The 60,948-nt window shown below is 46.3% G+C and overlaps 1 pseudogene across 1 annotated transcript; it reads left to right on the forward strand.

Moving 5' to 3' along the window:
* The first annotated feature begins 12,304 nt into the window (after positions 1-12,304).
* Positions 12,305-60,648, forward strand: LOC144143409 (nose resistant to fluoxetine protein 6-like; annotated as a pseudogene). The gene is made up of 16 exons (XR_013317086.1): positions 12,305-12,616; positions 12,769-13,058; positions 19,750-19,961; positions 21,701-21,821; positions 22,673-22,760; positions 22,860-22,957; positions 27,476-27,661; positions 31,697-31,790; positions 37,261-37,365; positions 37,475-37,640; positions 39,007-39,086; positions 44,243-44,365; positions 44,488-44,608; positions 49,253-49,439; positions 52,394-52,536; positions 57,979-60,648. The product of XR_013317086.1 is annotated as a nose resistant to fluoxetine protein 6-like (transcript).
* The last annotated feature ends 300 nt before the right edge of the window (positions 60,649-60,948 follow it).

The following is a 60,948-nucleotide window of genomic DNA, read 5'->3' on the forward strand; positions in this document are numbered from 1 at the left end:
GGCGTTGTAGACTGCCGGCATTTCTTTCTGTATTTCCTAACGAGCCCCTCATTTTCCAAACCCTATATATATATATATATATATATATATATATATATATATATATATATATATATATATATATATATATATAGATAGTTTGGAACCATAAAAACCCACACAGAGCGCGAGAAAGTAAGGTAACTATAAACAGAGACACACGAGAAAAACATTACAAAATAAAAGTTTACTGACATTTCAGGAAGAGGACTTTCTTCAGGGTACAGAATAAGTTGCTTTTTAGGTTATATATATATAGAGAATGTAGCAAGGGTGAGGGCAGGGCAAGGGAAGGGAGAGTTTGTACAATGGGATCGTGGTTGGTGGGCAGCGAAAAAAAAAATGACAGAAGTGGAAGAGGGGAAAGAAAGGGATAACAAGAAATCACAATCACGCGGTACGAACATGAGAAACAAGAACCAAAAAAAGCAACGCAACGAAAACAAATTTAACAAAGTAAATCCCCTTTTCCCCCGTGGCAACAGGAGTGAAAGAAAACAGAAATACAAAAAAAGGAAGGGGAGCGGAAAACAATCACACAAGCTCGCGTGCACAAATAGATTACAAGGTCAGAGTACCAAAGCTAACCATGGTACCGGAACCTTCTACCCAGAACATTTACCCAATGTTCTGGGTAGAAGGTTCCAATTTACCCAATCGTGCTTTTACCTTGTTCGAAGTTTTTCTTCTCTTGTGTTCGCTACAATCTTCAAAGTTCTACTGCTCTCTCTATATATATATATAATGAAAGGGTATTTATTGGGACGATAGATAGGGGTACGACGATGAGCTGGGCCAAACCAAGCGGCCGTTTCAGCCGGTTGGAACAGGGCGAGCACGAGACAAGCGGGTGCGATAGGGCGTGACCAAAACTAGACCGTGATATTGTCCTGACCCTCGTGCATGCCCACAGACGGAAGATTATCCGTTGCACTGTCTTCGCACTGGCGCATACCCCCAAACAGGAGATTGTCCGTTGCATTAACTCGGTGACTATCTTCTTTACAATCACTACCCCGCTGAAGAGCAGCCAACCTGGCTGCCTAGGGGCACGATAAAACGAGGGGGTCGTAGTAAGGCTTCAGGCGTTGCACATGAACTGTCTCTTTTCCACGTCGGCGTAGGTCGGGTGAAGGCTTTACTGGCTCGACAAGGTAATTAACGGGCGAGGTACGCTCCAGGACCCGGTATGGGCCGTGATAGTTAGAGAGAAACTTACTGCATTGTCCAGAAGGTGTGGATGGTACCCACAGCCACACCAGTGATCCGGGGGAGAAAGACACATCTGGGAGGTCCTTGTCATGGCGATTCTTTTGCGTGAATTGATCGTCGGATGTGAATGAGCGGGCAAGTTGACGGCATTCTTCGGCATAAGAGGATACTTGAGACACAGTCGAATACTCAGCGGCGTCAGCTCTGTACGGGAGAATGGTGTCAAGAGGGCGAGTCGGTTCACGGCCGTACAGAAGGAAAAACGGCGAGAAGCCGGTAGTAGACTGCGTCGCGGTATTGTATGCGTACGTGACAAATGGGAGGACTGAGTCCCAGTTAGTATGGTCTGAAGAAACGTACATGGCGAGCATATCACAAAGAGTGCGATTAAATCTCTCAGTGAGACCATTGGTCTGCGGATGATATGCCGTGCAGGTCCGATGAACAATGCGGCATTCAGTAAGGAGAGCTTCAACAACTTCGGACATGAAAACGCGGCCTCTATCGCTGAGTAATTCCCTATGGGCACCATGGCGAAGGAGAGAGAGAGAGAGAGAAATCGACTTTATTGGATCAAAAATCCTACGGAGGCTGCAGGCGGACCACGCAGGATCGCCCACAGCCCGACTATTCTAGGCCTGTCGTCAAGGCGCGGTGTCCCCCCGACCTCCACTCGGGTCGGCCGGACAGCGGGCGGTCCCGAGGGCTCGCATCCCTCGGTCCCGCGCGGCATCAGCGCGCCCTCGGGATTGCCCGGCGAGAGCCGCCTCGACCCGCTGGACTACCTGCAACTGCACTTCATAGTCTCTTGACTGCATAGCCCACACCACGTCCGTCGGTAAGCCCCCCGGGTGTGACCCGGGTGGACACAGGTCCGTAGTGCAGTCCCAGAGAATGTGGGTAAGAGTCGCTGTTGCACTTCCACACACACTGCACTGCTCACTGTCAAACACCTCCGGGCACACGTAGCGCGCCAGCGCCGGCGTGCGCACAGACTTGGTTTGCAGCTGCCTAAACCGCACTGCCTGCTCTGGCGTGAGTCTTGGATGAGGCGGTGGCATGGTCTGGCGACCGGCACGGTACCAGTCCAACATCTCGGCGTATCCCAGCAGCGGGTCCGCCTCCACTTCGTCCTCGCTCATCTCACTGGGGCCCGACATTTCACTACACCGAACACTCTCACTCGCTGCATGCACCACACCGCCACTCACACGCCCCCCGGTCCGGCTTTCGTGCGGTTCCTCGGAGGCGTTCAGCGGGCCCGTCCCTCCGGCCGCCTCCGCGCGGTGGGTGAGAGGACGCGCGGCGGCGTCCGCCGTCTCGTTGCGGTTGGGGTGCGGGCCGCTGGTCGCGGGGGTGTGCGCCGGGAACCACCGAAGGTAGGTGGCCGGCACAGTGTCCGCTGCATTGGAGTCACTGCACTGCACTTCACAGATTTTCACAGCACTTTTGCACACACGGTTGCGGGCGTAGCTCCTGATGGCAGAGCGGGAGTCGCTCAACACCGTGGAACACCTCTGGTCCGTAAGGGCGAGCGCTATTGCCGCTTCCTCAGCTTGCTGCGCCGATCGCACTCGCACACTGCACGCGCTGTAGATTTCCCCGGCGGTGGCCTTTACCGCCACCGCCACGAACTTGTCTCTTGATCCGGCGTACCGTGCCGCGTCCACGAAGAGCGCGCCGGTGTCGCTAGCGTACGTGTCCGTAAGGGTTCTCGCTCTCGCCGCACGTCTTTCCGGGTTGTAGTTGGGGTTGACGTTGCGAGGTAGAGGCGTTACCCTCAGTCTCTGCAGGGTCCTCGACGGGAGCGCATGCTCCGTCTCTCGTAGCATAACCGCCTCGCTAGGTGCACTTCGCCCATCGAGTCCCAGCCGGGCGAGGATGTTCCTGCCCGTTCTGGTGGTCAAGAGTCGCTCCAGTTGCGCGGTCCTTTGCACCTCGGCAATCTCTTCCATGGAGTTGTGAACGCCCAGCTCGAAGAGCCTTGCCGTGCTGGTACAGCCCAATAGACCCAGGGCCGCTTTGTAAGCCTTCCGTATTGCCGCATTGATTCGTTCTCGCTCTTGGACCTTCCACACGTGGAAGGCCCCCACGTACGCGACGTGGCTAATGGCAAGCGACTGCACTAGCCGAAGCAAGCTGGCTTCTCTCATGCCCCGGTGTCTCGTCGCCACTCTCTTTATGAGGCGGCTGGCTGCCCCAATCTTGGTGGTCAGCCGGTTCACTGTGGCAGTATTGCCGCCGCTGGCTTCCAGAAGCATTCCGAGGACCCTGAGTACCTGCACTCTCGGTATGACTGTGCCCTCCCTCGTGCGGAAGGTAATTCCCTCGGCGCCGACGAGTGCTTGCTGGCGAAGGAGGAAGCGATGTAAAATAAAAGAAGCCACGTCCCGTACTGTGGCAGCCGGTAATGCGGCTGTCTCGATGTAGCTTGTGACATGGTCAATGGCGACAATGACCCAACGGTTACCGGCAGGGAAGCACTTGATCCAGCGGCGCAATCAATGGGCGGAGCCACGAAGACCCGTGACGTCATAAATAAAAAATAAAATCGGCTTTTACTGGGCGGAGCCACAAAAGCCCGTGACGTCATAACAAAAATAAGAAAGAAAACAGACCGGGTGAACGCCACAAAATTTTGCTTTTTTGTTTTTTTATTATTTTTATTTTTACCAAGCGCAGCGTGAGCCGATGTTGTGGCTGGGAGTTCGGTGGCATGCTCGGCGTTTGTTTTACGAGAAGCGGCGGCGCAGAATCGTGGAGGAATCTCGAGATGATGGCTCGATGCACTGCGGGCTCCACCAAGTTCCAAAATGTGTTTGTGTGTCCGCCTTGTTTCAGCTGATCAGTTGGGGATTTCCGTTGATGTCAACATACGTGCGTGAAGTGGGTGGTGCGTTAGGGCCCGGTGGACAGCACTTGTGTTCGATGATGCGTTTGTGTGCGTGTCCGTTTTGTTATTTGATCAGTTGGTGCGTGCTTGTAGTGCACATGGGGGATGCGCCAGGGCATTGCAACCGCTTTGAACGTTTTAAAACAAAGCTTTTTACCTCTACCCCCCAAGGGTTCTTTCGCGACCGTTGGTGTCAACAGAAAACTCCCGCGAACCAATAAAAGATTTCACTGGCACCGCAAGGAATCGAAAGCCATAGCCGGTTGTCCCACGCGCAGACGGGGAGAACAAGTGGTGCACTCACCAAGCACATCTACGGGTTTAACCCCTGCGTTCTCGCTGAACGCCACGCGATAGCGGTTAAAGGAAGCTCACACCAACCCGTGGCACCTCTCTTCTAGTACACCAATGTGCTAAATCCTGTGGCTTCCAGTGTTCACGTTAAAAATCTCAGCTCCTTGTGGTCTGCCCTCACGTGAAACGACACCTCAAGGAACACATTCAAATACTCCTTGATGGCCAGGCCATCACTCCAAGCCCCAGCATCAAGATCCTGGACCTACATCTTCAGGGCAACACCAAGAGTGACGTATCCTTGCAGCACCTCAAACTGAGCATGAATAAAATCATGCACATGGTCAGGCGAGTTGCCACCAAGAAGCGAGGCCTCAAGGAATCCGATAACTTTTGATTAGTTCAGCTTTTGTCCTCACGAGAATCACTTACGTGAACCCCCCTGTCTTCTTCTCGGCAAGGAGGACATAAAGATGATTTATATAATGATTAGAAAAGCGGTTGAGCAAGCCATTGGTATTCCAATGAGTGTGTCCACAGAGAGGCTGCTTAGCACAGGGCTCTACAACATGCTGGAAAAGCTGATAGGGTACCATCGTTCTATCCATAAGCTCCAATTGAGCAGAACTGCGGCGGGTCGCCGCATCCTTCACCAGATTGGCTGGGCAGCATGGCATTCCGCTTGATGTACTCCTGGACTTTTGGCGACAAGAACTAAAGATGCTGCCTTTGCTTAGAAATATGAACCCCTCACACGACGAGGGTCCCCGACAAGCACTGGCTTAAGCGCTCAACACCACCCTCGGTGGGGATCATGCAGTTACCTACACAGACGCCTCGCAACATCGAGGGCAGCAGTACGCCATCATCGTGGCTACCTCCTTGCTTGCGCCTCACTCAAGACCGAAGACATGACGGATGCTGAAGAGGCAGCCATCGCCTTGGCTTTCACTGAACCATGGGTTCTTAGGTAGTCACTGATTCCCAACAAGCCTACCAGAATTACTAGTTGGGTGTCCCGATGTGCACTGCATGTGCTAAAAACCCACTCCCCAAATGGTTCCATTCAGCTCATCTGGACACCCGCTCACGCTTCCATGGAGGGCCACGAATACGCCCACCAAGCCTGCACTTTCACCCCCGGTTTAATGGAGCTGCACGAGGACAGTCACCCGCTTGTCTCAAACAGGGACATCACCCAGAATTATCGCCTTACCCTGACCTTTCCATAGAACAACAAACTACCCTACGGCTCATAAAATCCGGCTCCTTCCCACACCCGACGCGTCTTCACTTAATGCACCCGAATCGCTACGACGTTGAATATAAATTTTGCTCAGAAGCAGGAATACTCTGCCATATAATCGGGGTGTGTGAATTTAGCCCTTAGCACCCCTCTCTTTCCATCAACTACCCAACAAGAGCAATGGGAGATGCTGCTGTCCAGCCCCACTCTGCCTACCCAGCTTCAGCTGGTGGACAGAGCACAGGCGGTGCGGACTGAATACGGGCTACAGTGAAGAAGGAACACTCCCCTGTGCCGCACTCTGGCCGTTCAGAAATCTGAATAGAAGTATTTCCTCTTGCTCCTCCTCCAGCTCCGCCTGCGTCTCTGCCGTCATCTCGTCGCCTCCGTTCAAGACAGCAGAGACGGAGAAGTGTGATCGTCTAACACCGGGTGTGAGCTTTACTTTTATTAAAAAAGAGTTTCCACTCATGTGCTACACCAATACAACTCAACCAACCACCGTTCATGCATCATGCATTAATTTAACCTCACCAAGAATACCCCTTTGAAGTAATAGAGGTGTGGTTAAGTGGATTTCACTTCTCTGGTTTCACTATTTGTAGAGTGGCGTGAGTGAATTTAGGTGATGTCGCATGGGTAATCGTCGTGGGCGCCATTTACAGATTTGCTTTCCCATCACAATCACAGGGTGGATTGGCGCAAATTTTTTTTGGCATGCTGCTCATAATTTTGTTGATTTCTGAAGCAACCAATAACGACACCCCCACATCTATCTCAGCTAATAGTATACCCCTACAACTGCCACTCTTGTACCACCTCGTGTAGGAACGCCTAACGTTACTGGGAATGCCCATACCACCCGCCCTTCCCCATTCACGAAGCAATGTGAGTGCGAGCTGATCAGCTCACGGCCTGAAATTCAAGAAAATTTGGCCGCACGAGCCGAGCAGCGACAACTCACAGCTTTCTGAAAAAGAAAAATTCCACACACGGTTTTTTTATTTTATCTTGCTCAACTACGTTTTTTTTTCTCACTCACTCAAATACACTACCTAATAATCATGGATCCCGATGTGGATAACGATCCACAGGAGACCAAATTTACAAGATTTTATGAAAGATGGCGATAACCTAATTTCTAGCTTTCAATAAGGATCTCCAGAAGTCGTTCAAGACTGGAAAGTGCACACAGTTTGATACCGAGTTGTGAAAAAATCACAAATCTGGACAACTTTACCAAACGCCACAGCACTGATTATTTATACAACAGAGATGGAATCACGTGAAATTAAATTCTGACCACAGCCATTTATCAGGTGGAGTACATAAGCATTCAAGAATTCTGAAGTGGACGGCTTAAGAACACACCACACACCAGTATGTTGTGCGCCTCTAATTTCCAAAGTTCTCGCCAATTAAACTCCGTCATTACTTTTGAGGCACGGTTCCCTGTATTTTTTCCTGCTAATGAATGAAATAAATGGACAAACCAAATTAAATCAAGAATATTTTTCATGAGGAATACCAAATACTAAAACCAGCTTCATGCCTCAAGGGCTACTAATATGTTACACATTGCCGCTTCTTTTGTTCATTGTAAACACGTCACTTGGATGCTTGACCTTTGGTGCTTTTGTCACAGTTCGAGACAAGAACCTGCGAACCTAAAGCCCTTAAAGTGTTCGGGAAATAGAATACTGACTTCTGTGCTGAATATTCGATGGTGACTACACTCAAGCTGAAACAAATGCTTTGAACGAGCGCTTTCCGGAACGCAAAGTTGTCTTATGCGACTTCCACCGGGAGCAAGCTTCGCACCAATGGCTGAAAAAGACAGACTGCTATGTGCAGTTAAAGGATGCTGTACTTATTTGTCTAAGAACTGAAATCGCAAATTCATCTTTCAGAGACCTTCAATGATTGCAACATTGCTGGAACAGCAAGCTGAGGTCGTAGATAGAATGCGAATGGCTGGTTGTCAGACATGTAGGTAAGAGCATATATACAGGCTTGACTTCAATGTAGTCAGTACCACAAATAATGGTACAGAGGGCCAAAACAAAGTTTTGAAGAATAAATATCAGAACACCAACCGGGGGAAACAGAAATCGTTGACTACTTTTATCTCTGCTCGTGCAAAGAAATTACCAGACAGGCCATGAGATTACAGCAGGTATGTGATGCGGTCACCATACCCTTAGGGGGCGTATAGTGGCAATACCCAAGTCTGCTTGCATGACAGGCCAGCTGACGATGCAGAGAATGAACACTGCACTGCAGTACGAGGAGGGTGATGTGTATGCTGCAGGTACAGCTAGACAGTACCACGTGTGCTTACAAGCACCTAGCTTGCACACAGTGGACATGTTGCCGCAAGAATGCACCAACATGGACACCAATGTAATGAAAATTTTCTGTAAACATTTTTGCACTTTCTTTTAGGCACGGTGACACTTCATTCCTACAGCGTCCTGCAAGTTAGCTCAATGAACCTTTTGTATCTATGACGTGCGTGCCCAACACTTATGCAGGAGAAATCAGACTAGGGCCCACTGAAGCACAGCCAGAACGTCACGATGCCACAACTACAATAAGCATATCTCAAAGCTCATCAGCTTTAACCGCAGCCCCACAGAAAAAGTTTAGAGTTTTGTATACTACTGCACAGGCCCTTTGGCTCTGGATTACGCTATCAAGCGGCTTGAGGCCTGTGTCATTTTAAGTGAGCTGATTACTTTGTGCAGTAGATTGCTGCTAAGAAATTCCCTTACAACAGTTGCTCAAGCCAAAGGCCCCGGCCATTGGTAAGAAAAGCCATCAGGTCATCAGGAAACACCTTGCTTCTAACTGTGAACAAACAGCACTGCATTTTGAACAGTGCTAAGAAGACGAGGCACAATACAGGCACGTCTTTCTGCTGCTCAAGATGCAACCTGACCGATTAGCGCAGCTTCCTTTACAAAGGAGCACTGGTGTACTAGAAGGCGTGCTGGGAAACTTTTGGGGGACATGCACAAATGTTAAACCCTCTTTGTCAAGCCACGTGGCGAATGAGAGTGCAGAAACTGTGACAATGCACTTGAAAGATATAAGCGCTGCCATCACAGTTAGCACGAATGGTAATCCAAGACTAATGAGAGATTCTTTTCGTTTTACTTCACAACAAATGCTGTGTTCATTAGCCAACTTGCTTGTTTTGTTCAAAGCCTGCATATAAACATCCACACTGTCTGTGTATACGTACCCCTCCCCCATTTTCTGCTGAAATGTTTCAGAACTGCCTGTAGTTCCTTTCAATGTCAAGAGCCCTATGGCACTTTAAATGTCACACACTAATTTGCCAACTCACTTTTGTTAAAGTATGCCTAGGCTCACGGTATTCCTCATAACATGGCGATTCTGTCATTATATAAATGCCTCATCCCGTTCACTTTTTCATCCCTTCATAGTAACACACAATGATATTAAATACGGAGTTAAATGAACCCTTGTTTCAAATGCATCACGCGTTTTAAAGCTAACCTCCCGACATCGTCATGATTTGAGGCATGGTACACACGTTAGACATTGCTGAAAGTGACACTTCTAAAATGCACATAATTTGTTTCCGTTAACGTGCGGAACGGGTCCGTATTTAAGTGCTATGCATATCCACATGAATGCAGCGTTCACATTGCTACTTTCCCTTAACGGTTTCCTGTGTGCATTGCAGTCACCCTGTTAATGACCACTAGGCTAATTTCTAACAAAAGAGAAACGCTGATTGTTTTAATTCTGGAGATTAGCTGAATATGCGCACTGTACTTGTGTTACGTTAACATTTAGGTTATTGATTGCTTCAGAAATCAAGAAAATTATGAGCAGCATGTTAACAATGCTATCTAAGGGCTATGCAATTGTACTTATTACCCTTCGACGTTCCACGTATAGGTGAAGTGGATCTGACGGATTTGAATTGTGATCTGTACCCAAGAGTAAATATCAGCTGGTACGATCTCGTTGATGGTTAAATTCGCTGCTGTTCCCAGCGAACCGTACCAGCGGAGAACAGCTGAGCTCAGCTGTGAATTTAACCATAAAGCAGCTGGTGCTAGCACACATTTTCTCTGCATTTCTGAACGATGTCATTACTGCACCAAATGAACCTAAAGTTGTAGATCGAACTAGTGCTAGGTCATAAGGGAGTGTTTCCTTTTAGCATATTGTTTCAACATAGTCGCATCCTCGCCGGTTGCTAACAGCAGGTATGACGACATTTACCGCACAAAGGAAACTCTAGTGTAACGATTTTGTCATTGACTTCAGTCTACTGACGATATTGTACGTAAACAAACAACCGCGTACAGTTTATATCAAACCAACAGCGCACGTACGTAGTCCTTCACGGGACAAAGGGTAGTAATGGAGCAAGCTTCGCATCACTTCGCAAGGGAGTTTAAAAAATTGAAGCGGTGCCTTAGCGCATCACCTAGTTTGAAAGCACCAATTTGATGAGCTGAAACAGGGCAGACGTAGAAACACACGTCATAGCTGCGGCACAACACCGCAGAACTTCCACAGGAAAAAAAGCAAAAAAGCAAAACGTTCAAAGCAGTTGCCCTGGCGCATCACCTGTGCACTTCAAGCGCGCACCAACTGATCAAATAACAAAACGGACACGCACACAAACGCATCATCGAACACAAGTGCTGTCCACCGGGCCCTAACGCACCACCCACTTCACGCACGTATGTTGACATCAACGGAAATCCCCAACTGATCAGCTGAAACAAGGCGGACACACAAACACATTTTGGAACTTGGTGGTGCCCGCAGTGCATCGAGCCATCATCTCGAGATTCCTCCACGATTCCGCGCCGCCGCTTCTCGTAAAACAAACGCCGAGCATGCCACCGAACTCCCAGCCACAACATCGGCTCACGCTGCTCTTGGTAAAAATAAAAATAATAAAAAAACAAAAAAGCAAAATTTTGTGGCGTTCACCCGGTCTGTTTTCTTTCTTATTTTTGTTATGACGTCACGGGCTTTTGTGGCTCCGCCCAGTAAAAGCCAATTTTATTTTTTATTTATGACGTCACGGGGCTTCGTGGCTCCGCCCATTGATTGCGCCGCTGGATCAAGTGCTTCCCTTACCGGCAGCGGTACAAGGCAGTGGGCCGTACAAGTCAATGCCCACACGATCGAAGGGGCGCTCTGGGCAAGGCAAGGGCTGTAATGGGCCGGCCTGATGATGAGGCGGCAACTTGCGGCGCTGACAGTCAGGGCATGAGTGGACGAACTTGTAGACGAAGCTGTACATCCCGCGCCAGTAGTACCGTAGATGGAGGCGCTGGTACGTTTTCAGCACGCCGGCATGAGCGCATTGGGGTCATTATGGAAGAAGGCGCAAAAAGTGGAACGCAAGTGGCGAGGTATGACTAGTAGCCACTTGCGGCCTCTGGGGACGTAACTGCGGCGGTAAAGCAGGCCTTCCCGGATGGAAAAGTGAGAGGCCTGTCGGTGAAGTGCCCTGGACACGGTTGTGTCACAATCGTGATCGTGATATAAGTATCTTCAGGTTTATATCATTAATTCACCAAACACTCATGTGAGTAGATCGCTGCAGAAAAGATAAGGCTTGTAAATGATATTCACCATTTTTTATGTTTTTGCAAATAAGGCCTTTTAGCACACGCTGTTAAATTAAAACGGTGCTCGCGTGACCACAAAATTTCTTGTCCTAATGTTCCAGTGCATAACTACGTGCTTCCTCAGAGCACTACCCGGAACATTGGGCGTACAGCGATGTCAGGCGGTATTGAGAAACCTGCGGTCAAACTAACGGTACGAGCGAGTGATTGCAGATGCAAAATACCAAAGTATTTTTTCATAACCAAGGGCTGTGAATTTACGGCTACATGCTGCCGACAAACCGCATAGCGTGCAAAGCGAAGGCTCGAACTTATGGGGAGTGCCTATGGGTGGCGCAGTTTGCATTGGCAGTGCAACGCAATTGGAAGTAATCGAGCGTAAGATTCGCGTCACCGGTGAGGCCAAGCGAGTAACTAGGTACTGAATCCAGGTAGACCCCCCTTTGCTTGGAGCGCGCGCAAGAGCAAAACTTTGTTCTCTGATTTTCTACCTTGTGTAGTTGCACTCTGGGTTCCACGCGATAAGTTACCTTCTCCAATGCAAGCCTGACGAAGTCATTGCCCCAGCGTGTACCCACAGTTTTTGTTTCAAGGCAGCTCTTGATCCTTTCTCTTTGTTTCTGCTTAAATAAACTCGATCATGACGTAACAAAATATCCGCGTCGTTGACTTCTTCATTAGCTACCGCAATTTCATGCTTACCTGGCGGCGGCCTTGTCCTTCACAGTAGTCGTGACGCTGCCAAATGCAAACGACTGACACAACAAGGTAGGTCGGCGTGCAGCCCACCAAGCGTGCTGGCGCACCTTCTTACAGGACACTTTATTTGCTCGGCAACGCTCCCAGCTCTCCGCATGGCATCCCTTCGCGGTCGAATGCCTCCCACGGACCGCTTAATTTCCTTCCTCTCCACTCCTTCCTCTCCATCCACGTATCTCAAGCGTGCGCCGCAGGGAAGGAGATTATGTTTGCGACAAGCAACAAAGCCTCGCGACTTCCTGCGATCTACTTGCCTCTGCATCCTCAACACCGGCTTTCTCTTCCATCATCAATCTTGAAGCAGCCTAGGCTCCCGCGTAGCCGAGCGTTACCAAGGCTCGATTTCAAGCTGTGGACCTAATGATGCGGGCAACTCGATGCCAGAGGTCCGTTTGTACTGTAGGTCTTCTACCGTGGGTGATTCCTGGACATACCACCCGCGTTTTCTAGTGTCTTGAAAGACAACTGCATCCACGGAACTGTGCGCTGGTACTCTAGCCCTCTGGTGGACGTGTTTTTTAACAAAACATCATCTTACAAGTAAGCATGTCACTTTCTGCTTCGGAATAACGTGCCGTACAAAGGTCAACCGAACCGTGTACTTTGTGAGCGGTCAGGAAGGGTACGATTGGGACTTGGATTGTCCTAGAAGGAAAGTTCAGTCTTATATAGCGTTTCTTATCTATTCACAGCAGCACAGAAGTGACCATGAAGTGCAAAAGCGGATTGCAGCTCCTGGGATACGTAGTGGCTCACATAACAGCGGTGTCCCAAGAGACCTACGCTGCCGCCACGGGCACCGGAGAGGCGACAAAGCGCAGCTTCGAGGCTGCCACGGACGAAGCTCTGAGGCTACTGTCGCAAAAGGCCCTGCCGCTTGTATCGGACCTTGTGGGGAGTCCTGAACTGAGCATAGCTTGCTCCTCAAGCCTCATCAAGCTATTCCTACATCTCAGGCTTAAGGAACCCTGGGCCCTGCGCAGTGAGTACTACTGTATACTGCTGTGATATTCATGTGAGCCCATATATGCACCTCTTCTTTATTCACCGCCTGATGACTAAAAAAGAGTTCGCATTGGGCCAGTTGTTCTGCCTCTTTTCGTGGAAACGCCCACACCACGCAATCATCTTTTAGTGAAAGCTTTGGCACAACAAGCATGGGCCCATTTAAAGTCCCAGTCCTCTACTAGAATGGCGCTAGAACAATCTAAGATGCTCATAGCCGATGATGACATTTATGACATCCAGGAGCGGATGGTTCAGAACAAAATTTGTTGCAAAGTTAGCGCCTTCTGCAGTGCCTGTGCCGTGCCGTCCATCGTCTCTTTTACAGTGACTCCGTTAAAACGTGCATGCAGAATTGTTACAGGCGGAGTTCAGCCGTGCGTTTCGTGGGGTGTCGGACAAGGGTCTATTCTTGCAGTTCATTTGTACGGCCGACCTCTTTTCTGAAACCACATCTGTGCTTGCCAACTGTTTGGCATCGCGAGCAACCGAGCACTCAGACCCGATCGCTTTCCTGTCAGCTGTCAGTAATGCAGTGATCATAACGCCGCCACACGAGTATTGGGCGGAGAAAAGTGGGTGCCTATAAAAATTAGTTACATCTCATTTGTGTGGCTGTCTGGGTGGAAATCCGAACTATGTGCATACATTTTCCCAAGTTCCAGCGAGAAGCAGATGACGAGCTCCAGAAGGTGGTAGAGATGGCAAACCCGAGAATAAAAAAAATTACCAGGTCACTTAAGCACTCCTTACGATTATTTTGCCCAGCGCCCAATTGCAGCAGAAACAGCGCCCAGTCGCTGAACGGATCCTCTGGTTAACATAATAATCATTTAGCCTCTGTGTTTTCTTGCCGCGTTCGTACTACTCGCGCGCCGTCTCTTGAGACAGCGTCGTGCAATCGAGGAGTTCAGTGAGTGCCGCATGATGGTGCTGCTGTTGCACGCAAGAAAAGCGGGCATCTCGCGGAAACGTATGTAGTGCATTCTAACTTGCCTAATTGCGACTTCAAAACCTAACATGCTCAAATTACTCACGTAGACCTCGGTAAATGTCTCTTACATATGTTTGTAAGTCGCAGGCCACAACGCCCTAACTACAAAGCTACAGAAATGAAGCACCCTGGTGTTGAGGGTGTGGCCTCGTTTCGCATTCTGGAGGAGCTGGTTCGACTTCAACCCAGACCCACACTTACTCAACTTTCTTTTAGACTCAATTCCTCACTGTTTGCAGGCGCTTTAGTCAGAAATTTTGTGTCAATCCGAGCATTATTTCATGTGATTTTTATTCTTTGAGGCATTTGATTCTACAGGCTCCGGACGGCGGCTTCACACCTCAATTGGCATTTGATGCGTTCGCATTAAGAATCTGGCGTAGAATTAGAATTGATTGCGTTGGATACGGGAAACACTATCATGTAATGAGCAGAAGTAATTTCTGTCTCTAAAAAGAATGGCATACAACCGATGCGTCATTCTGGTGTTTAATTATGGGCGGAAACTGAAAGCCTCACTACGTACCGAAAAAAGTCAGTGCCTTTCCGCTCCGTGAAGCACGACCAGCAAAGCTGTGGTGCCGAGCCTCAACGTGAGCGACAATATGCTTTGACCGGGTAGTAGTAGTTAAGGAGTGCACGAAGCAATACACGCTTTTTTGTAATTTGCAATTTAGCCTACTTCCTAATTAATTACCTCAACAAAACTTTGAAGAATTAGAGTTTTGTTCTGGGGGACAGATATGGGGCTCTCCGTTTCCCTCCTGTAGAAGCCCATGTGTTGACAGCGGACGAGAATTCCACAAAATTTACAACTTCACTGTGAACTATGTAATTTTGAAAAGTAAATTAAACTCGGCGTAATGTTAGAGTCGTCTTAGCTTGAAGGATTCGTCTGATTTTCATATAACTTGTTTTAGAATACCTGCAATAAAAGAAGAGTTACAAGCACTTTCTATAATCATACCCCCTCCGTAGATGGACGTGTGCTTCGCTGTGCAACACACCAATGTGGGAAAGCCATCTCACAAAGACCAAGCTTACAACGTTCTCGTAAAAGTCGGCTTCGCCTCTAAACACATATGCATTGGTGGGAAGAAATTTATCCAGGGAAAATATACGACATCCTATATTAAAATATAAAGAACCTAGGAGATGTTTTTATTTTTTATGAGTTTTTTACATGCGTTGAAAATGAGGCGCAGTTATACAATCCCGGGGATATGAGTGGGCGCCGCAACGTGGCGCTACGCTAGCTTGCGATTGTTGTCAACATCGCTATGTTGCCGGAGACGATTTGCTGGAACCTAGCCATAGACAGCTTTGCTGTAACACAAAACCTTGGATCGGTTCACGAGACATGAAAAATAGGATGACAGGCGCAACGCTCATGGAGAGTAAACGAGCGTTGTCGATTAATGCACAAACTCGTGTACACAATTTAGTGCACAAATTACTGCACAAACTTGGTTTATTTTAAAGAACGAAGTGAAACGAAAGTGCGTGCATATCTAGGGGTAAGGTGGATGGCTATAAAAATAATAAACGTCAGTAAACAGGACAGCTCATAAGAGAGCAGCCGGTAACACTAGTTAACCAGGACATTGACGCCGACAAACAGCATATTTCAGGAGGGCGAGGTTTCCTTGCTTCCAGAAGTGAGCAAAGGAAGCATACCAATGGAAGAGTACTGCTCAATGACGCATAAAGCGGCAATGACGCGAAGCGAGGACGGATGGAGGGCATGTGAAACAAGCGCAGGTCGCAGGTGGTAAATTTGCGGCGTGATTGTAAGCTTTCTGTTGCTTGTGAAAGGGTCATATCCGGCTGACATATCTTTTTGGCCGTAACCTCACTATTGTGGTAGATTGTTGGCGGGGTTGGGAATGTGTTCCAGGAACAGTTTAGTGGGGCAATGAAAACAAAAACGAATTTGTTTATTTTGAAGAAAATAGCTTTTGATAACGCACTTAACTGCAGCCCCGAAAGATATTTTTAACCATTAGAAGATACAAAGCATTGAAAAACTTTCAGACTTCCTGCTTCACGACGTCAGCAGTGACGTAATCTAGGAAACAACATAGCAGAGAGTTTTAGTATAGCGTTTTGTGCCTTTACGTACGTTAAGCGTTACATTTTTGCGGCACGCTAGGTCGGCACCACGCGGAGAGTTTTAGTACAGCGTTTCGTCGGTTTTGCTTTGCGGCCCGCTAACGCTTTTGACGCCATCTGTTGAACTGAATGCGAAGCGACAGTCATCTGGCCGAACGAGCACCCGGAATTTTGCACAACTACCCAACCAGCGGAACCAAACGCCTTCCCGTTAGTATCGAATGGAAAACGTCCACAACATGATAGAAATATTCTTCTCCATACGTACACTATAGCAGGAGCATTGAAGCCACGAGGTTACCTGTTCTGTAGATCGCACAGAATGCTCCAGAGCCCAAGGACTGCGCTTCACGTATACTTTTTATTCGATTCGAAAACAATCCACAAATCCGTTTCGAACACACGCGACGTAACTACGTAACTGCTTGCACTGCGAGACGGAAGCACAAAAATAAAATGCGATATTTTGCCTACAGGCAGTTGTAAACGTCGCACTCAATTCACGCGATTTGCGGGTCGAACAGCAAGTCACTTCACTCTGGCGCAATCCGAGAAGGCTTTTAACCGCACACACAGGGTGGAGTCGTCGCTAGTGATTACTAATTCCGAACATAGCAAGCACAGTCCACCCTCAGGAGCACACCGTCGGCTTCCACCTTTCCACCACGAAGCGAACGCGTCAACAGCTCACACACACAGCATCGGACGCCGGCCTGCAGGAGCGCTGTTCGGGCAGTCAGCGATGCCACGTTAGTTTCGCTCCCCGCGGTAGCAACGTGCGAACCACGGGAGCTATTTGAGAAGACAGGAGCAAAAAACTTGTTCTATAAGATGCAAATTACTGCACACAGAGGAAGGAAAACGTTGAGGTGCTCCGCTCTACCTGCCGCCATGTTGGAAACACAGATACACGCAAGGGCCGCAGCGTATGCACGCTACTTTGCTGTAATAGCGTGCGTTCGTTTTACGGCCGCTAAATGCAAAACTAAGTTTGTGTACTGCGCATGTGCAGTGCGACCGACGCAAGGGAATAGAGTACGGTAACACTTTGCGTAGGGCTCAAAACACTATACTAAAACTCTCTAGTTATCAGTGTGCCACCTACGCGTTAGCATGCCAGTGGTGTGATCCAAAGGAACTGGAATCTCCACTAAAATCTCCACTATAATCTCCACTGCAATCGCACAGTCACGTTTACTGGCGGTCACTTTAGTCGGCGCCCGCTACCGCCCAAACGAGCATTAGTGACGCCATGAGGCCACGGTGAGAAAGTGGCTGGCGAGTTGCCGCGGCTTCACTTGTTTTCCTTTATATCTAATTAATTTGTTTGCGTTATAGTTTGTATAACTTCGTTTAAGACAATTCCGTCTATTTAACAAACAAAACATGCATTTCATCATCATGACCCTCTTTTTTAAGTATACGCTACGAAATAATTTTGAAGTATTGGGGGTTCTTTGAACAAATGTGGCCACTCCAACACCGTTATTTTGCGACACGATGATTAAGGGAAATGTTAATTTAGCCCACTATTTCGCTGTGTGGGTTTAGGCCTCGCAGCTGATTAAGGTGATTTTCAAATACTAGAAATATTTAACATTTCTCGAGCAGCCTCCCCACAGGCCTTCGTTCTAATTTCAAACACAGAAAACTTTCTGGCTTGCATTCAGTGGCTGTTGCCAAAGCGCCAAGTCCTCTGACGGGCAGTATCCGGTATTGGGAAAACTGGATATAAAATAGAATTCGTCCACACAGCACCCAAAGAGCGGCCTTCGCGCATGAAGGGAGCATCCACGCTACTTCCGCCTGCCCCTCCCGCTTATGCACAAAGGCGTGACGGAGAGAGTCACGTGACACGCTGCGCGGAGAGGGTTGTGGACATTCATGAGTGAAACTTAAGCGCAAACTGACACAGGGAAGAGAAAGGGAAACGACACAAGCGCTGGTGTCATTTCCCTTTCTCGTCCCTGTGTCAGTTTGCGCTTAAGTTTCACTCATGGATGTTCACAAACTAGCTCGTCTCTACATTTTGCTTCAGTTTGTGGATATTTGAATCCTTACGAACACCCCTTTACGAAGGGCGTGATTAGAGGGAGGGGGGTAATTGCAGGCAGCTGCAAAGAAATGTAATTCATTGTGAGCTAAACCGACGCCCTCCCCACAACACTCGCATTTTTTCGCGGTTTAAAAGCAACGCCTGATTTCGCACAAAACACTCTTAAACAACTTTCTGACAGCTGGATTAATTTGGTGGCGACCGGATTAAATTGGTTGGCACTTGGATTAAATTCGCTGGCAGCTGGAATAAATTAGATGGCGTTTGAGTTAAATTGGCTGGCGCGTGGAATAAATTGGACGGGGATTGATTAAACTGAGCGGAAAAACCTGTAATGAATCTGTGATAGAACGCTGCCTGCTCTTCTATCGCAACCCAAGAGAACAGCGCTGGGGTGGCCAGAACACAAAGTTCCGGTGCTCTTTTTTACCCGATGACGAACGGTAAAGATTTGTGCGGATTGTGTAGCAGGAGTAGTGAGCGTTCACTGGGAATTTATTCTCCCGCCCTTGGCGTCAAGACGGCTAAAGGTGCAGGTGCGCTCATCTTGAGTATTAAAAGCATCTGCACGCGTCATTGTTTTTATCAGATCAATGGATAAGAAATGCGGCAGAGCATTGGGGATTACTACGCAAACACAATTATCATTGATGGCGGTGGATATAAAACGGGTGTCGTTACCCCTACTCAACAACTGGAGGTATGGCCACACACTACCGCCAGAGGTTCATTAGGGGTAACGAAGAACTACGACCACGCGAAAGTTCTTGCGCGTGCGCACTTTGCACATGGTGGCATTCGATGCACGGGGATTTGGGGCGATTATTCTGATTGATAGAGTGGGGTCTATGCACTGCTATTCCGGTTGTGCGACAGATTTGTGTTGACGAACTAAATCCCGTTCCCTTCCTCCCATCCCCCACCCCACGCCTGCACTCTTTTCACCCTCCTCGCCTCTCTGTCTGAGGCTTCACACCCAGGTAGCACGGTGGAAGAGGCGAGGAAGGACGTACAGATGGGGAAGTAAGCAAAGAGCACTGAACTAAATATTAGAAGCGCCAGATATTTCCCCAGAGCTTCTGCAGTAGACGCTCAGGCAACCGGCTGACGACCACACACAATGGCGGGCTCCACTCTGGGCGTGTGTGACCGGATATTGCAGGAAGGGAGCTACGCCTGTGACATCGATTTATATTGGGGTTCTCATCGGTGGCACGAATACTAACTTGCTGCATATACTTTACAACCTTATTAGCGAACCTTTTTATGCACGTGCAACTTATTAGCGGGAAGCTTCCAACTGCTGTGAGCGAATGCGGCAGCTGACGCCAACAATTTGGCATACCGTGTTTATCACAGCTCAGTGAACTGAAGCGCCCTAAGCGAAGGAGAGCATATGTCTCAAATTGGGGCAGGTGGAACTTGAGAATAGTCGTCTACCCGGTCTGCTGCATGTCGAAATGGCCCGTTCTGCTGCTCGCGCGTTTGCACGCCTCGTTCACGCAGTGGTGACGGCCAACGGGTTCATTCCAACCAACCTGTTCGAGGGAAGCCTCGTGAACCTTGGCGGATACGAGCAGTGCTTGAAGACGCGCTTCGGTGATCCGAATGCCGGTGGGATGGCGTTTAAGGGCCGCTACTGCACGCTCTTCACACGACCACCCAGGGATGCTGTGAGGAGCCTTGTGGAGAGATTTCAAGCTGCCGGCCTGCTACAGGTGAGCCTACTTTGAAGTCCACCATCTCTCGACATCTTCACCATCCTGGCTGATCTGCTCAGCAGAGGAAGAAGGGGACGAGAGCATACTGTAGGTGTCCTGAGTCCGAACAAAAAGGAATTGAACTTGTGCGGTGAAGATAGGCAACAAACGGGAAAATCAACTACCCCTCTGTCGAAAAGAAAACGAGGGGGGAACGCGAAGCTTGCCAAACACGACCAACACGAGAGGAGCCAACGCAGAAGCGAGCACCTGTTTCTTATCGGTACGGTTTACTCCGCTGCGATTGCGTTCTCTAGGGCTTTACTGATACGGGCATTCCATGGTTTCCCCTAGCGTTCAAAGATCGCCTTCGTTAGACGGAGGGTGCATTTTCTGTCCAATTTTGCGCCTCCATGCACCCCTCTCCAAACGATAACTGATTCGACCGTGCCGCAATGGCGCAGTCGGTTAGACGTCGGCTTCAAAAGCGAGGAACCCAGGTTCGATTCCGACCAGAGGAAGTGCTTTGATTTTCTTCACTTTACCCACAATCATCCTCATTACCAGAGAAAGTTGACTTTCCTGTAGTGCGTTTTGGGTGGAATAGAGAAGACATCAGTGAGAAGCTGAAAACTAAACTTTGAAAATGGTGTACAGTCTTTGTCAAAATTATGTACGCCACGGCGACCGTGGCCGGAGCAGGTTCGCGGCCACGCAACGGCGCTCCGGCTGCCGCTATCGGCTGGTAGCGCGGCTAAAGACAGCGAGGGAAACTTTCGCTGTTGCCTTCGTTGTGTGGCTAGCGCGACAAGAGCAGTGCTTGGCACTGCGCTTCAGCACAGGCACTTAGCGCCGCACACACGAAGGCAAGAGCGAAAGTTCCCTTCGCTATCTTTAGCCGCGCTACCAGCCAACAGCGGCAGCCGGAGCGCCGCTGCGTGGCCGCGCACCTGCTCCGGCCACAGTCGCCGTGGCCTCCATAATTTTGACAAAGGCTGTCCATGCAGCTATATAGAAAAACGAGGGTAACTATTACCAGTAAAGCTGAAAGTCGGCTTTTATCTAGAGTTCTCTACGCGTTTGAATATTAGGCAGTTGGGGTCGTCTTCATCACCGCGCCTATCGAAGACCTTGCTGCCGAAGAAGCTGCGTTCCCCGAACTCATAGCAGGGCACTTATAGCAGTGCCGTCTGAAGAGGTTAGCCATCTGCTTTGCGTGCAATAAACGTGTGAGGTAATTTGGCGGACGTGTGCCAACAGCGAAAACAAATCTATGGCTCTTCGCGTTACCACCAGAGACATGTAATGGCGACAAACAACCGCGCCCTGTATAATACGATACTGTCACGGATGTTCACATTACACTAACCTCAAAATTATTTATGAACACTCCGTTAGTTAGGTATCCCGCGTGAATGCTTTGCCACTCAACCAAAGCCTTCACATCGGATTTTCGGAGATCTTCGCGTAACTGTTGGGCTTCCCGAACGGTGGAGCTTAGCTGTGTCAATATTTTGCGACCGAGTGGTGCGTTGAGCGAGTGTGTCGGCAACCAAGCCTGACAACGCCGCCTTCGCTCCCGCAGCGGCAGTATCGAGATGGCCGCCTGCCATGGGCCACAGGCTTCCGGGATGCATGAGTCCTTGCGCTCATCTCCGTCTCATATTGCCAATACTTAGTGGCAGTTCTTTGATCTATTGACCCCTGTGCCCCTTTTTTCTTGTTTTCCCATTTTTCCTGCTCCGCAACTACCGCAGGGGCGCCAGAATCCGCTAACAGTGACCACGGACACGAGATTCCAGAGCATCGACTTCAGAATGGGAATATGCATGCCATCTTTGTGCTCGCCATCGGACCTAAATTTCGTTATTGGTTCAAGTAAGGGACATTTCCGTAAATAAGCGCTTCAATGTGGCCCTAATCACTTCAAATCCTTGCAAAGTTTCTTACGTCAAGTGAGCTAAAATGAGACACGAAGTGGTGCTATTATAGTGGAAACAGTGGGTCTTTTTCTTTCTCAAGACACTACATTGTGAAAGTTTCAGTTGCATAACAAGCCTGTAATTTACGTTTATCACGCCTAGTTTTCAATGAGGCAAGTACACATATACGTAAACGCAGTTGGAAAGCAGCACGCACAGGGAATCACGCCGCCACATAGTGGCCGGCATGCTTTTTTTTGTGGATTAGATTCATCGACGGGGCAACCATGGAAGCTATGTACACGTGGGCTCAACTGCTTACAGGACGTAATTTCGACTTTAGACGTGAAGTTTTTTGCTTTCTAGTAGTTTAGCACATAATTTGTATTTGTAAGCGAAGCATCACGCTTTGGGGTATCATCACCATATGTGTACAAGGAGCGCCGCCCACAGAAAGCAGAGAAATCAACATTGAAAATCGAAATCGTGTCCTGTAAACTTTTGACCCCGGGTGCACAAAGTTGTTGCTGGGACACTATGACTGTCAGTCCTTCAGTCAGACTTCACCCCTAGATCCCGTGCTCCGTTTACATTCGTGCGCGCTTCTACACTGATACGTGTACCTGTCCACTTCCCGCATATAAGGTAGCGAATTACTGAATCGTGGGGAGTTTAGGCTGCAAACAATTTCTTTATCAATCTATAGTTAATGGGATGGTTTTGATCAGTTCGAATAGTGATTGCAAAATTACACCTTCAAATGTTATTCAATGAAGCTTTAGCTAACCAATTCCTTTGCAAGTGCAGTCCTACAGCAATATGGAGCTAATGCGACGGTTCAAGGCTGCAGAACAGATGATCCCAAGCCTTTCACTTTGCTCCAGGTATGCTCAATGTAAGTAGGCAAAACAAGAATACTGTGTCTTGTAACTTCGAATCACAAGACCATAATGTGGACTACTAATGTTGTGAATGTGTTTCTTGCTTTATTCAGCGCACTTTTCAGCTCTTTAGGGCTACTTCTCTGCGTAGGGACAATCACGGAATGGTACCTGAAACGGGAAGGTCGTACAAAAACGAGAAAAAAACCTGGTAAGTTGGTACAGAAAACAAAATTGAATTGAATGACATTTATTAAGATGGGGGAGGCCACAGGGCCGTAGTTGAAGGGGAAGAAAGGAGGAGAGGGGGAGGTGATCACTCAATCGTTAGAGATGACTCGTTGGAGATAGATGATCAATTTGTGCTGCTAAGCACGAGGTCGCGGGTTCGATTGCCGGCCGCGGCGGCCGCTTTTCTGATGGAGGCGAAAGCAGAAACGCCCGTTTGTACGAGATTTCGGCGCACGTTAAAAATACCCAGGTGGTCAAAATTAATCCGGAGCTTTCCACTACGGCGCGCCTCATCGCTTCGTTGCGTCGGTGCGTTAAACCCCACAATCAATCAATCAATCAATCAATCAATCAATCAATCAATCAATCAATCAATCAATCAATCAATCAATAGATGATCAGTGATTTCTTTGGGAGCGGGAGTGTAGACCCCATCTCACACTACCCTTGCCAAGCCACTCTTCATGAAAAACACCCCTAGAGCATGCAGAAAATTTGGGTCTTCGTATGTAGGGTCATCAGGGGACAAGTTGGGGGGCAGAGCACTGAGCAAAGAATCACGAGAAGATGCGAAAGGTGAACAGTGCCAAGTGAGGTGCTTGAGGTCTGAAAAAACATTTTGCTGGCAATGGGGACAGTACGGAGAGGCTGAATAGTGCAAGCGTAAGCATTTTTGCAGTGTGGAGGGTGTAAGGGCAGCATTAGCGATTGTCTTGTTAACAAAGACTTCTGCGGAACGGGGTAGGTTGGGGACACCACGCAGGTAGCCCGGCGGAGTCTTCTCAGCGAGCCGCTTTCTGCGAGAATGTTTAGCATGATGCAGTTGGAGGCGCGGATGTAGACCTGGATCAGGTGCAAGCTCGGGAGCAATCAGGGAGGTGTAGACTGAAGGCCCTCCCGCGCTGCATTATGAACAGCGTGATTGCCGACCCCCTGGGTCACATGCCCCGGAATCCAGGCTACGCGGACGTGCGTTCCATTTCGGGCCAGTAGGTTTACCATGGCCTGGATGTGATGAACGGTAGGGTGATAAGAGTAAGCCCTATTGGATTCTCTGATGGCGACGTGGGAATCAGTGAGGAGGCGGACTCTGGGTGGTGGTGGTGCATGAGCCATGAAGGTCATGTGATCAAGGGCTCCTAGGAGACCATGGAGCTCGGCTTGGAGAGGCGACGGGGCGATGGTAACCATAGTAGTGGCGCCGCTAAGATCAGGGCGTTCTTCACAGTGCCACGCCAAACCGATAGAGTTGTCTTGTAGGCTGGATCCTGTAAATATGTCCACCTCGTTTGGTAGCCTCTGTGCCATGCATAGGCGGAGAGCGCGGAGACGAGGAAACATAACCTCATCATCACATTCTCCCCCCCCCCCCGCCTCCTTGAATCCGCACCCCCGCTTCCTGCCAATATAATTTCGTCCCCTGGTGAGGACCTAGACAGCCCTTTCACTCTTCCTGAACTTCAGGCCGCTGTTCACCAAGGCAAACTCCATTCTGCGCCTGACCATGATGGTCTTACATGGCAGCACCTCCGTAAACTGGACGAGAACACCCAGCTGGTACTCCTTGAGATCATTAATGACCACTGGGCGACAGGGACTGTTCCCGACACGCTCAAGTTGACCTTGGTTAGCCCTATTCTCAAACCCAACAAGGATCCGGCTCAACTCTCTAACCTGCGCCCCATCACCCTCACCCCAACTCTGTCTAAACTTACAGAAAACAAAGGAAACGAGAAAAATAAGTCACAATTCAGCTTTGAGTTTATAGCTTACCGACACAAAGTTGTGCGCTTTTATGAGCCCCGAGAAAAGCTCGGCAAAAACGAAAGACGAGTTGTTTTCTATCATTTTAGCCATTTAAAAAATATATAGATGTCTACAACGAGGTTAAAAACTTCTTACCATGACGTGCAATCCAGTTCAGACAGGTCATGACTAAGGAAGACTCTTATACTTCGCTATATGTGTCTAATGAGCCAGTGTAACTCCTATAAATTTGGCTGGCGGATCGTCACTTGTTCGCTCATGGACAAAATAAGTAAACACGAACTCTCATCCCCTCAGAGGCTGCACAAAGAATTACTCACACCAAAAAATCGTACCTAGTATTTTTAAGTTTAAGCAAACATACTAGCTGGTGTTTCTACGGCTGATAAAAAGATTGGAAAAGAAAAGATAAAATGTAAAAATTACCTTCGCGACAAGTCAAAAGAATGGGTAATATAGATCGAGTAATAGACATATTGTCAGGTAATTGCAGCATTTAATTCAGCACTAACAATAATTCAGGAAGACTACAAGAAACAAATGAGTTCTTTATGCTGTGGGAAAGCAATGAAACTCCTCCTTACATAAGCCACACGTGTAATTGCTCTTTTAAAGTCTTGTTCTTGGTGGCAAATGCAAAGCTCAAGAAAAATTTTGCCCACTTTCCCGAAGTCGTTTGGACTGCTACCTAAGAATACCGTAACAACGAGCGCGATAAATAAAATTCTAGGCGTATAGTATATATCTGCTACCCAAAGAAGATATAATACTAGACGTTCCTTTATTACCGCTTCCAGCACATAGTAAGAGCTGAAGAACCATCCCGAACTGCATATACGCTTGTGTGTTTGATATTGCAAAAAAATGAATTTGTAGCACGCTGGCCCGCATCACATGTTCTCACGTACCTAAAGTCATAGACAAATGAAACGCGAACACAGAAATAGACGAATTTATTTACATGCAAGTCACATTGTCGCGCGGCTTTATTACAGTAAGAAACTTGGGAAGTGCAGATGTGTCTTTCCAAACATACCACTAGCGGGCCATTGCTTGATCTCCACCACCCATATTCTTTCATTTTGCGTGTACGTTCAAAAAGTAACTATGGCTTCCGCGGCCGTCAGACAGCTTTGAAAATAAGGTCGCCAAAGTGCCACGGGACGTTAAAATTTTGTTTTCACACAGCCAAGCTTTATTGGGCTGCGCGACTGTTCATAGAGGAAGCACTGCGGCTAGATTAGATCCCCATGGTATGCTGAATGTACGAAGGGATGGTTTTTATCTTTCGCCATGTTAATCATACCTTCTGTCATGGCCGGAAATCGAAGCCACGGCATTCTTCTCAGCATCCCACCGCTATAGCCGACGCGCTAACGATGGCAGGAACCGTTTGCGGTAAACATAAAACTTTCGGTTGTTCATTGTACTTGCAGGAGTGATGTGGAAGAGAAAAGGCAGAAAGACAAGGCTTTTAGAACTGAAGAAAGACAAATACCCATGTTAAAGTGCACAGTAACATCTAAATACGAAGAATTAGAACACCGAAGCGAACGAACGCTCATCCAAACACTTATGGGCTCATTTTGCACAATACCGTCAACAGAAGAATGCGGAGGCTGTCCGAGGAAGGCGGACAGCCGAAACGTATTAGGAAAGGTTACATTGTTTTCCTATGCCTATGGCAAAGGTTAGTTTGAGGCCCTTACTTTTACTAACTGCCGTCTCACCACTCGTAGCAATACGAGAACGCACAATACGGGCGAGAGTGGGGAAAACTAATGATAAACCATTACTGTCGCATCAATACCATGATCGCCTTTACATTTATAACCAGTTGCAAAACTACAATCCTCTTTTTTTCTGTCGCCAGTGACGAACTATACTCAGGAACGAGTTAAGAACGGCAATAGGTGATGTGCGGTACCACTCCGCCTCAGCGACGGACCCGGACGTCAACGGGCGCGCGAATTTTAAAAGGAGATGCTATGAATGCGTGATATCATCTGACTTTTCTCACGTAGTTTATTTGTCATCGCTGGAGTATTTTATAAGAATATTAAGTTCAAAATATCACGAAACTGGCTCGTGCCATGTTCAAAATATTCACGCACTACTTGCACCGCGCGGAGTAACACGCCGCTGTGGTGATGAGGCCCTGCGGCACCTCCCGTTGCCGCTATTAAGTTGAACCCGAGTATGGTACACAGCTTGCTCTCATCTCCATGATCAGCCACTTTACGATGTCCCTCAAAAAAAAAAAAAACATTAAAAACAACAATTCAAAGGTTAAGTACAATGCGCCTACCTCATCCAGACGATTGGTTTTATTAACATAGAATTTATTTCTTGTTTTCTTTTTTTAATTATTGCGCCTTGCCACGTTCTGTATGTGCCTTTTTTCTCACGCGCAGCTTTATAAATGTGTGCAAACCCTAAATTTATGGTTAAGAAGGGTCGTTTGGGCCAAAGATTGGGAACAGCCAATTAAAGGTTTATCCTCACAACAAACTATCATGGAACAAGCTTTGAAACTTCATTGGACAGCTTGCTTAGTGAAATAATGTTTTCAAACCTAACACCAGGGTAGCATTAGCAGATTACGGTGGAGATAATAACGCCGTGCCCGGTGCTTCCCTTTTCTTCGTCGTCATCTGAATCGAGTACTTTTATGTTTTCTAAGCCGTCTAAAACCATACATTATTTTTTATTTTTCTTATAGTTGCTGCAGCGGCCACACCCGCCATGGTGTTGACGTGGTTCTCGGTCGTGCTCAACACACAACGGCTTTTTGACGTCCGCCAATACAAAGGAACACCTCGGGAAGATTTGCTCTTCCTCAGCGGTGCAAAACTTATCCTGTGCTTCTGGGTCGTGTTCTTCCATTCGTACGCATTGATCCAGCCGGAGTTTTATCGTAAGTCACGATATATACTGCACGTAGTTGTCGGATGCCCTTGGCGGTCTACTTTTATTCACTATTTAGCACGTAATCTTACGTTTTGCTGATTTCAAAGCATAACAGGACCAGAGACAGAAAAAAAGACATGCTATTGCAGAACCAGAAACTTGGTGGGTGCTTCTTAATTGAATTTTGCTATTTTGTAAATGTATTCTGCGGGTGCTTTGTCGTCCGCTTCGTACAGTAATGCCGTAGTGTCTGAGTACAAAATAAATGAAAATAAATAAATAAATAATAAAGACACCTCCGAGGGCTTCTAAAGAGGCTGTGAGGGTTCGTTAGTCTCGTAAATATTTGCGACATAACTAGAAGGACATAATTTTCCAAATCGCCAAGAAAATTGGAAGCATCCTTGAACCAATCGAATGGGCCACACGGGCAAATAGAAACAGCCAAACACAGCCAACAAAAACCTGCACCAGCAAAGCTATCACAGGTTAAAGCCAATTAGAGAAATAAATGAACTGGGAGGTATGCTCCAATGTGAATTTCAAGTAAAGCCAATTTGGAAACAAGCTGGACATCACCGCAGCTAGGCGACTAAAACCATGAACAGCAGGAAGACGTCATTCGCGGCAGTGTCCTACGATACCGCTTGCAACTGCTGTGCGACCGATACGAGAACCCTGCGACTGCTTCTGTCATTCTTTGTTGTTGTTGTTGTACAGTCAAACGTCTAACGGGTATCCTGGAACTGATCTATGCGGCCAAAGCCACTCAAACGCAGTTAGTGACACCGCTCGAGCCAGCGACGCGAGACAGCCCTTTTTTACAGTGGTTTTCTGCCTTTTCGACCCAGTTCTTAAGCCTAGAGGCTGTGGGTTTAATTTCTCCCTGTAAAAAAAAATAGAAAAAAATGTGCGCGTCGTTTTTCGTGCACTAACAAAGTCGATATGTATGGATGGCGCCACGAGTGGTACTAGCTGCGAAAGCGGTTTTCTTGTGCATAGGCGCCGTTATGCCAGTTGTTTGTTTGTTTGTTTGTTTGTTTGTTTGTTTGTTTGTTTGTTTGTTTGTTTGTTTGTTTGTTTGTTTGTTTGTTTGTTTGTTTGTTTGTTTGTTTGTTTGTTTGTTTGTTTGTTTGTTTGTTTGTTTGTTTGTAACGGTATGGTCCCCGGGAGCAGAAATCACTTTAACAAGCGGCACGCACAAAAAAAATGCGGGAAAAATGCCATGCAAAAAACATTCAGTGTCAGAACTCCTGGCCGGAGTTCGCTAAGGCATGCTTCGTATTTAAAAACAAGACGTGCAGCCTAATGTTTCACCTTCATGAGTATCTTAACTTATAGAATGCCTCATATGCCTGCAGAAATTACTCGGTAACAAAGTCGGGCAGTCACTTGTTAATCGAAAGTTTTGTGAATGCTCTCAACCAAGGCTCCTCCGTTGGCAGAAGAAAAATTATCATCGGTCCAAACTGTCACAACCCGATACCCCTGAAGACATTCTGAGTTGCACGTGCCGGCAACATTTTGAGACTCACGGGGCGAGTTCAATGAAGCCGACGTGGCGGGGGCCGAAGGGCAAATGGGGGAGGGGACTTCTTGGATGGCGTAAAAAAAGTCAACTTTTGTGTATGGTAGATACAGGACGGGGAGAGAAAGGAGGTTGGAGAATCTCGGACAATAAATGCGGATTCAAGAAAAAAGGCAGTGTGGTGGGCTCTGTAACATCGTTTACTCGCGGGAGCTGGTGATCTAGAGCGCCTTGTATGTCAGGGTGGTACAGGCTTGACCAGAGTATAAACAAATCCGGGGACAGCTCTCAGGTAAGTGCGAGTGGTCGGGCATTGTCGTTCGTGTTGAGGAACAGGCCCTGCTGCAAAAGTGGTTTTTCGGATTCGACGTATACGTGCGTCTTCCTGGGGTAGGGGGGTGGAGTATATAGAAAACGAGGATGAGGAAGGAGAAGAAGATGAAGTAGTTCGGAACGGTGGCCTGCTGTCTCTGTCTTCTCTTCGCCCAATCGGATTAAGGAGGGCCAATTGGCCCCATAAAGCTCTAAGATGAGAAGAAATCGGCTGAGAGCATGTAAACAAATCGGGCCGATGGATTCTTAAGAGCTGCGGCCCCTATGTTTACTAAACTACGTACCGACTATCCAACAAGAATCGTCGTCCATTTGGGCCGGGTAAAATAAAGTACGTGGCTGTAGTATGAGAAGTGTATTTTTCATCGGCGTCAGGCCAGTGCGTACTCCTGGGTTTATAAACATGCCTAGAAAACATCAGCATTCGCGCCTGTTAAAGCCGATAACCAGCATAAAACGACCATGCTGTTAGAATGGAAATGGAGAAAATTTACAATGTACTTAGCTTAATTACTGAAATTCATTTGTCAGTAGAGCAAAGCAATGATATGGGCTAGTTGGCGATGTATGCTTATCATATGCGCTGAGCGATCACCTTGTGCCGTCCTTTTTTCTTGGTAACCCGATTCGGGGACGTTTCTGTCCAGCGTTCTGTAGCGATCCCTGAGCGGATTAGATGAATTCGTGGTATCCAGTCGTGTGACATTTAACGGGCCTGCCGGATATTCCAACAGGCAACATTGGGGAAGGTGAACAGGCTGGTTTTTTATAGGCATATCTGCTTTCAAAAACCGCAGCGTAAACTTACATGCTGCCATTTTATTTTTGGAAGTCTAAACAACAATCCAGCGTGTATTATTCGTAAGTCTCGTGTTGCTTTAGGGCAAAAAAGTAAAAGTAATTTTAAATCTGCATACTAAGAAACCAGGGAAGTACTGGCTCCAATGAAAACTACTGTGTGTTCCTGTTTGGCGATGAGTTTAGTTTGTCTCAAGAAAACGTGACGATCACAGGGGGGTATCAGACGAATACTGAAAAAATATGTTGAAGTTCCCAAAACATAAATGTCACTGGTAGCGTTAGCGTTCTAGTTGTGTGCAGTATAGAGTCATTTGAATGCACGAAGGTGTGAATAGCGTTCCCCGCTTGGCCATCGAATGATCGTCGAATAGAGGGCCCCAAAGCTCGTAAGCCTGCCTTAAATAGTTGGATCCGGGTGTGCCTTTAAAAGTAGCATGGTATTATATGACGGTGCGTAGAGCGAGAGTTTGTTCTCTCGTGCGCGATCAATTACGTTGTTCATCGTGTGTTTTTTATCAGTCTCAACAGAGATTCGCTGTATAATTTGTGTCTTTAGTGGACTAGATTTAGGAAGACTACTACAGCGATGGGGAAAGTAAGTGTTGAGCAAAATTCTCAACTGCATCAGCTTTATCGACGTCGCAGTACATGTCGTCAGTTGCGCCGCTTACGAGCGCCTCACGAAGCAGGCGCTTGTTACTTAAGCAAATGAGGCTCTGACACCAAGGTCAACTCGCATGCAGTATTCAAATCGCTCCGCTAGCACTGTTCCACATGGCAGAATGTGGGAACCCCTATGTCAAAAACAAAAGCGTCAGTAAGAGGTTCCTAGTTGCCTGCGGAGCAAGACCGTGGTTGCACAATCTGCTTTGCCGTCATTCCGAACCCTACGTACTTCCCCGAATAAATTTCCTGCCTTATCGTCGTTGCATTTAAGTAGGTGGTGGACGGGGGCACCTAGTGATACGGTATCTTGATTAAACGACTCGCATTACTCGGATCATGACGGCAGACTTGGGCTTCGTAGTTTCGCTTGATCGCATACAGTGAGAAGGAAGTCCACGGGAAACTAGCTATGGTCTCAGCAAAATGGGACTGCGAATATTTTATTGCCGTTTTCATGCCAGGTTAACAAGCCTTTTTGCTAAATTCCGGACTGTATACTTAGTAACGGCGCCTACAAATTCTGCAGCATTGAGATCCTTTTTTTCAAAAGCTCAACGGGCACAAAAACGGATAACGATACGCTTCGAGTTATCATGCTTTGAAATCTTAAGATAAAAGAAAATGTTCCTCGGGCTAGTTAACGAAGCCTTGTCGAGAAATTACAGAGCGAATCGAATTATCTCCCAACTCTACTAAATTTCTGTCTGTTTTCAGATTAAGGTTTCAAGATATTTGAATTGGGAGACAAAGTGTATTTTCAGCTTGTAACAAATGCATTTCTTTCAATCACAAGCCTTTTCTTCATTCGGTAAGTACCACAGAGTGGAATTTCGATAATCAATCACAGTTTTTACAACCGGCAGTAAACTTTATTAGTTACTGAGGAGTACATTGTAATACTATATAGAATCCCTTTTCGTCGACTGTAATCCGAGGCTGTATTTCAAGCACATTATCCCCAATATCTTCCTGTCAGTAAGTGTTCGATAAGGAATTTTTTACCAACGCAATATAGAAGAAATGGCGGGCTTTGCCATAAAATTATTGCTGGATCTGTCGAACTTTTGAGTTAAGAAAATTTTACGGAACTAAGATAATACCCGAGAAAAAATATATATTCAGTTTGATTGTCTGTTGTTTATAAAATAGCTTCTTGACACATTTTTTTACCCAGGTTTAGCCGTCCTCCTAAAATTAGTTTAAAAAGTCTACATTTCTGCTTGATCAGTTTGAAATAAAGAGAAAAGGGGTAACAGGATTTCAAAGTAAATTACTGTCAAGGGAGTGGCGCCAGTTGCGTTGACCCAATAAGAAGCACATTAGAGCAGCAGAAAAAGATTTCTAAAGAAATGTATAATGTCTCAAGGACAAAAGGAGCGTTCATACACAAAATACAGTGGCATAAGAGCAGCAACGAATCAAACCCGAAAGCATCAGTGTCTTAAGTACAGGCTAATAAATAAAATAAAAACAAAAACATGTAGAAGTAACAACAAAGCAGTTATTGCTGCCCATGCAGCTCTGACCAAAGAAATGCAAAAGCCAGGTCATTGAGGCAATTACGATCCTCAACCGTTACAGACAACCCATCAACAATAAGTCGGTCACAAAGGCCCAATGCAGTGGATTCCGCACGAGGCGAATTTCGTTTTTGACAATTACGACAAATGCGAATAAGGCAGCAGCAACAGCTTCGCTGCAGTTGTTCACGCCGATCTTTGTTCAATATTATTATGTAAATCCTTTTCATATGACCAAATGGTATTGATAGTTATTTCTCACAACTATTATTGTCCTACATTAGGCCCGATAGCAACTTCATAATGCATTGAGCATGGGGCATTGGTCATTGGTCATTTGACATTATTTTTCTCTATCGCAATGAGCAAAGGGATTGAAAGAGGTCCCTGATGTTCTGAGGGGTATTACCATGTCCACTTGGCAATGGACAATGTTTGGGCTGATGGCGATTGAAAGATCGTGGACGGCGCAGCAATGCTAAACCGTTGTAAGAAACTTGACACAGAAGTATAGTCACCACATTTTGTTGAGGATTTTTTGGCGACTGCATGAGAAGTTCTCTCCTCCAGTGCAATAGGATAACCAGACTATGGAGCAAGCTCAGTTGGAGTACAGCTGCTAAGAGCTCACTATACCGTGTCATTACAAAAAGATTGTCGGGGAGAGCTCATGCCTCTACTACGCCTTGAACAGCGCCATTAAAATGCACAAACAGCGAAAACGCGCGTGTACTTGAGATTTCGGTGCACGTAAAGATCCTCAGGTGGTCAAAATTAATCCGGAGCCCTCCACTACGGCGTGCCTCATCGCCTGTGTAGTTTCGGCGCGTTAAAGTTCAAAATCAATCAATCAATCAATCAATCAATCAATCAATCAATCAATCAATCAATCAATCAATCAATCAATCAATCAATCAATCAATCAATCAATCAATCAATCAATAAAATGCGCGACCAGCCGAAACTTATTTGTAGGCGCTTAAGCAGGGCTCTATAAATTTAGCCCTCCGTGAAATCAATACATGCTACCCTCAGAGGCAGCTTTCTGGCACTAATTTATGGCCATAGCAGAGCTAAACCGCTCTTGAAAGGGAACTGCGGCCTTTAGAACTTGGTGATGATGACTGTGGAGTTTAACGCGCCGAAGCTACACCTGGGATATGAAGCGCGCCGTAGTGAAGGACTCCGGTTTCATTCTCCCCTCCTGGGGATCTTTAACGTGCGTCGAAATCTCGACACACGGGCGTTTTCACTCTACGCCTCCATCAGAAAAGCGGCCACCGCGGCAGGGATCGAACCCGTGTCCTTGGCTCAGCAGCAAAACTCCATAACCACTGAGCCACCACAGCGGGTGCCTCTTGAACTTAAAAAGTTGCTGTGATTGTATGACAACAACTAATACGCGAGGTATAAACACGAAGTCCTCTCAAGCCTAGACAGTGAGCACTGTAGCCACCATGACGTATCTCAGGATAGGATGTACCCCACAGGAGAGAGCTATCGTAGTTTTGATGGCGAGGTTCCGTTGAAGCGCCACTGGGCCCCGTCATTACGGAAGCCCGTCGGGGAGAGCCCTTGACTTTCCCAGGGTATATATACACTGCCCCATTCGAATGCACCAACACCTAATCGATTTACGGCCGCTTAAACGCCACCCTATCAGGGATTCATTATTGAGCCTCCCCGATTGACCACGGGGTCCCGTGACGCGATCGGGTGCTCGATTTTCCCGTGCATTCCAATGGGACCTCCAGTCTGAAGGCAGTCCTCAGGATTCCCGTGGTTTACCCAGGAGTGGTAAATCGAGGATTCCCAATGGAAGCAATACTGCCGCTTTAAGGTCAGATCATCTCTCCTGCCGAACCAATGAGCAGAGATTTTGCTTATGTCGACTATACTGGGGTCGGCGAAAACTATTTCCTCTTTCTTCAGGTAAGTTCGCCCCTACAGAGGTATATATTCGTCTAAGCGGGTGAGACTTTTCCTCAGACTCTAGATACCCTCAGTATCTTTTTGCGAGTAGAGTTTGATGTATCACCCAGTGGAGACATCACCACTCACGTCGGTCACCATATTCCTAAAACACGTTGTCTAATTACAGGCAGACAATACTATTTTAGGCCGCCACCCTGGAACAAAAGGCGAGGCTGTTATCAACAGCTCAATTATGACGTAATAGAATTACCTGTTATAAAACACTTTGATAGTTGTTCAAGAGGGTGTAATGAAAACTTTCTCGTGTTTGGAAAACCCAGGATGGACAGCTAACTCAAAGTTACTGCATAAACACTTGTACGGAAAACTTTGTAAGACGCAACGATATAATTATAGATTGCAGCGCAATACAGTATTGGCGAATTGATGAAAGCATGTAGTTTACACCACCAAAACAAGCTATTTAAAGCACTGACACGAGCGACAATCTAGAAAAGTCCTCCAGGGATTTGCATGCGTAATTTGGTGCCGGCATCGAAACGCATAAAATAATAAATTTCACACCAATTCATATTCGCGTATCGTGAGGCTGATTAGAGCAAACTCTTTCACGTTTCTTTTAGGTACTTGTATTGGTAGACGTTATGGTGAAAAACAGTTCACCATTCCTGTCGGCTTAAGGGGAGTTGATATTTCATGCGTTTCCACATCCTTACAAAAGTAGTTTTAAAAAATATGGAACTTAATAATATTTCCTCGTTTCAGTAACTTTTTAAATGCGTAAAAGATAGAATACCGTCCATTACCGCTGCGAAAAGGCAAATTTAATGTCCTTCCCATCGAATGTCATTCGCTCGACTCAATGCCATTTTCTTGACGCGGTACTACGCGGCCAAAATAATGTCATTTGCAAATGGTGGCAGTTGCGATGTGTGAAAACTTGCGTAGAGAAAATATTTTCGTAAGCGCTTCAATATTTGGAAAAACTTTGAAGCTGCAACTCCGACAAGTGGAACTGGACCACTTTAGCGTCTCCCACTGCCGTCGCACCAGTAGCACCAGCATGGAGCATTCAAATAAACATGGCCGCTGGCGCCCACCACATCGGCTGAGGGTGGCCTGGTAGCGAGACTAGCAGATTTCTGTTTTACAACTATATTCAGCTTGTTTCGCATGAACATATAAATGACTAAAAATTAAACGTATGTAAAGATACTTTAATGCTACTGACGCTTTAGAAATCTGTTCTGGGTGGGCATTCCCACCGAGTCTCTGGTGTCTAGATAACCCGTTTGCTGGCAGAACGCAGTCGAATGGGTTCCGCAACCTCATTCGGTCCCCAAAGTCATTTTAACCGAACGTCATTACATTTTCACTTGTGGCAGCAAACAAATGTCATTTTGAACGAATGACATTCGATGAATATGCCATTAAATTTGCCGTGTTGCAGGGGTGTAAGATATTTTGGCAGATTAGCGAAAATACGCCATTCTCAAGAAAATCCAGATTCGCTCGCATACGGGTTGATCTGAACAAACCAAGAATTCGTAATATATTTGCATAAATATGCATATGGCTAAATGCTTATTAAGAGAACATAAATTTTATATTTCCGGAGGCGTAAGAAATATTGATAAGCTCATGGAAACAAGTTTCAAGCTTTTAACACCCTTATGGGCGCAGGTTTCGAGAATACAGCTCTATAGTTTACTATGTCACGGCACGATTTCGTACTCTTCAAATGTAAAGGTGGGCCTCGCCCTCTCGGCTAGTTTAGGATGAGCCAGTCAGCCAGTGAGTCCATCAGTTCACATCTCTTACGGATATAGATTCCTAGCTTCGGGAACCTTAATTTTAAGTGTGGATAGCATGGCGTTTTCGCACATGAGTGCAGTGAGCTAATGTGGCGCGCATGGGTTCTGACACCCACGTCAGCGATTCCGTGCCGGCGGCTGCTTGCTTCAGCCTCTCCTAAAAAACTACGCGCTGCGCGCATGGAAGCGGGACGGGCCTGGTCGTTTGCACAAGTAGGGAGAAGCGCGCCTGTTTCTACGGTTTCAAACAGGCTGTCAGAGATGTTTAGTCTTATCACCACGGCTGATGTTTGATGTCCGCTTTCATATGCACGGGGATGACTATGTGTAAACAGCGCAATTTTCAGCCACTAGTTAGCTGTTTTCTCTCATGCGTAACGTTGCTGGCGCATTGAGTTTCATTTTGGCGAGCGGTTACAAGTTGTTGCTGGAACTACTTGCGTCGCTTGACGGTCTCAGCCAACGCCGTGTTGTCGCCGCTGGCCGCGCTGCGCACCGTGAGGGTACTACCCGCGGCTTCGTCAGAGCGGCCAAGCTGTGCGCGAAGTGTTTTCAATTAAGATACCCTCCACGCAGTGCGCGCTTTATAATCTGATCGTGCGCGCAAAATACGCCAGAATTTCTTAGGAATAATGTAGGTTTTCGTGGATGTTGTGACTCTGGTCAGTCTGCTATTACCCCAGAAGTCTCCTAACTAGGAACCTCTAATGAAGACGTAATTGTTAAGCTGTGGCAAAACACGGTTGTAGAGGTAATTTTGTTTATCATTCACTAGTGTGTCAATCTCGAAAAAAAAATGGGACCAAGAATTAACTAGGCAAAGTAAGGACAAAAGTGGCTTGAAATATTTGGGAGAGGTTTTGTCCGGCACTGGGCATAAAAATCCTAATGATGACAATTAGTATGCTGCTGCTGACGATTATTAGGAATAATATCATAATTATTTACGCATGAATGCGATTTGAAACAAATACACATCGATTAAGTTGCAGGGCACCTTTTTTTTCAGAGGGTTCACGTTCTCGTACCTTGCAAATATGGATAAAGTATGCCGGCTCTCTGCAAAGAGTTGCTTACGCTCCTGCATGATTAATCTGGTCCATCGATATATCAGGTAAGATCGTGTTTATCCTAGAGAACACTACGTGGATGACCGCAGTCAATCCTACAGCGCTTACCTTACTGTTATTTTCCTTATTGCCGAGTCTTTTTTCCTCCCCCAGACTGACTGTACCCGTTGTGATTGTGGTGTTCTTAGCGTTCCTACTGCCTACTATGGCTGAAGGGCCTGCTGACCAGGAGCTTTTTGGTAGACAGATAGACAGATGTTCCAGAAACTGGTGGACTGTCGTCGTACACACCAACAACTTTAACGCGCTCAGTGAAACTGTAAGTACCGCAGCTTCGTCGTCCGGCACTGACCGTATTTGGCCTATGAAATCACCTGGATTCGCACGTACGATAGGTGTCAATAAATGTGATCTCAGGATGGGCAAAATATTGAAGAACAGGAACGAATTGTAAAGAAATCTAGGATAAGGATAGTTGAAGATGTTAACGTATACACAAAATCACAAAAGTGGGTAGTGCAGCTACGGCTGCTAAACGATAGCCAACGTTCATAAGAAAAATATTCCTACAAAATCATCTTCAACCGTCATCCCCGGCTTCGTCGACGCGAGGAAAGTCGGCAAGCGAAACCATGGTCGTCATTACCGTCGTGTTCATGACGCTTGAACAGTCAGCAGGCAGCATTCCATAGTTTCGGTTGCATTTCTCTTACGCTTGAGCAGGGTGCCTGCTTTCACCAGCGGACCAGTTAAACAGCGCTGCTGAACGAGTGTTTCGCATGAGCCCGCTAACTTGACACCGTGCTCGTCCGCTGAACCGCGAGCCTACTGGACATCATGCCGGAATGTCGGGTTGCCAGAGTATCTCTGTCTTGTAACCGTACTCTCGGAACCGCAAGAATCAAGAAAGGCTAGAAATAATTTGCACGGTACGGCCATGCCGCGGGCTCCAAAACAATTCGTGACGAGAGACAGGGCACTCTCAGGAGACCTACGGTACTCCAAAAGTCAACGCACAACTAAACGAAATGAACCACCTACCCAAGGCAACGCTATAGTTAAGGCAAAGGGTTCCCAGAATTTATGGAGAAGACTCGAATAGCTGTAAACAGTGGCGTGACAGCGGTCACCGCGCTTGAATCACCGCAATCAGCTGCTGTAAGTTAGAAAGCGTCTTTGTTGTTAAGACACGTATAAGACCAAAATATAAAAATTAGCATTTTCGTGAATAAAATAACTGTCAGAACCTTGGTTGGGCTGGAATTGGGACGTTGCTGCGCATTTTTCATGAAGGGAAGACTCTTACTACAGCGCTAAAAGGTCTGTAGGGAGAAGAATTTCGCTTTTGTTTTGGGCAATTCGTAACGGAACGAGGCCGCTAAAATTCTCTGAGCCATCGGTGACATTAAACCAACTGTAAGCGCTTTCAGCTCCAGAATATAACAGCACACTTACAAATGATTAACCTAAGCCATCGTGCTTCAAAATAGTTTAATTGCCTTCACATAATCATATAATTGGTGATTGACTGATCTATATTAAAAAAATAAGAAGCAATGAATGTTTTCTACAAAAAGGATGTTTTTTTGGTGTTTTTTATTTCAGTGTGTGCATACATTTAAAAAATCTAATGAAACATGTCGTAAAGAGATAGAGACTGAGAATTTCGGGTTCTTACTTTTTAGTGTTTAATACATCTCTGGTATGTCAGCACCGAAATTCAAATCTTCGCCATCACATTGCCACTGGTCATGCTCCTGTCCAGGTATGTCCAAATATCTATTATTATTGTCTTTCGTTGAAAAGTATGCTTAGCGATATTATCGAAGTGCCATAGTCACAGAGTTAGAACAAGACAGAAGGGCAAACGACGCTTCGCAGGGGGAATTAACCTCACATACCCTTCGCCAAGGTTTAGGTAGGGGCATCAGTCGCAGGAGAAGAAACTGCGCGGCCGCCGCGATCGGCATTTCACTGCGCAGCCCCGGAATGAATTTTGGCCGCTCATAGACGAAAATTATGAATTATGGTGTGTTATTATACAAGGGGAAAATAAAACAGGTTGTTTGAAAGCTAAGGAAAAAAGGAAGTAAAGCGTATTTTCGCCGGAACGTTTGGGCCTACTATTATGTAGGCCGAGCTGGCAGTTAACGACAATGCTAATATTTTGAGAGAAACTCATTGCAGACTCTTATTTTATTAATTTTACGTTATTTCAAATAATTTGTTGTTTGAAGAGCTTGGAAATGTTTTTAAGCGTGCCTATGAAAACGTCGCCAGCGCGGTGAACCGGTGCACCTACCGTCGGCTACAGCTTAACAAGACTTAACAACTTGTTGCTGAGTGAGTTGATTGCTACTTGAAGAAAAAAGAAAACGTGGCATTAAACAGTCGTGGACGAAGACAGGATAGGCCGGATACAGGCGTCCGTATGTGTCGTATCTTGTCTTCGTCGAAGTACGTTTTTTTTTTTTTTTTTCGTCAGCTACGGCTTTCGCGGCGGCATATCACACGCTCATATCACCTTCGGCTCCGGCATGACCAACGTTTGATATACGATCACGCATTGCCTGCTCTTTCATCAAGCATTCAGTTGCCACGGCTCACGGCTTCCACAGAACAGGAAGGATTTCGGCTACCTCGTACCGCGTAGGCGTGTTAATGCATAGTGAAGAAAGCAAATCCCCAAAACCGCTTAAGAATCCAATCGTCATGCCAAGCCCAAGCCAGAAGCTGTGATCTTCGCATAACCCGCCCTCCCCCGCTCTCCCCCCCCCCTCCCCCGCTCTCCCCCCCCCCCCCCCCCTTGACGACATGGATTCCCAGGTGCAGTTTCCTCTCTAGAATACTTACTAAGAAACTCTACGTGGCCGCTACCATTTTGTCCATAAGGTGCCGCTACCGTCTCCTTCGCCGTCGCAGCTACGAAGTTTTGTATTCCGGGTTCGTTTTTATTGGACATTCTGGTCGCTCGTCCGCGCCTGCCGCAATGGGCCGTTCCCCACCCCCGCCCTCTATACATTCTAGCTCTGTGGCCGTAGTAATGAATCAAGAAACTAAGAGTCGGGAAATAAATAAAGCATTGTTCGTGGTCTCGTTTGCGCACTAGAAGAAATCGCTTAATCATCAGTAGAGACCGGAACTTTAGGCAAAATGCTTATTTTTTATTTGAGTCTGTATCGAGCCTATTTAACATATAAGCATGAACTAAGGGAAGGGGAGTATTTTAAGCAATAGTTTATTGTGCCTATACGTGCCTATTTTGAGGTCCGTGCCTATACAAGCTTTTAAGCTCCTATAAATGCCTTTTTTTGTGCTGTCGAGTACAGATTTTGCCTAAATCAGTCGTATATCTCGATGGAAAAATGGGAGATCTATTGTTGGACCGATGGGAATGCATGAGCATCTTGTCCCTCTCCATTGCTAACTTGAGGCTTGCTAACATTGCTAACATAGCTAATTCAGCGCTGACCTATGCGAAGTCACTGCTAACATCCCTTGGGCGAAGATCGAAAACAACACTTTCAAGAATTTCTTGCAAAAGTACTGCAAACAAAATGTACCATCAGAGTCGACTCTTCGCAAGGAGTACCTGCTACCACTGTACGAGAAGACGCTACAAGAAATTAGAAGAGAAATCGGTGAATTCCACATATGGATTTCTGTGGACTAGACGATAGATGCGACCGGACGAGTACTTGGTCACTGTAGTTGAAAGGCTACAGGCAGAAAAGAAAAGAACACCTTTACTAATCTGCGCAAAAGAGCTGGAAAAAACTAGCGGCGAGACCATCGCCCGCTTCTGTACCCCTCCGGAGACCACCAAGACCGAGTAGTGATGCTCTACACAGACGCAGCAGCTTATATGCATAAGGCTGGTGCACTTCTCAAGGTTTTTTATCCAGACATATTGCACGTCACTTGTCTTGCTCACGGGATTCATCGGGTTTGTGAAGAGCTATGAAAGTCGTTCAGCTCGGTCAACGAACTGATAGCTGCAGGGAAGGCGGTGTTCCTCAAGGCTCCTTCTCGCGTTCGTGCTTTCAGGGAACAGTTGCCGGGTGTACCTCTTCCACCGGAGCCTCTTGTTACCCGCTGAGGAACTTGGCTGAAGGCAGTGGAACACTACAACCAACACTTAAACGGTGTTAAGGCTGTTGTTAGCAGCTTTGCAGAAGAGAGAGTTTCGCCGTGAGAAGGGCCCAGAATGTTCTACATGATGGTACTCCATGTGACTTGGCCTATTTGTGTGCCCATTTCACGTTCTTGGCAACAACAATACAGAAACTTGAGAAAGTTCTGGCTCCACGCTGACTCAAAATATTCAGCTGATTTTGGACACCCAGGAAAGGTTCGCTAGTGCTCCCAGGGGTCCTGCTGCTGACAGAGCTATAAAGAAGCTTAAGTCTGTCTTGGACAGAAATCCTTGATTTTCTACGCTGAAGGAACTGTCTGAGGTTTTGAGCGGCGGACATACCGCGATTCGAGATGGAATCAAAACATCCAACGTGACGAAGTACAAGTACGCTCCGCTAACTTCAGTGGATGTGAAGTGTTCTTTTTCTGCCTGCAAGCAGATATTGACTGACAAAAGGCACAACTTCAAGCCCGAAAACCTGGAGATGGAGCTTGTTGGCCACTGCTTCCACAGCCTTTCGCACAGTGTAGCGTCAGCCTATATATTTTGAAAGCGCGACCCTTAAGTGTTTCATGAAGAAAATAAAATTGCATTTTCGAAATCCCGATGTTTGTATCCTGTGCTTACTCAAAGCCAAAAAACTGCTATGAAATACACCGCCTGAGTAAATGTTATTCGAGCCTATATATGCCTATAAGGTAGTACGTAGCGCCTATATATGCCTAAATTACGATTTTGAGCGCCTACAATAGGCGCCTAAAACCCGATTTTTTAGTGCCTAAACTTCCGGTCTCTAATCATCAGTATTCTCTGTGCCAATTAGCGGTTCAACTATGCTTGCTGCTGTGTACGTGTAGTAGATCTGGAGAGCTGGAAAGTTCATCCTTGAGTTTGTTGTTACACGCAGTTATCACCACTCGAAACGGGAGTTAACATATACTTGTTATGTATGCTTTATGCAGTAAGGCCTACCATCGCAATAAAAGAATCTATTGGATACCCGCGTAAAGACTCTTATTGGAGAACATATAATATATTTTTGATTTAGACTTTCAAACACACTTCTTTTGACTTGCCAGCACTGTTAAAAGGGCTAGGAATTTGTACCAAATTTTATAGTTTAACAAATTTACAGAATGTACCCGCTTTAGAAAATAAAACGAAGTTATGTACGACCAACCGTAATTGGTTAGTACAAGCACGTTTAACTACAACGTTTTCCAAATGCGGCTATGATTGCAGGACGTCATTTATAACGCAGCACTGGGGATTGAAATAACTGTTAACAGTTCACGGACAGTGCGCTAAAAAATACCCTCCAGTGCCTCAGCACACCCCACTTGAATAACCAAACGCAGCGGTCAGACGACCAAAGAGACCAATGCAGGAACAGCGTACGACTATATATTGGGAGACATGGTATCTGGTGGTTAAGAGTAGCTGCCCCGCTACTTCTCCTGTGCTATGAGAGATTGAATTAAACGATAACTCTACTAAATATGCGTGATGCAGCGGACAAAGCTACAGAGGTTTGTACTGGGAATGTTATAAAAACCCTGCGGGAGCGCAGTAACTCCGTCCGTCATAATCTCATTGCATGGAATTAGGGGTACGTCTGTAACAAGGAACCTAAAAGATGAATAGCTTTTTGCTGTACCTTGGAGTATAACACGTTTCGCAGCTCTTCCGAATTATTTTCAGCGATAAACTATGGCTTGTCTGCTTAAAAATAAACCATTAAAGCTGAGATTTCTCTCCTCGCTTTCCTTTGCATTCTTTTTTCACGAGTATTCATGCGTAAGGCACGTCCTAAATAGTGCCGGCGAAGACCGCCTGCCAAGACGACCAACTTGAGGGGTGCTACATAGGATAACGTTCAAAGTACGCGTAATTTGCCAGCTTTGCGATCAGTAACGCTGGCGGCCAGAGCGGTGAAGCGCCTGATTGCACCAATAATTTCTTAAATTTTCCATGGTTTTCGTGTAGCTGAATGCTCGGAAATGGGCGATAACTCGCTTTAACACGGAGTGATAATTTACCTGCGCTCGTACAATGCAAAGCATTTGAACGAAGTCGAAGTTGGAACAAAACTTCTTTTATCTCTACTCTCTAAAGCTAGTATTTTTTGCAGGATGTGCACAACGGAACTGCCTACATACATTTTTATTGCGTTTACACAGCAGTGTCTTACGGTTTACAATAATACCATCTACATAGACTTTTAGTTCACTACAGGTAGTGCTCCTCGTTCACTTAAATTCCTGATGAATAGGGAAGAAAAATGTAAGGCTTTGAGATGCCAATTTTCACGCCATTGGAATTTTCTGTTCTACTTAGCAAATGCTGCTAGCGAGATTAGGACGTTTGAAGTTCCGGAACAGTAATCTACAATATTAGTAAACCTGTCTTTACAGTTTTCTGGCCCTTTTAGGTTTTTTTGTCCCTAGAAGATCGGGAGTTGTAAAATTGAATTTCCACCTTTCTTTCCAATTATCCGTTATGGATATTTATTCAAAATACTATTCTGCTTGCTTATTTATTTAATGGCCTCCGCCATCCAGCCCAGCTAAATATTTTGTCTCAAAATGCGGCAAGTTTCATTTCAGTTGATCAAGCCGTTCAGTATCTTCTGCATTTTTAGTTACATCGTATCTGTATAAGGCGCCCAAATTAGGTTGGAGCTGGGGTGTACTCCACTGCGCTGATAGCCTCATTAATCCCATTCGTGTGTGCGATCTGCGTCAATGCTGCCGCTGAAAATGACATTGTTTTCGGGTTTCCAGATTTCCCAGGACGATCACCACTGTGCTCCTTCTGGCCGCGCTCGTGTGCAGTACTTTCACAGCTCTCCGGACGTATTTCTCAAATCTTTTTTTCGGCATGACAACAGGAACCAATGACGGCTGGTACGGAAAACAAAACTGCCATTTTAGTGAAGGTGGCGTTATCAAAATCCACTCCAACGCTGTCCTTTAGTTTTTTTCTTCCGCACGTTTGTGTTTTGGTGATTTGATGCTATTCTTTTCAGGCGCGTCTTCCAAACTCTTGAGCGGATCTACTTCAGGCCCACAACTCATGTGGCGACGTACGTAACTGGTATTTTAGCAGGGTACCTGGCTGCGACGCACAAGAACGTCAGGATATCTCCTGTAAGTATACCCAGCCTGCGAAGCACACGTATGTTTCAGCATCAAAGAACATATATTAACCGATACGGGCCCAGTCCCACTACGAACATTTTTTTTTATGAAACTGTAAGATTCACTGCCAAGAAGATTATATGGTGTGACGACCATTGATGACAAAACGACAAATAGTGGGCTTAAAAGGCTGTCACGTACAAAATGCTGCAATTTACTTCCAAGTTTCATCCAGATGCAAGTTTCCACCCTGCCATCATCTAGAAAAAAATATTCAGCGAATGTTCTGACATTCATGGTAATTTGCCACTTACAAGATTCGCGTAATATGTGCGTTTCTCCAAATAAATAATTCGATTTAGGGCTTTAGGCACGAAATTACATTTTCGGAGCAGTCCGGTTTGCTTTAAGGGCCACGCAGAAACCCTGCGTTAAAAAGCCGAAATGTCGCGTGTTTGTTTTCATGGTAAAGGGTCAATGAAGACAACGTACAACCTTGATTTAATCAAAGCTGTAGCTAGATTGCCGTCCGACGGTACTATAAGCACTCAACTAAGGCGACGTCCACCGGTGTTTCCTAAAAAAATGCCGCGTCTGGCACTGTTTCGCCCTCCTTAACGTAACGAAAGGTAACCTATCCAAACAACACACAACCTAACGAAAAGAAAAGATTCATTTAAAATACCAAAAACAATACGAAAAATAAACAAAGAAACAGCCGGACTCAAGACCACCGGTGGTATCAGGAAGCTAAGAGGGAACGTCTACACGACAACAGAAGACGCTCTGACCTGTACTATCAGCCTAGTGTTCAACATACAAATGTCGTCGAGTGGCACTCTAGGCCAAAGAGTTTCTTAGTAAATATACTAGAGAGTAAACTGCGCCTCGTAAGCCATTTCGTCGTCGGGGTTCGAAGACCCCCATTTTGGCTTGGGCAATTGGATCCTTGACAATTGGATCCTTAAGCGGTTTTTGGGATTTGCTTTCTTCACTATGCATTAACACGTTTACGAGCTACAAGGAAGCCGAAATCCTCGCTGTTCGGTGGTAGCCGTGTTCGGTGAAACACCAGGCAGTGCATGATCGCACCTGACGTTGCTCATGCCGAAGTGGAAGGACGTATGACTGAGCGGGTAATATGCCGCCGCGAAATTTGTAGCCGACGAAAAGAAGAAACAAAACGTGCTTCGACGAAGACAAGATACGACATATACGGGCGCGTGTATGCGTCCTATCTTGTCATCGTGTACGACTGTTTAACGCCACGTTTTCTTTTTTCTTGTTAAACTAGCTGGCGGTCGGTCCACCGGTTCACCACGGAGGCAACGTGGCAACGTTTTCATACGCACGCTCAAAAAACTTTCCAAACTCTTCAAACAACTTATTATTTGAAAAAAAATGGTAAAATTAATAAAATCAGAGTCTGTAATGAGTTTTCCCACAAATATTAACACTGTTCGTAACTACAACCTTGGCCTGCGAAATAGCAGGCACAGCCGCTCACGCAAAAATACGCTTTACTTCCGTTTTCCTTAGTTTTGAAACAGCCTGTTTTTATTTTCCACTTACATCATTGCACACTATTCTTCGTGTTTTTGTGGCACTTTGTTTAAATTTGCGGTCACTAAAACGTTTCAATCCAAGCCAATGATGAAACTAACATGACCGCAAGACATAATGGCGGCACATAACGACACAGACGGCCTTGATGTAAGCCGCATAGACGCTAGCGCCAGATTCCTCTCTCGTGTATATTGTAAGAAACTCTATGCTCTAGGCATGCCTGCAGCGCTGAGTTGGAGCGCCGTCGAACGGCCCTCCAGACACTGCGTTTCACCAAATCGTTATCATGGAGGAATAACAAATTAACAAATCTGCAGATTTATTGCACCTAATCAGGCGAAGAAAAATTCGGCAGAGACGCTTAAGACTACTTACGTGAAGGGATGCGATAGCCGAGAAACAGCGCGCCGCAGAAATAACGCATAACTCCAACGCTCAGTTGCAGCCGCTGAAGTCACCTGAGACTTATGGTACAATTCGTGTTGACGCCGAGGACGGTCACTTTAACGTTCACATTTCGCGTTTGATGAGGCATTTAAGGCTCTTGCCCTAGTAGCTAATAAAAACCTAGAAAGCGTTGTGACTCCTGGAGGGAGTTCTCGCTTTCGCTGACTGGTGTCACTGGGTGACGTTACAAACCACAAAAAAAAATGGTTTTGAAGGCTCAACGCACTGAAGCTACACCTCATCTATGAGGCACGCCGTAGTCTATGGCTCCGGATTAAATTTGACCACCCAGAGATCTTTAACATGCACCGAATGATTCATACACAACAGGCGTTTTCACTTTTCGACAGCATCCCTGCTTTGGTCCCTCTCCCAAAAGGAAATGTCAAAGTGCTAGAGAGCATACAAGCGCAAGCCCTGCGGATTCCATTGGCGTTCCAAAGACTACAATCGGAACACTGACAGTATGCGGGCGGTTCTCACCAGTCGCTCTGGGCACGCAAAAATTGCTTCGTGCGCGTCTGCGGATTGTGGCAAGACAGCGTGGACTTCATTTAAAGACACGCTGGTCCAAAGAAGCCCGCGACTTGCTACCGCGGCTCTTTTAACAGCCTGCTTCTCCTGAGCACCCGCCCTAGATGTTCCTTCCCATACCAATCACGACCACTGTGCCCGGCATTACAAGAAAGGAGCCCGTTCCGGCCCCCGCCCTGAAGTTCTTTGCTCTGGACTAACAACAACACATTCATCTGTACACTGATGGGTCGGTGTCATCCACATCATCCGCTATCGGGGTGCGGATGTCGTCATCCCGCACCACCATCAGTGCCATGCTCAGCCAGTGAACGTCAACTACGGCTACAGCACTTGCAGCTCTACGGGTGGCTTTCGCTCACTTCACCAAGCAGCCCGCACGAGAGTGGGTTATCTTGACGGACTCGAGGGCTGCACTTCAATTTCAAGCGTCATTTCCAAAAGAACAGCTTCTGTCTGACATACACGACCTACATCTCCAAGCTCTATAAGCGCACCGTCACATAGCAGTCCAGTGGATTCCTGCACATTTTAAAATAACTGGCAATGTGAAGGCGGACATTGCTGCATCCATCGCACATGACCATCGTTCACCGGAAATATGGATACCATTCCCCAGAAAAGATGCTCCTGTTCTTGCATCGAGCGTCGAACATGGATAATTCCACCTGGGCTGACGTGTCACATCATTACCCGCTGCTATATTCTATGAATCCACACTGAAAATTAATGCTGTCACCTCGGCTCCCCAAGCGGGAAGAAGCAATTTTACATCGTATGGGGCTGAATGTCGCATACACGGGCAACTTCCTATTTAAGTTGAAACGGACTACGTCATCACTCTGCCCTCACGGCGGTGTGCTAGAAAGCCTTTGTGAATGTGCTCGATTTAGCGCGCAAAGAGTGTTCCTCGCAGTGTCTGTGGAACTGACGCTTTCCGTAGACATTCAACTGAAACACGTCTTAGATTCCTGGGCATGTCCCAAACGTACTTCACGGGCAACAAAAGCTGTGATCGCGTACCAGTAGCACACGGACCTAGACCATGTAGTCTCTGTAAATAACTGAACACATTTGTGTACATCCACTTCTTCAACATCCTCCCCATCATCATTATTACTGCCACTACATCTGCCGTAGCAAGCTAGGCATATAACTTCATTAAAGATGGCTCCCTCTCTCTCTCCCATCTGAAAATAACGTCATTCACCCCCGCGCGTGGACTGGATGATGCTGTTAAAAACAAACCCAATACCGACAAGGACGTGGCGCAGTGTATGGCTCTTCTAACAGAGCCACAGAAACCTGTCGTTTACTGTACTCTGCACATGCGCAGTCAAAACCGAAAGAAATATCAGGAGCTCGGTTTGCCGTTTGCCAGTTGCGGATCGTAATATCGAGAGGTCAGTCGAGCTCTCTTTACACAATTCTACTCAGACACAAACCCAAGTTTCACGCATATCGGAGAGAGGGGTAACAACCAGGGCGGCGCATGGCTACCAGCAAGAAGGCTCTGCTGAGTAAAGAAGTTTCCTCTCTCTCTCTCTCTCTCTCTCTCTCTCTCTCTCTCTCTCTCTCTCTCTCTCTCTCTCTCGTTTGTAACTAGCATGTTACCCATGACCGAACCGCTCTGGTGGTGAAACACCCCGCTATGTTTTACTAAGAAACAAATTTTCCTTCGCTGCCGGTATTGCGTCCCTGGACGTGTAATCAGTACAGTGATGGTCCACTGTCGACGTGCCCCCTTGCACGTCGAAAGAGCATTTTATAACTGCGGTTGTAGAGCTAGCTGGCTATTGAAAATCAGTTCTTCACAATGAAAATTCCCCTTCAATGGAACCATTTGCCACCGAACGAAATTGTACTAAGGCATGAACTGCCTAATCTTTCGAAAAAAACTGCTTTCGGCATTGTCTCCATAGCCCCTAAAAAGTCAGACATAGCACACTTTAGAGCTATCATGTTCCATTTTCTATTATATTTAATTCCGACGCATTAAATTTGCAATAATTAAATCTAGTAACAACTCGTGTGTTCGCTATAACTGGAAATCACAGGCGTTCAAAACGAAAAATGGGAGCTATCATTGTCTCTTTTTCGTTCAAGGTTCTACAAACTACCCTCTGGCTTGTCTCTACAGCAGCAGCATGGTTCGTGTTATTTATAACGCTCCCGTGGAATCGGGGGAACTTACCGAATGCAATCACCAACGCGATCTATGGAGGTTACCACAGACTGCTGTGGTCATTATCTCTGTGCTGGCCTGCTTACGCTTGCGCTACTGGATACGGAGGTACGTAGACTCTACTATGGTCAAATCTGAACATTGTACTTCTTCTTGAGTTGCTGTTCTTCAAGGTGGGTGGTTGATATCGATCAGGCACATATGCCGCAATTTAAACTACCATATACAGGATGGCACTCTCCATCACAAGAAATAGAATTTAAGGGAAGGAAATGGAGATATATTAAACATTCGGAATACCCACATTGAACAATGCGAAGGTGTGTAGTTCCCTTCAGAAGCTGCGTGTAGCGCAGTGGATGCTACATTGTTATCAACAATGCCCCAGCATCAGCGTGTCTAACGCACCATGACATTGTACGGCTTAAGAACAGCAACAATAGCCGATGCGGACTTTCCCGGGCCCCCGCTTGGAGGACGGCACGGAATAACCCAAAGAACGGAAAACTGGGCCATTTGGTAAGGATTTATCATGACATAAACAGCGCAAAGCGACGTATCACAGTGAAGAAATAGGCACGGGACACGGCGCTGACTTACAACTATATTTATTACACGGAAAAGACAATCATTTTATACGCCGAATGATCATACAGCGCATGTACCAGTCACATTGCACTAGTGGTGCAGGGCTTGAGAAACAGCGGTGCCTAGGGTCGACCTAGCTTCTTCGGGTTTTGCTACGTTTTGCTGAGTTTTGCTAGGTTTTGCTAAGTTTTGTTAGGCTTCGCGATGTCCTTGCTAGGCCATAAGCTAAGTGTTGAGGGGTGAGGCCAAGTTTAGCCGGATTTTACAAGGCCGTTCCTGACGGTCTCCCATTCTAAGAGCGGATCCCAGTGGGGAAGAAGCTAGCTCGACCCCCTCCTTCGCTGTTTCTCCAGCCTTGGACCAGGAGTGCAAGCTGCGCCAGCTTTTTTTTTTTTTTTTTGCGTATTACTAGACCAAGAAAGACTATCACCTTTAAGATGGCATAGTAAGGGGTGCGCATACGCATATGCCCCTTGTGAGAACTCGAGCAGGCTCGAAAACCGGCTTCACTTTTATAATACCCCTTCTGCGGCGGTGCACCCTTTAAAGGCGGCGCAGTTTTTTCTTGGTATTTTTTTGCTAACGCCACCGAACCAATCTTAAGCTTAAATAGCTCCGCAATTAAAAATGCCCCAGCGATCTTGCGCACGCGCTGGTTCTTGCGCCTGAACATCACATTTATGTGCTAAACCGCGGTACACAAACACAGCCACAACTTTTACCAATGTCTAGCTAATTGCATATAAGGGCACCTCTTAACGAACAATTACTCTTTCCTAACCTAATGTTCAGACATCTTGCCGTCTGGCCTATTTATACACGTGGTCGGAAGGTAATTATATGCAGTGCAACCCACCAACCGAGTAAGACATTAATGGTTTCTTATGTTTTACATTGCAGGTGCCCTTTAGTGCACCAGGGTCTTCTGAAGCCTTCCTCTCAATAGCCGCGCAAATTTTCGCTAGCTTGTTTCTGATAGAAGAAACTACTCGTTTCCTATGTTATTGCGCAAATATTACCCGCCACAAATTGCAACCATGCGCCTGTATCAGCGACGCAGCTGAACGAAGGAAGAGGAGAACGAGGTCGCGTTCCGGCTGCCATGTGAAGTGACACAGCAGAGGACGATTAAGAAAAAGCAGTTTCGGCAGCGGCTCACATGCTTTGTTGTCTGCAGTATTGCCAGCCTCCGCTTGGTGCTTGTTCTATCTCGCGTGGTTCCGTTCTCCTGTGCGTTCAAGCTAGGCACTTCCCGTGCCGCCCCAGCGCCATCTGCTGCTTCGCTTGGAGCACTCCTATTCGTTTGCGCAACTGCTAAACGAATACCGCTGTTCGGCCTCAGTAACTGAAGGGTAGAATTGTGGATTTTGGAGTGAACGTCGCGGGTTCGAACCCCAGCGAAGTAAGTTTTCCCAAGGACTGCGGTATTTTTTACCCTAAAATGTTCTTTTAGCTCAGTTCTACGCATTCTTTGCCTAAACAAGGGTTGTCTGTTATCTTTTGTACCGGTTTAGACGTGGAGCACGGCATATAACGTTCTGCATTGCCCCGGAAGTGCGGGACTTGTACCTATTTTGGAACAAAATATCGCTTCTACATCGCCTCGTAAATAAGGCCCATCATCTAATAAATATCCTTTCCTACGTGCATCCAAATTGTGTCCTGTTTGGCAAGACGCGACAAAATTCTAAGTAGTAGTTATACAGCCTCACTACATTCTATGTCGACACAGAGTGCGCACGTTTCTCTGTTAGCAATACATAAAATAGGCTTCCTATCCTTCTACGGTCCACGGGGCAATGCAATGCGTTTGCGTTAGACGTCGTCGGCACACGGAGAGATACACGGATTGAGAATGAAAGAAAAGCTTCCTTGGTTCCCGACGTCACGATAGGTTCCACTGGGCTGATAACGTCAAATACGGGGAACACGTTCATTACAGCACTCACTGATAACAACAGCTTTCAGGCATCATCGCAAGGGCAGTAGCCTTCGATTTTTGTGTACTTCCCACACATCAGAAAGTTCTAATATTCACATGTAACAGCCTTTCAACTCCAATACGTATGTGTACAGACACATATTATTGATATGTTGGACAACGTTTCTACTAGAAATGACATTCAGAAGAACTGCGAGCTGGGCGTGTTGGTACATGTTCATGGTGGGACAAGCGCTACAGTAACAAGGACAAGTGAGTACACGGGACAAAGCGCTTTGTCCCGTGTACTCACTTGTCCTTGTTACTGTAGCGCTTTTCCCACCATGAAAGTTTCTACATTTAATTATATACATTCCCAGTCCGCCCACTCTATTTTTGCTCGGGGCAATGTGGATTGCCGCAAAATATTATACTGCTCCTTACCGAAGATTTGTTCAATCCGTACAGAGGCAAGTGACGCATTTTTATGTATACGTATACATAGGCGAGTTTGCGCGGCAGTGAATAAGGATATTCAAATGTGTTTTCGCAGGCATCCTGGCCCGAATATCATCCTGGAAAGGATTTGTGCCGCTTGCTAGGCTCACGTACGGTGTCTACCTTTTGCACGGACTGTTCCTTCTCCTTCGAATGGGCCTGGTGAAAACTCGCTTCAACCTGGACGAGTTTTTTCAGGTACGACTTTCGGCGGCACAGGGGAAAAGAATGCTACCCAGATGACGTGAGCAGCCGAGCATTCCAATGTACACCTCCATACAGAACACTTTACTCATGAACGTACTCGGAATTCTTTATGATCAGAGTGGAATCAAACGAACAAAGAAAATTCTGATGAGCTTAAGTGTACCACGAACATACAACGTCACTCTGATTGGAAGATTGTGTCATTGGAATTGCACCCGGGCCAATTTTAAAGCAAACTTTTAATCAAATGGTATAAATAATAAAAATAGAAAGAAGTGTGGTGAGTGATCTTTTAGGTTCCTGTGCTGAAATTGAGTCACTATAAGTTACCCGCCGCGGTGGCTCAGTGGCTAAGGCGTTGCACTGCTTAGCACGACGTCGCGGGTTCGATTCCCGGCCGCGGCGGCATCCTTTCTGATGGAGGCGAAAAGCAAAAACGCCCGTGTGTACAAGATTTCGGCGCACGTTAAAGATCGCCAGGTGGTCAAAATTAATCCGGAGCCCTCCACTACGGCGTGCCTCATCGCCTGCGTTGCATCGGCGCGTTAAACCCTACAATCAAAATAAAAAAAATCAAAGAGTCACTATAAGTTCAATTCGTTTAATTTTGTGGTCTGACCAAATATACGGAACATTAAAATAGTTTTGAGGCCGTAAAGCAGCAACTTCTAACGCTTGAAATACAAAATAAAATTATTTTGCGAAGGTGAGGAGATTGAGCTTTACATGCGCTTACTGATCGAATACGTAAAGTGGTGCACCCGGAGGCGAGTCTGCTCTCGGTTTTTTCTTTATGCAATAAAAAACTCGGCTTCAGTGGAGTTCGGTCTTTATTATTCCCCCCGCATGCATCGTTCCCGTTCCGTTCGGTAAAAAAGGTAAGAAATGCCCCCCGCTGAGCAATAGAAAGTGGCAACCTGAAATACCGTCGCAAAGTGAATAAAAAAACTCGACTCAAATGGGCGTGTAATAATACTTTGTGTAGTTGCGTATATTTGCTATTACAAAATCGTATTTGTACGCTCTCAACGCCACTATCAATCCCACCTTGTACCAAACCCGGCGTTGACACTCCTTCCGGCGTTTGTTTCCAGTTGAGCAGTAATAGCTACTGCATTTTAATAAAGTGCGTTGTTGGGCTAGTTGGTGCAGCCCATTTGAGGCGCAAATAGTGCAGCCGAAGCACTCAGCTCGTGTCCGCACTACTTGTCGTTCGTGTTAGCTTGCGCTGTTTTTTTCTGAGTAGTGCAGTTTTCAGTGCCACCGCTGTTGCAACGAATCAGGACAAAAACGGCGGAAGTCAGCCATTATCGCAAAAGAATGGCTCACACACTACAGTACTACGCTTCAGCCTAGCTTCTACATCCAGGCTGCAGTACCGGTTCGCTGTAACCACGCTACAACGAATGGCTACAGTGAAGTAGAAGTAGAATGGCCTTGGCATGGCGTGAATACGAATCAACCGGCTACGGCTGCGCGGGGTTGCCCGCGCAGCCGTATGAAATTAATTAATGAAATTGACACGGGCCATGAAGCAGCAGCGGAGCATGAAGGGCCCTCAAAAAGTCAAGCCCAATTCGCTATCAGGTTGAAAATTCCCGCGCGACAGGAGAATTGGACATCTTGGAATGTTCGTTTTTGGAGCGCAGCTGTTGTACGCTAGTTTCCAGAAAATATATGCATGCGTAGACGGAGTGCGTAGACAAGTAAACGCCGCACCGTCGATGCAGCTAGAAATAGCTACGGTGTACTCACTGTGGTCACCACCTGCGTGTTCTGGAGGAACGCTTTACACCTGCGCCGCACTCTCTTTGCTTACAAGCGGCGTTCCATCCGTAGATGGTGCTGCAGCCAAGTCTACGTGCAAACTAAATAATAAACTGCATATAAAACTTAAATGGCCAGTTTGTGTCTTTGGCTGGTGACGTCGCGCAATGCATAGGGAACGCTACCTCAGTTGCGTTCCTATACAGCTCTGCTGGTCATCCACCTTCACAGAATGAAATGGTGCTGATTTTTTAGCTAGCTTTCAAACCTTGTAAACAAAGGAAGTTTGCTTTCCGAATTCAGCGTTCATCAGAAATACAGCCGCTGACGTCGTTTCTCAAATGTGGACTTCCTTCCGAGTATCACGTCTTAAAGGAGCCATGACGAGAAAACACAAGTTTGGTTCGTTCAAAAGATTGCCTCGTTAGAATCATGCTGACACCACTTGTAACGTAAACTTCGCTCAAATAAGCTATATAATTAGGAAAAAAAGGAATGCCATGAAGAGAAAACACAAGTTTGGTTCGTTCAAAAGATTGCCTCGTTAGAATCATGCTGACACCACTTGTACCGTAAACTTCGCTCAAATAAGCTATATAATTAGTAAAAAAAGGAATGCGACCCACTAGCTCATTTCCCGCAACAGAACGAATGATGTCATACCAGCCACCTCTGCAATTGGCGCAGGGCGGCAAAAGCAAACGTGAATTAGACAGAGCTTATAAGCTTCAAAAACGAGCTATTTGCGCGTAAATTTAAGGCACATTCTTTTTAAAGCCGTAATAATGGTGGGACAAACAGGGGAAGTTACGAAAGCGCACGTAAACATAGAAGTACCGATGCTACTGCTGTTGGTACTGCGTGCACTATGCTTGGTTTAGCTGCACAGGACAGCGGGGCTTTCGGGTTATCTCAGACGACACTGGCCGATTGACGCAAGCAACGGTGTTTTACGTGACCATATTTGTCGAACGAGTACTATGTTTCACGAAACGGATATTTTCTCCCTGAACAAGCCAGGTTTAAATACGGTCAAAAACAAACCAAAGGCAGAAAACGCCTTGCCCTGGTATGGTGGCGCCATCTAGGTTTACTAAACGTAAATAAGGCTTCCCAATCGGCTGCAGAGCGGTTTGTTCCTGTGAGGTCATTGCAGACCACGAAAACGCACGATTCAGCGGGAAAATCAAAATTTTAACTTCAATTAAATAATTTCTCAGCGAATAAAGCATCGTTTTCATTCGGACAAGCTCTGGCGGCATATAAAACACGAAATCTTTCGAATAACACAAACTTGTATTTTGTCTTCATAGCTCCTTTAATCCTTACGCCATCGTTAAAGCAATCTGGTGAACATCAATGCGAACTAAAAAAAGGGCAATTTTTGCTTCATGCTCTGAAACTTCGTAACAGAAAATAATGTCCTTAAGCACAAGTTTTATATGAATCCTGTAACACTTGTTCATCCTCTTTTTTTTCAAGCTTAGACACTTTCCCAACACGGTTAATGAGCGCGTGCACTGTTAGTTTAAGTGGCCGCAAAGTACCAGAGCCAGACATTGCTGGTCTAGACGTATTAGTTAAATTAGAAACCCGATCAATACATTTTTCTCTTCTCCTCAATGTTCTTCAAAATACGAGCAGTTCTTGCTTGCTTCAGTAACGTCACACAAGCAATATCACCGCTATTGGCTGGCTCCCCTTCTACTGTAGCAATAAAGACATTCAGTAGTCACTTGGAAGAAAATCGCAAAAAATCAGAGTAGACACTAGAACAGGTATATGATGCGGCAAGCAAATCAAGCTGTGGCGCTCTGGGCGGGCGACATAGCCTGTGGTTGGCATATACACGTAATACAAATTCAGTGAAACTTCGTTAATGCCGGGACGCTAACAGGAAGGGACATATGTATGGGTTTATATACTGATAGATCACCGGGAGTAGTTCCCAAACATATCATACCAGGCTGCTAAAGCTCTCTGATAGGCAAAAACATGGACAAAACTTACAAGCACATGAGGTCTTCATATGAGGCAGAGAATGTGAAAGCACCTATTTCCGACCACCGAACGTCTCCTCTCATTGTCATTTTTATTCATTTTCCCCCTGCTTCTTTCTGTCTTTACCTCGTTACTTTGTATGGAAACATACCAAGCAACGAGGGCACTTAGCGGCAACGTACACTTTCCCACTCGGCCAATTGCTACTTCTCTAGTTAGCCTGCTCTAATTAGTCATGTAGGCCTCGGTCCATGTCTCCAACGCATGTTTCGAAGTCGCAGCTCCAAGGCATTCACTAGGTCCACATTTAGTCAGCTGGAGTCATGGATCTGTGGTGGTGCTGAGAATGTGTGCTTGGCTCGCATTCTAGAGGTGCCAGGTTCGATTAAACGCAGGCTAAACTTTACCCGACTTTTTTAAGCGAAGCTTTCTATGCCTCCCCTTAGGCGTTGACCCCAGAATAAAACACACCGCATGAAAGCCATCTTTAATCCCACTGCAGGAAAGAAAACTTTGCACAAGGGGTTGCACAAGGGTTTGCACAAAGGGTACATCACTTATATCTCACATAATATTACTGTGGGACGTTTTTGCGCACCTATTCAACACCTCGTAATACGCAAAGAATAGTTTGGCAGCACACACGGTGAGCGATGATGACGATGAAATACATTCACTAAGCAGAAGTAAACTTTGGCTTTGGACTTTGGTCGTGTGGGCGTGGACGTTGCCTTTTTATACTAATATTTTTTATGAAAAGGCCAATTCGATGATTTTTTAAATCATCAAATTGGCTTTTTCTGGAAAATATTGGTTGCTTTCGCCCTATTCGTTCACTTTATGTTGGCTTTAAAAGTTTAAACCTGTCATAGCCTAGCTGGAGCCGGTCTCATGCCTCACATTTTTTTTCTTTTTTTTTCTTCAGAAAGGGAAGGGGGGACAGGGAGTTGGAATTGAATTTGGACGCTGGCTTTATACTTTAGCCGAGTTGGGAAGATGGGAGAGTGGATTTTTGACAATGGCTTTGACTTAGGTTGCATGGGACAACGATTCGTTTTTTATCCTTCTCATAAAAAAGGGGTTTTGATTTTTTGTTTAATAATTTATTTACAGAAGCTTTCCTGACACATTCGGCGTCAATCAGGGCTTTCTATGCTTGTTTTTTTTATTCTTTGGGCTGACGGTGATTTTCTGAACCATCTATTTACCACGATGCCGCAATGTCGACGTACCGAATAAAGTAATGCTTTCCCTACAAAACTACAAAACGATGTCACTGGTGGGGGCCATTTTCTTCAGTCAGCGAGGTGTGTGACAGACATAACAAGTGACGAAAAAGTACTTTTGGAACGCCCTAGAAAGACCTTGTAGTATGTGTGGAAGATGAGGAATGAAACACATTTAGGAACCTTGATTTGCATTTTCCTGGGATTGCTGCTAGAACGGGCAGCTTGCTTGCGCATAATTAGGGGGGGGGGAGGGTTATGGGGGGAATATAAAGGAGCGAACTTTGCTAATTTTACTACCAGGCGAACCCTTCGAGAACTAACAAACCTGCCATGTCTTCGTTAATACACAAATTTAGTTCATTTTACTGTCCAGTAAACCCTGTTGTGCGCAGTCGTGGGTGCATGTCACTTCTTAACTCTCTATTGCATTTTTCAGTTGACAAATACGTTGGGGATAATAGCCATCAGCTACTACTTCGCTTACCTGCTGTTTCTGGCGTGTGAAGCTCCCATTGCGAACTTTTACAAACACGTCTTTGAAAAGACAGGAGCAAAAGCAGCCCAGGATGCCACAGCCTTGGAGCATACCACCGGCCCTAAACCACCTCCTCCGACGGTCTCCGTAATCTTCCACAAGGACGCAATGTGACGGTCGACAACTTGAACCAGCGCCTAAGTACAAATATAATGTGGTGTAAACTAAGATAATGGTTCTTTGTTGTTCATTGCTCATTACGATGCACTGTAAACGGATAAAGCAGCTTTTTCGAGCTGTTTTTGTAGAAGAGCTCTAGATAAGCGCATTATTATTGTTAATGTTGCTATTACTATTGATATTTCTGGCCACAACCAGTGGCCACTCAGTAAGCAACCTGTCTCTCTGCTAGGTGCCTAGGTGCGGTAAAGCCGATCTTAAATTTGTTTACAGAAATTAGCTAAGAAGCTACTCTACGTAAACGTCAGTTGTGCTGAATTTATTTGTGAGGTCTTATTAATAATCCTTCTTAAAACAACAAAAAATAATTTCCCCTCACCTCATATAGCACCCGCAAGGCACCTCACTGTCCGCTCCTCAGATTTCAGAGCCCTTACAACATTTATTCAACCCATGTCGGCGTTGGCAATAGCTCATTCTACCTCGTTAGTTCAGAACCTTTCACAGTAAAATACGCCCTCCCTCTTTGTGATGGCAGGGATGGGGAGGGAAGTATCTTTCCTTCCCATCACACTTAATGGTATATATCTTTCATTGTTTAATTGTAATAGTGCTTCACCTCTTCTTTTGCTGCTTGCATCGTATGTTGTCTATTCGTATGCATAGTATGCCGTTCGTGTTAAGTACGTTACAGCAAGGCTATCGTGGCAAAGGTTCCCTCGTCAGTGAACACCAACACACTGAACACCAACACACTTTGAGGAAGAAAGCGCCATTAGACACCCTTGGCTTCCTCGATTTTTCGTGACCGTAGAGGATTTCTAGACAGATCGCGAAGCTATAGCACACACAGGGATGTCCGTTTTCCTCACGGAAGGAGCTCGACACTTGGACTGGAGTGCGGCACACGGCCTGAACGTGTTGAGAACGCATTAATTCCATCGATGCTGCGTAGGTAAGGTGATCAAGTGGTCCGAGTACGGGGCGCACATAGGCCAAGGTTCCGTGAATTTTTGTTCTGCGTGTGCAGGAACGCTTTGCGGCAAAGCCGACTTTATCGCGAATGCTCACCACAACATGCCTGTAGCTCTTGTTTTATCAAAACGTTACCCAAAACAGTTATATGATAAGTGGCCGCTAAGATGAATGTAACATTATGACCAATTTCATTTACATTTCAAAGTTAGGTAGTTCGCAGTGAAGCTGAAAGGTTTTTGAATTCCCGCGGGCTGTTAATACATGTGCTTGGAGGAAAGAGCAGAGCCCCAACATTGTTTCCCAGAATAAAACAAGAGCTTCCAAATTTCATTTAGCAATCACAAAGCCATAGCCGTTACCATTAGCCAATGGTGAGGAAAATAAATACTTGTGCATTCTCTAACCATATGTGGGATGTGTATTTTGCACAGCTTCTCTGGTCATCCACCTTTCAGCCTCAACCATTCGCTCGGAGCGGTCACCCAGCCATGAGGAGTCCTCAATGGGGAATCGGGCGGCTCACACGGCTGCACAAGAGTGTGTTCCACATCCTCACTGCTTCCGCCTTGTTGGCTATACCTATGCGGCCCCTTCATCCCAAGCGGTGCAAATTATTCGATATAAAAAGGACAAGAAAACCGCCTCCGAAACCTCACTCCGCCATGCTTCCTCGCGTCTCTTGCCGGACTTTCCCGAACCGCCGATGTTTTCACCAATAAGTCATTTGCCAACGCCAGCTATGCCCCTAAAATCTTGGAAGATGGCAGGCCCCTCTATGTGCGCCTATACACCCTCCCTTTTTCCTTCTTATGACTCACTGCTGCGAAAGCTGACCTTCACAACCTCATCTGGTTTCACCCCAAATTCATACGCACGTTCACACCCCTATAATAACTCGTCAACCACTACCTAACCCTCATACTGTCGACGTCCCTACCTTCCCACTGAAAGCACAATTCTCCATATATAGCGGTCTTGCACGAGCAGTTTACTAAGAGCTGCTAGTCTGCTGCCAACGCCATCCCGGCCCACCCACCCGGCGCACCAACCTCCTCGGGGACACACATCCAGACCTTTTGTCTTGAAGCCACCAGAGTGAGTCACCCTCTCCCGATCCACCTTCTCTCCAAATAGGCCTAGAACCTCCGTCCATATAAAAGTACTCCTCCTCCTTCTTCACAGAGTGGAATGACCCCTAATTTTTTTCATTCTTATTTCTGTATTTTGTCTGTGTTAAACACAGCTGTTTGCATTTCATAAGTACAGGCTTTACATGGTTTTACAGACCTGCATGACGAAATTGTTTTGCTGTTGTACCATGACGGTTTTGTTTAAGTTTTATTGTATGTAGTGTATATACTTTAGGCGAAAGCTTTTCGTCTATTTCGTGTTTTTTTAGTGGCGCTGCACTACAAGACCCATCGATTGTACATAAGCACGTTAATAAACTCTCAATTATTGTAATTTCAATTATTATATAATCTTTTTCTGTCATCAAATACCACTGGTGTTTTTGTGCGAAAGTTCTTCGGAAAGCGCACTCGTAGAGTAAAGGATTTTGGATCAATTGATCCACCACGGGGCTTCCCCACCATGCGGCTACGTGAGAAAAATTAAACACTTATCACGAAGATAGATAACTTGGTAGGGCACATCAGGTGTAAATGCGATACTGAAATGATTTAGCACGGGGACAAACATAGGCTTTGAAACTAACATATTATCTATCTGATAAATTCTTGCCGGTGCTTGTTAGCGCTGTTGTGAGGAGCT

This window comes from Haemaphysalis longicornis, unplaced genomic scaffold, assembly GCF_048455015.1.
Source record: "Haemaphysalis longicornis isolate Haplotype H1 unplaced genomic scaffold, Haemaphysalis longicornis Haplotype H1 scaffold_1, whole genome shotgun sequence".
Taxonomy (NCBI): domain Eukaryota; kingdom Metazoa; phylum Arthropoda; class Arachnida; order Ixodida; family Ixodidae; genus Haemaphysalis; species Haemaphysalis longicornis.